The sequence below is a fragment of the Urocitellus parryii genome, chromosome 7 (genome assembly GCF_045843805.1).
Source record: "Urocitellus parryii isolate mUroPar1 chromosome 7, mUroPar1.hap1, whole genome shotgun sequence".
NCBI classification, from domain to species: Eukaryota; Metazoa; Chordata; class Mammalia; order Rodentia; family Sciuridae; genus Urocitellus; species Urocitellus parryii.
Genome location: NC_135537.1, coordinates 79,833,426 through 79,905,514, shown reverse-complemented (window position 1 = coordinate 79,905,514; position 72,089 = coordinate 79,833,426). Strand labels below are relative to the sequence as shown.

The following is a 72,089-nucleotide window of genomic DNA, read 5'->3' as shown; positions in this document are numbered from 1 at the left end:
GATAATATGTCTGTGTAGAAAAGTTCCACATGGCTATGGAAAGAATGTTCCATAAATGTCATTGAAGCCAAGTCAGTTGGTGATATTGTTTAAGCTTACACTTCGTTATTGAGTTGCTGCTGTTTTTCTATCAATTATAGAAGATAGATTGAAATTTTCACTAAACTTTTTCTTCCTGTGTTTTGAAAAACTATGTTATTAGGTGCATATACTTTTATAATTATTATTTATTTCTTCTTTGTAAATGATGTTATCACATTAAAAATTATTGCTGTAGTTATATACGTGACTGCATGACCGATGTAATTCTGCAACCTGTACACTCAGAAAAATGAGAAATTATATCCCATCTGATTCAAATGTGTGATATGTCAAGATCATTGTACTGTCATGTGTAACTAATTAAAACAAATTTTAAAAAATTCTCCTTTAGCCAGTTGTGGTGGTGCACATCTATAATCCTAGCTTCTTGGGAGGCTGAGGCAGGAAAATCTCATGTTCAAAGCCAGCTTCAGCAACTTATCGAGACCCTGTTTCAAAATTTAAAAAAAATGAATAGGGCTTGGGATGTGGCTCAATGGTTCAGCACCTCTAGGTTCAATCCTTGGTTAAAAAAAAAAAAGAAAGAAATCTTTTTATCTCCTTCTTTTTATTTGTATTTGCCTAATTTATATTTTTTTACAACATTTTCTTTTAACCTATATGCATTTTTAAAGTATCAAGTAGATTCATGCTTTTTTAAAACATCAACATGACAATGTCCACCCTTATGAATTTTTGGACCTTACACATTTAATTCAACTTTCAGTTTACAATTTGAGATTTTTTTCCACATTTTTTATTGGTGCATTGTAGTTGTACATAATGACGGGATCTGTTATTATGTATTTATATATGCATACAATATAACAGTATAATTTGGCCAATACTATTTCCCAGCACTTCCGGTCCTCCTTCCCCACCTCTCATCCTTTGGTCCCTTTTCTCTACTGATCTCCCTTTCATTTTCATAAAAATCTTCCCCCCCATTTCTTTTTCTTTTTCACCTCTAATTTCCACAGTTGAGAGAAAACGTATGACCCTTACCTTCTACGTTTGACTTATTTCTCTTAACACAATCATCTCTAGTTTTATCCATTTTCCTGAAAAATGACACAATTTCATTTTTCTTCATGGCTCAATAAAACTCTTTATTCATTCATCCTAGATCCCTTGGCTAGTTGATGACAGCCATTTGGACTGGTGTGAGAGATGAAATTTCTGGGCAGTTTTGATGTGCGTTTTCCTAATTGCTAATGATGTAGAACATTTTTCATGCATTTGTTGGCCATTTGTATTTCTTCTTTTCAGAACTGTTAAGTCCACTATCCCATTTATTAATTGGGTTATTTGGTTTAGTTTTTGAGCTCTTTATATATTCTAGATATTAATGCTCTGTCAGAAGAGTAGCTAACAAAGATTTTCTCCCATTTTGTAGGTTCTGTCTTCACCTTCATAATTGTTTCCTTTGCTGTGCAGAAACTTATTAATTTAATTCCAGTTCATTGATTAGCTCTTGGCATTATGTTCTAAGCTTTAGGTATCTTATTGAGAAGGTTATTGCCTAGACCTATATGCCAGAGTGTTGACGCTATGTTTTCTTCTAAGAGTTGCATAGTTTCTGGTCTAATTCCTAGGTCTTTGATTGATTTTGAGTTGATTTTGTGCAGGGTGAGAGATAAGGGTCTAGTTTCATTTTTCTACATAAGGATAATCCATTGTCCCATCACCATTTGTTAAAAAGGCTGTTTTTTTTTTTTTTACTCCAATGCATGTTTTTGGCAGCTTTGCCAAGAATCAGATGATTGTAGATGTGTGTTTTTCTCTGTGTCTTCCATTCTGTACATTTGGTCTAAGTGTCTGGATTTTTTGCTAGTACCAAGCATTTTTTGTTACTATAACTCTATAGTATAATTTAAAGTCAGGTATTGATATGCCTCCAGCATTGATTTTTTTGGCTTAGAATTGTTTGGGAGATTCTGGGTCTTTTATTCTTCCAAATAAATTTTAAAACTTTTTTTTTTAAGTTCTGTGAAGAGTATCATTGGTATTTTGATGGGAATTGTATTAAATATGCATATTGCTTTTGGTATATAGCCATTTTTAACAGTGTTAATTCTGCTTATCTATGAACAAAAGAGGTCTTTCCATCTTCTGAAGTCTTCTTCAGTTTCTTTCTTCATAGTATTTATTGTAGATGTCTCTCACACCTTTTGTTAGAGTTACCCCTAGGTCATATTTTTGAGGCTTTTATTAATGGAATTGTTTTTCTGATTTTTTTTCTTAGCAGATTAATTTTTAATATATAAAAGAGGGTTATTGGGTTTTGCATGTTAATTTTGTAATCTGCTATTTTGCCAAATTTGTTTATTAGTGTTAGCTGTATTTTGATGGAGTTTTTTTTTTTCTTCTTCTTCTTCTTCTTTTTAAACCTTCTAGGTATAGGATCTTGTATGCAAACAGTGATAATTGGACTTATTTTATCCTTTTATTTTATTCTCTGAAATAATTTCTCTGTCTAGAATTTCTAGCACTATATTAAATAGAAGTAATAAGAGTGGACATCCTTTTTTTCTCCCAGATTTTAAAGGAAATTCTTTCAAATTTTTTCCTATTTACTATGAGATTGGCTTCAGTTTTTCATCTACAGCCTTTATGATGTTGAGGTAGGTTTCTTCGATCCCTAGTTTTGTTAAGCTTGAATCCCAAACCACCCAAAGATCACCAGAGACCAAGATTTGATGTAAACAGCAAAGAGGTGTTTATTGCAAGCTAGCTCTGTCCTCTGCGCACACACAGCAACTGGTGATGCTGAGAGGCCCAGAGCCCAGGGTTTGCAGCAGTTTTATACACTCTTTGGGGAAGGCAGGGACTTCACATACATCATAGCATCTCTTAGCAAATCATCACACACCGCAGGAAAATCAAATAACAACTCTAAAACATGATTAGCACATTCACTGGTGGGAACAAGTTGGGTAGAGGTGATTGGTTAGTTCAAGAGGGGTATTCGTTTGAACTGATTGGTTTAAACCACAATGGGAGTACGTGCTGAACTACAAGGTTTCCCAACATGTTATCAACCACCATAAACTACTGGGAGGGTCATCTGGCATCCTAGGTATTTCCCTGTCTCATGCTGATTGGTGGCTGCTAGGGAGTTGCTATGGGTCCTCACCTAGTCTGAGTCAGGGATACCTGGTACTGCAGACCTCTCCTGTTATTTGTAGATAAAACAACTTAGCAGGGTGGGTATGTGCCTAGGAGTGCTCTGTGGGTCTTTCCAAGAACAAGGGTCATACCCCTTTCCTTGGACAGGCTTTGCTCTGAGGTAGAGCCTGGTTTCTCAGTTTCTTTGGTGTTTTTTTATCATAAATGGTGGCTGAATTTTTTTGAAGGTCTTCTCTGTATCTGTTGAGAAAACTAAGTGGTTTTTGTCCTTTATTCAACTTATGCAATGAATTACATTTATTGGTTTGTGTATATTAAACTATCCTTGCATCTCTAAAATAAAATCAACTTGGTTGTGGTGTGTAATCTTCTTAATATGTTGTTGAACATAATTTATTGATATTTTATTATGTCTTTTTGCCTCTAAGTTCACCAGGGATTTTGGTCTACAGTCTTATTTTTCTTAATGTGTTCTTATTTGGTTTTGGTATATCTGTGATACTGGTATAATAAAATAAATTTGGAAGTGTTTCATTTCTTTTTACTTTCTGTAATAATTTGAGAAGTATTGGGATTAGTTCTTTTTAAAACTTGGTAGAATTCAGCTGAAAGTCTATCTGGTCCTGGGATTTTGTTGTTAGAAGGCTTTTTATTACTCATTACAAATTATCGGTCTGTTTAGCTTCTCTTTGTCCTCTTGATTCAGTTTTGGAATATCATATTTGTGTAGAAATGTATCCATTTCTTCTACATTTTCCAATTTATTGGAGTATAAGTTTGCAAAGTAGTCCCTAATGATCCACTGGATTTCTGTGATGTCTGTGGGGATATCTCCTTTTTCATCTCTAATTTTATTAATTTGGGTTTTCTTTTGCTTAGTTTGGCCAAGGGCTTGAATCTTATTTACTTTTTCAAAAACCAACTCTTGGTTTCATTAGTCCTTTGTATTGCTTTTCTATTTTCAAGTTTATTGATTTTTGACTCCATCTTCTTTATTTCCTTCCTTCTACTGGTTTTGAAATTATTTTTTTTTCAGAGGCCTTGTGAAATTAGTTCTTTTTCAGGGGCTTTTCAATGTCTAATTAGGTTATTTGGGATCTTTCTGATTTTTTTTTTATGTAGGCACTCACAGCTATAAACTTTCTTCTTAGAAGTCCCCTCATTGTGTCCCAGATTCTGGTATGTTGTATCCCTATTCTCATTTGAGTATAAGAATTTTTAAATTTCTTCCTTGATTTCTTGTATCATCCATTCATCCTTCATAAGTGTATTGTTCAGCCAGAGAAGGTGGTGTAAGCCTGCAAGTCTCAGTGTCTCAAGAGGCTGACGCATGAGGATTGCAAGTTCAAAACCAGCCTCTGCAAAATTGAGACCCTAAACAACTCAGTGAGACCCTGTCTCTAAATAAAATTCAAAATAAGGCTGGGAATGTGGTTCAGTAGTGGAGTAAGTATCCCTCAGTTCAATCCCCAGCCCCCAGTATCTCCCCCCACAAAAAAGTGTATTGTTCAATCGCTATGTGTTTCTATAATTTCTGTACATTTTCTTTTTCTTCTTTTTCTTTCTTTCTTTTTCTTTTGTTGTTGTTTGATACATTATTCCATTGCAATCTGATAAAATGCAAGGAATTATATCATCTCTTTTAAATTTGCAAAGTGTTGCTCTGGGTCCTACAGGATGGTTTATTTTGGAGAAAGTTCCATGAGATGCTGTGAATAAAGCATATTTAGCAGTTGTTGCATGAAATATTCTATAGATGTCTATTAAGTCCATTTGATTCATAATATTTTTCAGGTGCAAAGAATCTTTACCTAGTTTATGTCCAGATGACCTCCATAGTGAGAGGTCGTTGGGGACCACAAATCAAGTCAAGATGGCGCCTGGCAGTTTGCCAGGAGGAGTGGTTTGTGAGGCAACGCCACCGAGCTATTAAGATGATGGGGATTCCTTATTGGCTGATTGCTGTAACTGGATGATGCTAATTGAGTCAAGCTGTGTGTAATCAGTTAGGTATATATACCTCTGCTGTTTTGCAATAAAGCTACCTTGAGTTCCCACTCAGTTCCTGCTGAGTTGCTCCGCAATAAAGCAGTTCCCGCTTCAACCTTCAAGTTGCTTGTCACCTCCTGGTTATTCTGCCCAGCAGGACTTCCGCAAGAGGTGTGTTGAAGTCATCTAGTATTAGGTTCTTTTTGAGATTTCAATTTTAGTGGCATATTTTAATATAATTAGTCACACCCATGTTTGGTGCATAAATGTTCATTATTTTATATCTTTTTGTTGGATTGTTCCTTCACTAGTGTAAAGTGAAATTCTTGTCTCTACTGATTGATTTTGGTTGGAAGTCTGTCTTGTCAGATTTGAGAGTAGCTATTCTACTGTTTTCAGGCTCCATTCACACTGTATATCAATTTCCATCCTTTTACTTTCACCTGTAAGGTGTAATGCTTGCAAACAACCTATATTTGGGTCTTGTTTTTTAAATTAATTTTGTTGGTTTGATCTTTTAATTGCAAAGCGTTGGAGAGCGTAGACTATTTACATTCAATGTCATTAAAGAGAGATGTTTAATAATTTCTGACATGTTGATCTGTTTTTAATTCTGCCCTGTTTCTCATTTGCTTAGCCACTATTTGAGTGAAATTTGTTCATTTGTGAGTTCTGAGGTTTGTTTTTTATTTCTTCTATGTGGAATTTTTTTTTTGTCTTCCAGCTCTGAGATTCCATCTTCAGCATTGTCTACTATACTAGAGACACTTTCAATTGAACATTTTATTTGATTTATTATGTCCTTCATTTTCATGATTTCTGTTTGGTTCTTTTTCAATATTTCTATCTCATTATTGAATTTCTCATTCATATCTTATTTTGAGTTCCTTAATTTATTTAGTTGTTTTCTGTGCTCTCTTGGATTCTTTTGAATTCTTTATCTGATATTTTATCCACTTCAATATCTTTGTGGTGATGAATTATAAATTTTAGGAGGTGTCATGTTACCTTTTTTTTTTAAACATTTCTTGTTTTCTTGTGTTGAATTTTATGCATCTCTTGGGAGATATTTGTCTTCTGCTCCAATGGGCCATTTTAGGGCATAGTCTTCATTTGCCAAAGTGTCTTAGAGTGGTCTAAATTGAGACCCCAAGTAGGGGTGACATCCACAGCTTTGTGTTAATTCTCTCTGTTTTTACTGTAGTAGTGGATATAAATAACTGGGATCTGGGGGCCCACCTCTAGACATTTTTACTTAGCCAGGTTATTAGTTTGTGTTTTTGTCTTTTCTATTCTTTGTATCAAAGTATAGCTGAAGACCAGTGTCATTAATTTGTATGTGGGGGTAAGTGCATGGTATTTGATTTAAATCAGTAATAAAGTCTCTACCCTGTGATGCTGTAGTGCCCCTGTAGGTTCCCAGCACCTCAGAGAAGAGGGGGAAACACAAAATAGCAACAACTGATGCAAATACTATACAGCATTAGAATAAATGCCTTGTTCCTACTATGTCATCTACAATGTAACTTGCCACAAAAAAAACAAACAAAACCCTCAGAAATGGTGTGGTCATCAATTGGCAACAGCTTAAACAATAAGTAACCATAAACTAGAGCTGGCTTTGAAGTAAGCAACAGGTGTCAACAATGTTATCCACAGCAGAAACAATTGCAGTGGTATTAATGGTGGGGCAGGAGTTATATAAACCAATTAGATCCAAAAAAATGTTAAAATATGGTTAATTATGAGAAAAAAATGAAAGTTAGAAAAGTGTTTGCAATTTTGAACAGAGAGAATGTAAAAGAAATGTAGCAGGTGAGGGTATAAGGAAGGAGAAAAACTGGAGAAACAAAGAGAGAAAAAGAGATAACAGAGAATTTGGCTGTTACCAGGGGGGAGAAAAGAGAGAAAGAAAATGGGAAACAAATGAAAATTACACAAAACAACTAAAATTTACAAATCCAAAACCCTAACCTTCAAATATAAGGCAAGGAAAAATAATTATATTAAACAAATGCTAAAAGTGAGAAATAAAAAAGAAACAAATATGTATATATGTCCCTGAACCAAACAGCACAGAAAGAACACACACACACACACACACACACACACACACACACACACAAACACACATGGAAAAGTATTCTTAATAAAAAATGAAGGAATTGTTTTCACTGAGATTGTTCAAATAGTTGATAAGAACACATGGTCGCTGTCTATGCCTGACTGTCTTTCTTCTTGAGCTATGTACTGAGAGCCAGAGCAAGGGTGGGATGTTGTTAATCCCTTTCTCCTTTCTTTTTTTATTAGTTGCTCATGACAATACAATGATCTTGACATATCATACATTTGAATCAAATGGGGTACAATTTTTCATTTTTCCAAGTGTACGGGTTGCAGAATCACATTGATTATACAGTCACGTGTATACATACAGCAATACTAGTGTCTAATCCCTTCCTCCTTTTGTGTTGCTCTTCAAGCTACCAGTTGGAGTGGCCTAAGACTACAGCTGATCAAAAGAAGTCTCAGCTTCCCACCACTATAAGATAGGACGGAGTGGGAGGTGCTGTCAGTTGGAGTTCTGTTTGCACAGACCAGATTGATGCACTCCCAGGGTGGGGTTGTGCAGAGTTCTATGAAAGGAGTTCTGGGGGTGGGGCTATATCTCACCAGGTCTCAGGGGCTTTGTTGGGTGGTGTCTGCTGTGATAAGATTATATCCACATACCCCTAGGATCTGGTAGCTACTGATCTGTCGGAGTCTGGATCTCAGAAGATTCCCAAGAATTCTACTTGTGGAGCAGGGAAGCCAAACCTCCACACACTCTGCAGCCCACAAAACAGCCTTCCCAGGCTTAGTCTCTGAGTATATTAACAGCCACCATTTTTAGATTCCTGACCCCCTTGTGCTGGTCATGTGAGCCACTAGCCTGTAAGGAGAAGGCAGTTGGCTCCCTTTTGCTTCTGATTTGAATCCCCCTGGGTAAAGTCATCTCTGTGCCTGTTTCACTCCTATTTTGCTAGGTGCTCCCTAGACCACTTTTTGGAAAAGGATGGTAATATCTGCTATGATCTCCAGGCTCCTGCCCAGCACCTGCAGCTTGGCTGCCTCAAGATGGTCCTTGCCTCAGCTCTTTGCAGCCAATCGAGAAACAGCACCGTTTTCAAGCATCAGTGCACAGTGCTGCCTCTGGATCAGCTAAATTCAGGCTGTTTTTTCTGATCTCAGATTTTTCCAGACCAAATCTGTCCATTGTGTTTTTCTCTGTGTTCTCCCTCCCCCTGTAGAAACTGCTACCACTGCTGCTGGTGTAACCAGCTTGGCTTCAATGGACTCTTCTTTGTCAAATGTACCTAAATTTCTGAATCTCTAAGACACTCTGACTATCCAATAATGGTTTTTTGTGAATCCCTCTTTCATCAACCTCATGGAAACAGTATTTCTGCAGCTTGACTCTCAAGCCATGGAGAAAACTAGGAATACAGGCATCCTCTAATCCACCATCTTGAGTCCTCTATAATTTGAGCTGTAATAAGCCATGTTGGTCTTTGCTTCCGACTCCTATCATTTGTTCAGTTGTGATGATTTTACTTCTACACATCCAACACACTCCATAATATGTCGTCATTTTTTCCCCTTGTAATTGTCAATTATATTTTAAGGTGATAAGAAACCCCTTTCATATTTACTCCTACACTTACACCTTCTTTTTTATTTGCCATCATCTTCTTTCCGCTGCGGAAGTTCCTCATTCCTTTTGTAGCCCATGTGCTGGCAATGAAGTTCTTTTTCAGCCCCTCCCCTGCACAAAAATCTTTCATTTACTCTTTTAGAATGACATTTGTGCTGTGCAAAAAAAATCCTTTTGAAAAATTTATTGTACTGTATATTCACTTATTATTGAGTATTGTTATCTTAATTATTCCTAACGATGGGGTACAGTGTGATTATTTGATGCATGTATACAATGTACAGTGATCACATCAGAGTCATTAGCATTTCTGTACCTCATAGATATGTGAAATTATTATGTGTACAAGAACTTCTGCAGACCTTGCTTAGTAAATGTCTTCGTTAGTGAAAAATAAATAGAAACATAGTTTTATTTTGACTTTTCACAATGCATAAACTAAAACGGTTCTTAACTTGTGATCATAGGAGCAAATGTGACTCCATTTTGTTTTATGACTTTATCCTGTAAAACAACCATGCCAAGTAGAAGAGTCATGACTGGGGCAAGATGTTCTTTTCCTTTTGCTATAGAAACCTTTAAGAACACGGAACTACCTAATGGGGCATTGTTTCTGTAACTAGGGTAACGGGGCTCTATTTCTGTAACTGGGGTGACTGGGCTAACTGTGATTGGTTAGGCTTCCCGCTGCTTGACTGCACTGTCCCGCTTCTGTAACCTGGCTTACTTGCATTGGCTGGACCCCCCGAACATCCCTTTTGCGGTTTTCAGGCTTATAAGGGTGCCCTTGCAATTGTTCGGGGCTGATCAGGGGAACAGCTTTATGTTCTGGTTAGCCGCCACCGGTGTGCTTCAATAAAGGCTTGATTCGATTATACGTGAGTGGTCTGGAAGTCAGATTATGAAACCCCGGGACGAAGCTTTATAACAACTAAAACAGCAGACGTATTATCAAGCAATGGAACATCGCCATTCAATTAGATAAAGAGAGAAGTAAAGGAAAGAGAAATTAATGGAAGAGGGAAGAGAGAACTCAGAACATTGAATAATCAGAAGTTGTGCAAGATTTAAGAATTGCTGTAGGAAATCAGATAAGTAAACAGTTCAAAAGGTTAGAGGAAAACAATCAGAGTGGCAGCTTGGTTGAGTGACATTGGAGGTGGGGCAGTTCTGGGCACAGCTCCACAGCAGTGAAGCATGAGTAAACATCCAGGAGCTGGCAGGTCAGGATGTCACAGGGACACCTGGACATGCAAAGGTGACAACAGTCCCGGCTGGTGAAGAGGAACGCTGCCAATCAAGTCCCTGGGTCTTTGTAAAATGAAGAGTAGTGACAAAGAGGTCATTATGGAATATTTTGGGAGGGAAGAGAGTGCTATGGTTGTTGTAGCGATCACATCTCCGTTCTCATTTTGCTTTGTTCAAAAAATATACATAGGAGACCATTTGACCAATGCCCATCAGTTCCTAGCAGGTCCCTAAAGGTGAGAAGAATGGTTGGCTCTTAGTAGCAACTATATATGAATGATGATACTTGAATTTTCTCTGAACCTGCAAAATGGGGTATTGAAAGCAAATTTTTTTTTTCCGGTTTGAAAAACGAAGAAATGTGGAATTTACTTCATAGTGGAATATAATATTGTGCATATATTATATGTATATGTTACATATGTGTGTATATATGTGAGCATATATGCACGTACATATAAACATGTGTAGTGCATACACTCATGCTAGGAGCCACAGCAAAAATATTGATACAGGCACCTTTGGGTTTAGCGACTGCCAGCCAGCCATTCAAATTATGATTATGTTAAGTTACATTCATATGCTAATTGTCTCCTGCTGTTTACCTGGGCCCGTTTCGGGACTCAGGTTACTCATGTCACTCTTGTAATGGGAGAGTTCCCATTGGTTGGGAAAGGATGGTAGGAGGGTGTTCCGGGGGAAGTGGAGCCCCCCCCCCCCTCAGGTAGAACACACGTGGTGGACCCACTTGTTAGGGGACGCACACGGCCTCTCACAAAATAAAACTTTGTCTCAGTTTGACTGGCTTGTATTTTTGTGCCCAACCGGGTTGCAAGATTGCAAGCCAGCGTGCACTGACAGCCCAGCAGGGAAGCGCTCAGCAGGGGTGCGGCAGGCAGTGCAGCGGCAGGAGCGGGGGCTCAGCCAGCTCGCTGGGCCCGGGGCCCGAGAAGCCTGCGGCACACTCATACACATGCACAAATCTATACTTGTAGGTGAGTTTACACGTTATCGATATGTCAGAAACACATTAGGACATTTGTTTTCTTTATTAGATCTTGAGATTTTACTGCAAGCACTATAAAATCAAATTAATTTTGAACACTTTTAAAAACAAAAATAAAATTTACATGTTGATCATATTTTCATTGACATGTGTGCCTGACAGCCCATAGGGCGGCCAGCATCCCATCCACTCCTGTTCAAGTTCTTGAGTAATGCCCTCCTTCACAGAGTGGGCGGGACCTTGATGGACTCCAGCCAATGGGATGTGGAGAAGGGGTTAGTCACTCCCATGACTGCATTGTATGCATCAGACTCTATCTTGCTGGAAGACCTCTCTAGAAACTCGCTGCTCCTGCCTGGATTTGAAGAAGTAATTGGCCACACGGGGGAAGCCTGTGTGGCAAGGCACTGAGGCTCCTATCTGCTTATAATTACTGCCCTGTTAATCCATTCAAGTGGATTGATCCACAGATTAGGTCACAGCTCTCATGATTTAATCACTTTAGTTCTGAATATCTTTTTCAATGTCTCACACATGAGCATTTGAAAGGCCCTACATATCTGAAGCATAATACCCAGCTAAACTGTGTTCAGACTCCTGACCCACGTACACTGCAAGATTATAAATGTGTCCTGTTTTCAGATGCTGAGTCTGTGATAAATTCTTAAGCCGCACTAGATTATGAACACAAAACTGAAATGTGATTTAAAGATTTCAAAATGTGGATTCCCCTGTTTGTTATTTTGAACAGAGTTGTAATAGAGGCAAACATTGGGGTACATTTGAATTTTATATCATCACATTTTTTTTCTTTTATTGTCAATTTATTTACTAATTATCAACAAAAATAAGTTTTTCCTTACATCACAAAGTGATTAAGGTAATGACCGTAAACTAATCATTGCTGACATAGAGCTACATTTTAATTTATTAGAAAGTGGTTTGAGGAGGATACATCTATTCAGGATATTATTACCCAATTTTTTCATTGGTATATGCATCTTTTTTGTCTTTCAAAAGCTTTATTTAGGCCTATTTTTATGTATCATTAAATTAGTTCATTAAAAAATGTACAACTCAGTAGTCAGGCATGGTGGCACACACACCTGTCATCCCAGCTACTCAGGAGGCTGAGGCAGGAAGACTACAAGGTCAAGATTCGTCTTAGCAATTTAGCAAAATCCTGTCTCAAAATGAAAAATATAAAAAGGACTGATGATGTAACTCAGTGGTAGAATTGCCCCCAGGTTCAATGCCTGATACTGCAAATAAATACAAAATGTATAACTCAGTGACTCTAAGTAACTATCCTGATGGCTCAAACCAACATCATAAGCCACTTTTTGAATATTCCTATTTCTTCATGATCTCATTTATAACCTCTGTTATGATCTGTAGCCCTAGTCAACCACTAGTCTACTTCCTATCTTTGTTGATTTTCCTTTCTTGAATATTTAATATGAACAAAATCATACTATATGTTAACTATTATATCTGACTTCTTTTGCTTTACAAAATAATGTTTTTAGATTCATCAGTCTTATAGCTTGTATCAGTACTTTATTGTTTTTTTATTGCCAAGTAATATTTCATGGTAAAGATATAACACATTTTATCCAACCATTTTATCAGTGTTATACTAAAGGAGAAAGTTGAGATTATTGATGTGAGATCATTCTTCTCTTATAAAATGGGCATATAAGCTAGGTTAGAGAAACTAAGCTCAGCTTCAGCTGTATGCAATAAATATTAATGTGCTAAATTTTATGTTAATTCAGATCAAAATTCTTTCTAATTCTTGCTACCCATCTGTTGTTTAGAAATACATTGTTTGATTCCCAAATATTTAGGGTTTCCCAATTTGCATTCTGTTATTGATTTCTAATTTAGCTCCATTGTGGTCAAGATTAGACTTTATATGATTTATTAAGACTCTTCTTGTGATTTTTTATAACTATACCGATGGCTCACTCCTATGAACTGGGGAAGAATCTATGTGCTCTTAGGAACAAGACATTTTTGCTGGCATTGGAGGGAGTTCAAGCTGGATCATGGTGTTCTTGTATTTTTGTCAGCTGCTACTTTTCCTGTGTATGGCCCATAGTTTCCTGTTCTATTATGTGTCTTAATTTTTTTGGTGAAAACTGGGCACTTTTGGTAATAGAATGTAGACATTCTAGAGATGAGATTCCAATCCCTCTCTAACCTTCTAATAGAATTTGTGTTTTTTTCAGTTTTGCTATTATAATATTTCTTTGCTGACCTAGAGTAAGTCTGTAAAGTCTATATTCCCTGTTGTGTATAACCTCTGAAGACTCTTGTTCAGTTGTTTTATTTATAAAGAAAATTCCACTTTTGATTAGCATGCATTAACCATATGTAGCAATGGGGTTCCAAAATTTCAATACATACATACTGTACTTGCTCATCACATGTAAACTCCCTTTTCTACCCTTTTCATCTCTAATAATCACTGTTGTGCATTTGGTTTGACATTTTTAGTTTCCACATATGAGAGAGAACATACAATGCGTGTATGTCTGTATCTGGCTTCTTTCATTTAACATGATCTTATCCACTTTCACTGATTTTGCTGTAAATGGTCAGATTTAATTCTTCTTTATGGCCGAATAATATTCCACAGTGTATATATACTCATTTTATTTATCCATTGATATGGCTGATATCATATTTTAGTAATGGTGAATAGTGCCGTAATAAACATGGACATGCTTATATATTCCTTAGATACCTTGGATCCCCAGATCTTATTTTCTGAAGGGCTGTGTGTTTACACATGTGTGTAATGCACCTGGCCATGTGTGTATGTGTTTAACACACCTTTGATAACTACGTATTTGGCAATTCCGATTTAACTTCTGCTTCTTGTTTGTACAGAGTTTTCAATTTAACCAAGAGGGACTGGGGGCCTCTGAGGTTTTTCCTGCACATGCATGCTGCTTTGAGATTCTCAAAACTATTATAGGTTTCTTTCTTTCTTTTTTTTTGGTACTTGGCATTAAACCAGGAGTGCTTAACCACTGAGCCACATCTCCAGCCCATTTCTTTTTTTTTAACTTTGAGTTAGGGTTTTGCTAGGTTGCTTAGGGCCTTGCTAAGTTGCTGAGGCTGGTTTCAAACTTGCAATCCCCCTGTGTCAGCCCCCAGAGCCCCTGGAATTAAAGGCAGGCACTACCACACCCGGTATATCAGAAGTTTTCAAAGCTCCCTTTGAACAGCTCCAGAGTAACCTTTGGATTTTTTGGTCATTCTCTTGTTTGCCTTATACAGCTGCCATATGAAATAATTTCAGCGGCTTATTTTCAATAATTTCCTCCTGGATAGAGCTTTTCAGGAAGGGAGTTCTGAGTCAAATCAAATAATGAGAACTCCCCGTGAAAGTGGCTTTTCCAGAAGGTTGCAAGACGGGTCAGGGAGGGGCCAGGCTCTCGGGTGGGGATGAAGAGCAGCCCAAGGCTGGTCTACGATTCCTGTGCTACCAGGGTGCTGAGGGAGAAAGCAGCTGAAATACCCTAAACCCCACTAGTTCTTATTGAGGTTCGCTAGTTTTTCTCAAATACTATATCTTGAGATTGTTTACACCTCGGGTTAATTTCCAGGGCAACATAAAGCTTGATTTTGTTAAACTTGTTAGTGATTCCATTACTTTTATGTAGGAGCACATTTGTAGAAATCTTTACCCCTCCACTCTGGAAGTCCTGTCCACATGCAGCTTTTAAAAGTAATCTCATGAACATGGTAAATCTTCAGCCTTTTTCCTCATCAGCATATTTAAAATGTGTAAAGTTCTGCCAAGCATTCTCTATCACCATTAGGATTCACACAGGCTTAAAAATGAAAGTCACTACTAGAAAACCACAGAACTGAAACTATGAATAACCCTAACAATAGGAGATTAACTTCCTTTAATATTGGACAAATAAATACGTTTTGCATCATCCTAGTGGGAGACACTAAGGAGAATAAAAATAAGTCGAGCATGAAGTAAAAAAGAAAATGGAGCGGTTATAGGATACGTTGACTGACTGTCAAGAAAATAAATCAATAAGAATTAGTTATGAGAAATGAAGAAGAACCCCCTCAAGCTAATGTGACACGTTACCCGGATTACAGTCACTGAAAATGAAATTAAAAAAAAAAAAAGAGGATGGAAAATTGAAGTGGAGTTATTGTAAATTCAAAAGAAAACAACAATCACGAAATACAACAAAAAGAAAGAAGATAATTTAAAGTATTTTTTTTTAGAAAGGAAATACTCTGGATTTGAATCAAAAGGAAAAAAGAGGAAGAAAAATGCTTTTTCATAGCACCAAAAATGGAATTCAGGGTGCAGACTGACTTCTTGTGAACGGGGACCCCAACTTCATCATCTGCCATTCTTTCCCTTTCTTCCTATGATGAGTCATGGGCGCGATCAATGAACCACTAAATATTTGAAATCCTAAAAGGCAAATATCACAAACATGATGCTTTTGGGTGTCTGTGAGATCATATATCTTAAACTCTTCCCAAATCTACCCCACATCACCAGACATACCCTTGCAAAGTGGAAGGAAGCGAGTTTGTCGTAGGGGCTTAAGCTCCATAACCAATGGTCACACACAAGCACCTCACATGAAAGTTCAAGGTCACCTCTGCTGTTGTGTGCATATTATCCCGCATTGACACAGCAGGTCAGAGCTCACAAGAGGCACAGGAAACACCTGGAGAAGCAGTCTGGCTTGGCTGTCTCTCCTCATTCAAGAGGGGAAACTACGGGCTTCTCGGAACTTCTAGAGTTATACAGGAGCACAGTATGGTGTTAAATTGCAAAGACTGTGTCATACAGTGGTGAATCTATTCTCCTGTGTAGGAGAGGTTCACAGATAATGATCAAGTGGTTTGGCTGCTAGTGTGAACACTAATGCTGAAGAAGTAGATACTATTCTACAATAACTAAGGAGCTGCAGGTACAGTCATTTCAGGGCAGTCACTTGAATGCAGTAGAGCATGTCATAATCCAATTCATCTTGCTATTTGGACTCTTGGCAGCTCATTTCACATGCAGTCAAGCATTTTCCCCAAGAACAAGAAGGAAATTACCTTGCTAGCTGTTATAGTGGTGATTCTTCGGTATAAGCAGTGATAATACAATTGCTCACAGGCATCTCCTGGGATACTAATGAAGTTAATTGGCCCATGGGCATGTAAAATACAGTAAGGAAGGAATTTTAGTTTCTAAGTGCATTGTCTGCAAGTGGTTAGATTTTTACTCTTTACCCCCAGATTTTGAAGTGTTTTGAATATTTTTCTTAAAAAAAAACAACCACCCCTTAAATTCCTTTATTTTAAAAAGAATTTAAACCTGTTGTGGTGGCACAAATCTGTAATCCCAGCAACTCAGGAGGCTGAGGCAGGAGGATCACAAATTTAGGCCAGCCTTATGAACTTAGTGAGGCCCCTAAGCAATTTAATATGACCCTGTATCAAAAAACCAAAACAGGGCTGGGGGTACGGCTCAGGGATTAAGCACCCCTGGATTCAATCTCTAGTACAAAAAAAAAAGTAATATTCTATAGGACAAAATTAATGATATGGGCATATGCTTAAATTATGCTAATAATTAGCTTAGAAACAGCATAATAATCAGTAAACTATTGTATTTTTCTATTATCATTAGGAGTTATAAAAAAATAATGCTACTGCCCAGCAGAGGTGTTTACTGAGCATAAAAATTCATAAAATTCTTTTTTTTTTGAGGTGTAAGTGAATTTTTATTGGGAGAGGAAGTTGTCAACTTAAACTGCAGCAAATGATGAGTAAATGAGGAAACTCCCTATTATCCCAGAGAATACTCATGACCTCCACAACATGTGATATATAGGAGGAATTTCAATTTGTAACTCCCAGCCCAGAAATGCCAAGGGCTTTCCCATTCAATCTAATACTTCTGGATTCCCACTAAAAAGGAATACAGTAAGAGTAAGAACAGGTTGCTTACTGAAAAGAAACCCTTCAAGAAGAATAAGGAAGGGAATGTAGAAATTAAGAAGTTATGTAGAATACTCTGTATTGCAATTACATACATTTTCTTATCTTCATAGTAACATAAAACACAGTCACTGGTAGAACTGGTTCAGATTACCTAAATACCAGATATATTTTTAGTCCTCTACTAAGTGTTTGGAAGTTACTTATGTTTACATAAAAAGAAGCTATTGCAATTTTTCTACATCAGTAACTGCACATCAAGAAGGCCAAGTCACACACAAATCAAGGAATGGAGTTTTCCGGAAGCTTCAGTGTTAAAAGATTATGAACAGTTGATTTCATACCCATGAGTGGGTTTCTTTTCTATAGAAAAGACAAATGGAATAAGGAAAGTAAATCTGTAAAAAAGTTTCTTGAGGGTAGAGGAATGACACCGTGTGGTATTAAGTTTTCAGCAAAATGCTGCATCACGTTTTTCTGCACTGTCTGGTGTCCCTAATGTTGTCTCTAAGCAACTGCATGATGAGGGTCCTGTTCTTGTATGAATCTCCATTCAATGAATCAAGTTCTGCAAAGGCCTCGTCAACAGCCGTTTTAGCTGTGCAGGCAAGCTCTGGATTATTAAGGCTCTCATGGTAAAATACAGAAAAGTTAAGAGCCAGCCCCAAGCAGATTGGGTGTGTGGGTTGCATATCTTTCTTGCTTATATCAATTGCCTCTTGGTAAACTCCTCTGGAAGTATCTATGGTTTGCTTCCAATCATCACCCACATGCAACTTCAGCAAGGTTCCAAAAGTAATCTCCTTTCATTTTCAGATAGAAGACCTCACTCTCTGTCTTCGTTACATTGGTTATTAAATACTTATCCAACAATTCCAAAACCGTGGTGCAGATGGACCTCAGCTCTACTCTGCTTTCTCCTGATAGTCTTTAACCAGTTGCAACTTCTGTTGGAAGTGCTGGTCTTCTGCTTGATGCTCTAGATGACCCTCTATGCTGACCTGTGGCCCCCAACCATATTCTTTTTGGTAGCTGAGAACAGATTGCACTCATTGTTGGACAGCTCAGTGCCGTGCTGTGTCACAGCCTTCATGCAGGTGACCCCTTCATGGTAACGCTGAGCCTGTTTGGCCAGCTGGGCCTTCTGAGTGTGGGGGCCAGGGATGAAGGTGAGGTGAGAGAGTGCAAGCATCCACCCGGATCCTGAGTCCTCCTCCTCTAGAGCTTCTCCTCCCTGTGGCTGCAACACAAGTCCCCATAAAATTATTTGGAGTTTTCAAGAGAATCACTGTTTTTCTAAAGCACTCCACCTGATGCTTTTTTTAAACCTTTCATCAAAGCACCTACAGTTGATTCCTTCAATCTCTTTCCTGCACCCCAGACCTCTTCTTCCTCTCTGAGCATTGGAGGGTCAGCCATGTGGCCCACATTTTCTAGACCACTGCCTGACAATCTGAGTGGGTAGGATCCTGTGGGCAGGAGACACAAGAGGAGAAAGGTCAGAGAGTCCTCTCCTCTCTTTCCCTGAATCCACTTCCTACCTCCTGCACAAAGAAGAGCCAGCCTCATTGCTCCCTCAGCTCAAATTTCAGCTCCCATTGATTTTGAGAATTTCTATCCCTTCTCCTTTCTCATTGTCCCCTTCGTCCTCCTTTACTGTCTCCTTCTTTAATTCTGACGGGTCCCCACTGTGAAGATCTGCATTGGAGGTAAAAATCTCTTTTGGCTGAGACTCTATTATGGTTTGCATGTGAGGTGTCCCCTGAAAGCTCATGTGTAAGACCAAGCAAGAAGGTTTAGAGGAGAAACATTGGGTTAGAAAAGCCTTAACCCAATCAGTGAATTAAACCCCAAGGGGATTAACTAAGTGGTAACTGAAGCCAGGGACAGTGTGGCTGGAGGAAATGGGCATGGGGGGGGTCTGCCTGGGGGGTATGTATTTTGTCTCTGGTGAGTGGAGTCTCTCTGCTTCCTGATCATCACAGTGAGCCACTTCCCTCTGCCACACTATTCCACCATGATGCTCTGCCTCACCTTAACCCCACCCCCCCTTGCCCAGGAAGGGAGCTGGCTGTCTGTGGGCTGAGACCTCTGAAACCAGTGAGCCCTCAAATAAACTTTTCCTCCTCTAAAATTTTTCTCCTCAGGTTTTTTAGCCACAGCAGCGGAAAACCTGACTAAAACAGACCCTAACCTATATTATTCATTCACATGTCTATTTCTTTCTTTCTAAGTAAAAGATTCTGGAAAGACAGAGAGTTAAATTTCATTCAGAGTAGACTAGATCAGACCTCACTTAAAAAAAAAAAAGTTAGATTGGAAAACCCACTAGTTATCACTAACTTAAAACACAGGTTTATTTCTTGCTCATGGGAAATGTCCATTTTGAGGCTGTGTCTGGTGGGGTGGTATCTCTGTTCCTTACAGGCACTCGGGATTCTAATTTCCATGGTGGAAAAAAAGGGGATGAGAGCCCCAAAGAGCCGTCTGGGGTAACTACACACTGGTCTGCAAGTGGCATGTACCTACGGTCCGCCTAACTACTGTCCATCAACTAGTCATATGATCTCACCTGACCAAAAGAGGGCAGGAAGTTAAACACTAGCATTTCCCCCAAGAGCTCAAAATAATCTGGCAAATAGCATTAACTTTAACTATTTATCCTTCTGTTACACATACTCAGCTCCTCATCTTCCCCCAAAGGCAAGACAGTCTCCACTGCTCCTACAGGGACAGACGGAGGACCCCATCATGGAAGGTATTCTGCCCCAGGTCCAGGCCATCTGCAGACTGCCCAGAGGCCTCATAACAAGACCTCTACCTTGGTCTGCAACAGTGATCTGCCCCTTCAATCTCCTGATGCACAATGGTGGCAAAGTGTTCAAAACCAAGACAAAGTGTCCCAACCAAACAAAAAAGAAGCAAAACAGACCACAAACACTCATCCCACTTGAAGAAGGAAACCATGAAGGACATTTTGGGATCACTCTGAGTGTTCATCAGGCTGACGGTTTAAGAACCCCCACCCAGGAAGTAGAATTGCTCCTCGACCCAGCTCTGAGTTTTCTTCTTGAAATGCACTGATCTCAGGTCCAGATCCAACCCTGGGATACTCTACCTTTTCCATATGTTTCCTGGCTACATCAAACACTGGACATGTTCACTTCCAGGTAAGTGAGTAGCTTCTTGATCTCCTTCTTGCTCCTGGAAGATTATGAACATTTGGTTCCTTTGATTCTTAAAATAATCTCAGACTTTTATTTCTGCTTGGTGTTCCCCCCTCCTTAGACTGTGGTGGCTTACAATGATATTGATTTCTCTAGTCTATGTGGCAATAACCATACCTATCGTTATTTTCTAGACACGCTTCTTAAATTTGTTACATTTATTATTTTCTGGGTTCATATATTTCCTTCATTCAACTTTAATCCTGCTTTTGGAAGCTCAGCCACACAATTCATCTTATTTCCCTGTTCATTTTGTCCACCAGATTTACTTGGTGCCAAAATTTTAATTGATCATCGCTCTAAAAACCTCAGCCCATCCTATTATTGTAACAATGCAATGTGGCTTCGGTGCTTTGGCATTTTCGTGAAAATGATGTTTGTAGATCGTTGCACAATCTGGATTTATCTGATGCTTCGGGTTAGCATCTTTGGCAGGGATATAACATAGGTGATTTTGCAGTCTCTGATTGATTCAAATGAGGAGGTACATCATATCAATTTTTCTCATTCATGACACTAAGCTTGATCACTTGATGATCCTGTCACTATTTTAAAAACATTGTTTTCACTTTTTTTTTGGTAAACAGTTTGTAGGAGGTTCTTTGTCCAGGGAATCCTTTCTTGATTAAATGATACTAAGATATCCTGGAGGTGGTCTCACCTGAACCTTCATTACCAGGTGGCTGACTATAAGCTGACTGGTTCAGGACCTGGCTGCAGGGTACCTTTCCTGAAGCTTGGATCTTTCTCACCCTCCGACATGGTAGCCTGGTTGCCTACCCCTGATGGGTTAGGATCCACACCAGAAGGCTGAAGTCCACAAATGCATTTCCAACGCTCTGCTTTCGTCTAGTTTGTTACAATTTTTATCGTCCAGAGATAAAAATCACAGAGCCAAGCCCAGAATCAGGGCTTGTAGGAAGGTGTACTTCTCCAGGGTGTGGATACAGGTAGGGATAAACAGAAGTGGTGCTGTTCAGAGTCAGAGGTAAAATACATATGTGATCTGGTAGGCAATTGCGAACTTCTCCTCTTTATGGAACCGAATACTTTTCATTCCAGTCAGGAATTTTTTAGAATGTCTATTCTCTGGGGACTCCTCTACAGTTTCTGTTCTTAACCTGTGGGGTATTCCATCATTCTGATATTTGAGAAATGTATGCCAATGTATTTTAAGGTCGTATATCACTTATACAAATTTGAGAGTATCTTTTCTCCAGGACACCTGCCATTCATAGGTTTTTCTTTATCTGTTAATAGATGATTTTTTATCTGCAGTTTATTTTTCTATTGGATAATTAACTGGTCTTTACATTTTATGAATTAAGCCTCTTGAAACACAAGTTGTAAATATTTCTTCTTATTATCAATTTTTTTTAAAACTTGATATAGGGTTTGAAAAACGTATTTGTTTGCTTGCCCATTTATTGTGGAAATCATTTTTATGTAATAAAAATTATCAATGTTTCCTTTTGCTTCAGAATTTTGAATAATAGTTAGGAAATTCTTTCCTACTCCCATGAAAAATTGGTTGATATTTTCTGTTTGGCTTTTATTTTTATTTATTTATTTATTTATTGTGGTTTCACTTTCTACAATTAAATATATGATCAACATGGAGTTTTATTGTTTAATGATTTTCTGGTTTAATAATTACATTCAATGATTAAATTTCTTTTTTCTTTCTTCTCTATGCTCATATAGTTGTTTTGAATATCTTTTTGAAAAGTCAATTTCCTTCCACCAATGATTCTATTATAAAACAAGTTTAAAATATAACATGGACTTGGAGTATTTCTGAATTGTTTCTCCTGTTCCACTGGTTGATAAGTAAATACCAAACAGTTTTGAATATAGTTGGTTACATGGCGTGGTGTGTTTTTAGTGTCTGTTAGGACTGGTCACCTCATTTGCCTTGTTTTCCATTTGCAGGGTTTTCTTACTTATAAATAGTAAGACCATATTGTAATTTATTATTTCATTTAGGCAACAATACCCATGTAATATTTGGCTCCCATGTGATAACCAATTCAAAGGGACAGACATCCATGAAATAATTTTTTTTCCCTGAAGGAATCCTCATGATCTAATGGGTAGATGACAACAGAAGGAATGAAGGGTTTTTCTGAGAGCTGTTGCACTGTGTGTGTATTATTAACTTTGGTTAATAATACCACATTGTACCTTTCAAAATTTCTAAGGGAATAAATTCCAAATGTTCCCCTCAACAAAAATATTTGGGATAATTGACATGTTAATGAATGATTTAATTATTCCACATGTATTCATAAATCATAACACCACATTGTACCCTGTAAATACATACTATTGTAAATTGTCAACTTACAATATAATAAAAAGTACAAAAAGAGGAATAAAGGAAAATATGTGCTTAAATAGTAGTGTTATCAAAATCTGGTGGGAGCGTATATTGAGGAGGAACTAGCTACCTACAGAGTGAAAAATAACTTCACAGAGGGTTCCTCATAGTTTTGAAACAGTACATTATAGTAAGCTGAAGAATTTTGTTTCATAATCTGTTAAATAAATACTTTGAAGAATATCATCATTATTCACATGATCCAAAGCTCACTGCTCCTTTTAGTATGATTAAGCCAAATAACTATCAGAGCTACCGAGTTTCTAGTGTTGGTTTTATTTATGTATATTTTACAGAGACAGGCTGATCCTGATCTCCTGGCTCAAGGGAGCCTCCTACCTCTGCTTGCTGTGCAGCTGCGATTACAGAAAGGCACCCCCTTGCCCAGCTATTATTGATTTTAAAATTGTCATACATTTTTCATGTGAAAATAAACTGGGAGGATAACCACTTTGAAAATATTTTACAAGTTTAATGAAAAGTTTATCCTATACCTACCATTTGATTCACCCATTCCACATCCAGGCATTTATCCATGAGAAATAAAAATATATGTCCATACAAAGCTATGCACAGGGATTTTCATGGCAGTTTTATTTTTAATGTTCCCAAATTAGAAATAAACCAAATATTTACTAAAAGGTGAATAAATAAGCATCATATTGTATCATATCCATAAATGGGATATTATACAGCAATAAAAATGAAAAAAACCCACTTTTTTACATATGAATATATGAATCTCAAAATAATTATGCTCAGTGAAAGCGGCAAGACAGAAAAGACTACTCTTGTGTTATTCATTTACTTAAATTCTAGGAAATGCAAACTATGGTATAATCTATAGTAACAGAAAGCAAATCAGTAAGTTGTCCAATGATGGAGGGACAAAAGGGTGGGGAAGTGGGATTACCAAGGTATACGAGCAGATTTGTGGAGGTGATAGGTCATTTGTTACTGGTCATTGCTTCATTGGTGCACACATATGTCAACACGTACCAAGTTTTACACTTTCAGGATGTGCGGTCTATCGTATGTAAAGTGTACCTCAACAATGATGTAAAAGATGGCCAGACAGATGTTCAGAACAAGATTAAACTATTGGAGCAGGACAGAGACATAGAATCAAGAATGGAGAGATGACAGATTCAAATAAATACAAGATGGGAGAAGGAATCTGCATCTATGCTTGCAAATTATGAGGGATTGGTCTTCCCTGTTAATAGAGTGACATACTAGGGAATGAGTATTGAGAGAGCCAATTAGGAATTCTCATCTGAGTCAACTCAGATGAGAGTTTTGTTTCATAGTCTGTTAAATAAATACTTGAAGTTTTTATTCACATGACCCAAAGTTTTTTCATCTTTTCTTTTTGCTGTTTTTTTCCCCAGTGAATATACAGTTTATTTACATCATGAATGTGTCATAGATTCTTTTTTTTGGAGGGGGGGATTGTACTGGAGGCTGAACTCAGAGGTGCCTAACCACCGAGGAACATCCTCAGCCCTTTTTAAATATTTTATTTAGAGATAGGGTCTTACTGAGTTGTTTAGGGCCTCACTGAGTTGCTGAGGGCTGGCTTTGAACCTGTGATTCTCCTGTCTCAACCTCCTGAGCCACTGTGTCATAGATTCTTAGTAAAAAAGGAGTGAAGACGTACTGGAGGTCATTTATACCAACTTAATACCCAGCTAATATACTGTCACTTTTAATTATATATTTCCAGGGCTTAAGGCATCACAGTATCATATGAGAGATACTTCATTGCTGAACAATGAACAATTTTGTTTCATAGAGAACTCAAGGTTTAGATGGACATCACTAGCTCTAATACATGGAGTGGCCAGGCAGGTGCAGTAATGAAGGAGTCATCAAATGCAAAAACATTAACTGGGGAAAATTATATATATTATATAATTATATAAATATAAAAGTATATTTTATATATAATTAAGTGTGTATATATAATTTTAAAGTCTTCAGAAATTGTCTTAAGGCATTATAGCATGTATTCAACAAATAGAAAATATTCATCAAAATTACTAAATCTTTGTAAGATTGGTAAGTCTTAAGTCACACTAGAGACTCAATACACTCTGTCTAGAGCTCAGCACGAGGGAAAATTCTTTGCATGTGTTCATAGTCAAGAAGATACAGCTTGATCTCTTCGTAACAACCGTTAAGAGCATGGTAACTCCTGAGGAGGTGTAGGTCACCAGCATTTCTCTCCTCATTCCCTGGGTCCAGATAAGTGTACCTGAGAGGTTAAGGACTCCTTTCCTAGCTTCTACTGATAGGGGGAGGCTCTGCTGATAGTTTGAGGCCAACCTTGGAAAATTAGAGGGACCCATTCTCAAAATAATTATAAAAAGAGTGGTATAGCTTGGGCAGCTGTCATCCAGTTCACTAATGGGGAGTTGATTCCATGCTAAGAGAGGCGATTTGAGAAAAGAGTTGATATTATGCTGCCCAGTGCCCTGCTTATGAAGATATGGTGCAATGAGAGAGAAGTGAGCCACTGTCTCCTATTCCCAGATATGAAATGACTCATAGATGTCACCAGGGAGAGATGCAGGTCTTTAGAGCAGAGAGTTCTGTAGTTTTTCCCAGAATAACCAACTAGGTTTGGAAGAGAGTGTGGGGTAAATTGAAGCCTAAGGACATTCTTGAAAACAATAGAGATTTTGGTGGTACACAATTAGAAAAAAGAAAAAATGAACAGCTTTGAGTCCTCATGGCTCTAAATAAACTTTAAAAGACTGGCCTGAAACTACCTCCAAGGCCAGGCATAATGACCTATCCTTGCAGTCCCAGCTACTTGGGAGGCAGACGCTGGAGGTTTGGAAGTTTGAGGCCAACCTGGGAAAATTAGATAGACCTATTCTCCAAATAATTATGAAAAGAGTTTGGGATGTAAGTCATTGGTAAAGTGTTTGCCCACCATGTGCAAAACCCAGGCTCAATCCCCAGAACTACATTAAAAACAAAAACAAAACAGAGGAACAAACAGAAACTACCCATGAAAAAGGCCAAAATTAAATTGGATGTGACTATTGAAAAGAGGAATAAGCTAGAAGCAGCTAGTACAGGACAATAGGTTAGTATAAAATCAACAGGGGCAGGCAGTTTAACTGAGGAACATGGAGAAGAGACAGAGAGAGTCCTTCTAAAAATACTGTAATCCCCAAGTGACAGGAAAACAAAAATAACATACAACTTAGAATACAAAAAACATATTCAACTCTATCAATACAAATATTGATCATGAACGGAATTCATGATTGCATTGTTTAATGCAATCAAAAGAGTTTTCCAGACATAGTAAAAGTTAATATCCTATTTTATGTTCTCTATAGGAGACACATTTAGATTCAAACATACCAATTGTTTGAAATTAAAAAGTAGAGAAAATATTTAATGCATATAGCACTCATCAGAAAGAAGTGGTTTTCTGATCAAATATTAGACAAAATAGATTTAAAACAAAAAATGCTAGAAATAAAATGAATTTTATCATTATACAACTGATCATTTATCGGGGGAGATATTGCAATTATAAATGTATATGCACACACTAACAGATCTCCAAAATACACAAATCTACTATCAAAATGGCAGAGGAGAAATGGAAAATCCAGCAATAAAAGTTGTAGACTTCAATACTGAAATTTCAGTAAAGAATTTTAAAAAAATAAGCAGAAATCCAACAGGCAAATGCAAGGCTTGAACACCACAATCAACAACTAGACTCAACAGGCATCGATCCGACATTCCATTTAACAATAGAGAAATACAAAAACTTTTGCAAGTAAATATGGGATATTACCCAGGATAGACCTAATGTTAGGCCATCAATGAAGCTTTAATAAATTTGTAAAGGTCAAAATCATACTAAGTATTATATTCAATCAGAATGTAACAAAATGGTAGAAACAGTACAATTAAAAAAATTCACGACTACGTGGAAATTTTACCACATACTTCTAGGTAATCAAGAAAAAAAATTTAATACTTTGAGATGAATGAAAATTAAGACAGAACAAACAAAAATTATGGGGTGCAGCTAACAGAGCTTACAGGAATTTTTTTTTTTTTGTACTGGAGATTGAACTACGGGTACCTAACCACTGAGCAACATCCTCAACCCTTTTATTTTTTATTTTGAGACAGGATCTCACTAAGTTGCTCAGGGCCTTACTGAATTGTTGAGGCTGGCTTTGAACTTGTGATCCTCCTGCCTCAGCCTCCCCAGTTGCTGAGATTACAGACATGGACCCCCACACCCAGTTACAGGAACATTTATAGACTTTAATACCTCTCCTAAAAGAGGAGAAGGATTTCAAATAAACAAACTAATCTTCAAACTTCAGACAGGAGAACAAGAAAAGCAAACTAACAAACAAGCAGAAGAAAGTAAACAAATATTGATTAGAATGGGAAATAGCCAAAATAGAAGAGAGAATAACAATGAAATCAAGTATTTTTTTGATAAAGATCAACAAAATTGACATTAAGTAGACTGAAAAATAAAAAAAAAAGAGTACTATCAAAATTCTAAAAGTAAGCCTGAAAACAGGGACATTACTACTGACATAACACAAATGAAAATGATTAGAATGTGTATTGAGTTGACGTGTGTCCCTCAACAAAAGCATTGCTATCTTAACCTTTGGCGAAAATGATCTTATTTGAAAATCAGGGTTTTCCATCTGTAATTAAAATGAAGTTACACACACACACACACACACACACACATAATAAATATGTGCATCTATCACCTGTCTATCTAAATCACATTATCAGGATGTGATCCTTAATCCAATAGAATTGGATGATTTATGTATTTACAGGAAGAGGAAAGTACCATGTAAAAACACCATAGACTAACAGAGATGGAGACTGGGGTGACATGGTTTTAAGCTAACACCAAGAATTAATGACAACCACCAGAAGCTCAAAAGAGGCAAGGAAAATGTATAGCAGTCTCAGAGGGAGCACAGTGCTGATGACGTCTTCATTTAAAACTTCTAGCCTCCAGGAAAATAAATTTCTGGTTTTTAAGGCCATTCACACTTTGTGACTCCTCGTTATAGAGGTTCTAGAAAACTAGTACATAAGGCAATAATGCAAATCTTGTTACATGTTGAAATTAGATAATAGATGAGATGGAAAAATTCCTGAAATGACACGTTTCCAAACTGATTCAAGAAAAAATGGAGAATCTGAGTATTCTCTTTATAAGCAATATTATGGTGGTAGTGATTTGAAAACTTCCCCTGAAGAACAGTTAAGCCCCCCCCCCCGTCTTCATTGTTGAATTCTACCAAACATTTAAAAAGGAATGTCAATTCTTCAAAAACTCTTCCAAAAACAAAAGTGAGGGGCATGCTTACGAATGCATTCTAAAAAGCCAATAGTACCCTAATTAAGAAAAAAAAGCAAAGATGTCACCGAAAACGTAAACTACACAAGTTCTAAAAATATAAATGCAAAATTACTCCACAAACCAGAAGAAAACCCAGTCTAGCAACACGTTAAAAAAGAGTCTTCCTTTTTGACCAAGTGGGATTTATTTTAGGAATGCAAGGTTGGTTTAACACTGAAATTCATTTACTGTCATATACCATATTTGAGAGAAAGAACAAAAACAATATGATCACCTCAACAGATGCAGAAAAAAGCACTTGACAAAATCCAGCACCAAGAGACTAAAATATACCACAATTGAGGTGTGGAAGGAATCTTCCTCACTAGGATTTAAAAGTCATACAAAAATCCCCAGAGCTAACATCCTACTTGAATATTTTTTTCCCAGAGTCTGGAGCACCACAGGGTGTTCACTCTCTCCACTGCTATTCAACATTGTGTTGCAAATTCTAGCTAGGGAAATTAGGCAAGAAAGTGAAGTGAAAGGCTTTAGATTGGAAGGGAAGAAGTAAATATATCTCTGTTTTTAGATGACATAAATTAAAAAAAAATCCTAAGAAGTCCACTAACAAATGACTAGAACTAACAAACAAGGCTGTAGGGCAGGAGAACAATATACAAATATTAAGTCCATTTTTAGATTCTGACAATGAAATATTTGAAAATAAAATTGGAAAATAATACTACTTACAATAGCATTAAATAATAAAATATTAGAAAATAAATTTATCAAAATATACAAAACTTTTTAACTGAAAATTTAAAGCATTATTAAACAAATCAAAGCCTATAACTTGGAATATACTAAAAATTAATTAGTATGTCTTAAAATTGTTGAATTTTATGCTGTGTGAGTTATAGTTCCATAAAGCTACCTTATGAGATATATTTGTATACATGTCTATGTATATAAATATGTACATATATATTACCAATACAAAACATTTATTACCATAATTTGTTAGTAAAGAGATGCTATATATAAATAAAAGCACCTTTGAAATATGAATATATAAATATATTACATTTATGGTGGAAATTTTTTAATTTTTTTATTTCAAACTCATTGCTGAACATTTGGAAAATATAGACACTTTAAAAATGAGAATGACAACTATTTTCTTTCATTTCTTTTCCTTTTTTCCTTACACTTTTCATAATGAACTAAGAATGAAGACTAGAAGAATTATTCTGGCTTCAGGGAGTCAATGTTCAAATCAGGTTTTCTTATATTAGTGAATTCAGGAACTAATGGGAAGAAATATTTGAAATTGAGAATATACTTTATATCACAGCTATGTAAGCAATGCAAAAATTCATCAAGAAAATGGCCAGGTGACAGATATTTTAATAGTCCTTGAAGAATATGAATAGTTATGACAACAATAAATAGCATCAGGCAAGGTTTCTCAATAATGTATTACATAATAAGTTCTCTGTTATAAACTCCACATATTATCTAATCTAATTTCTATTTTAATACTGAGATGGTTTTATGTATAATATATATTTTACACACACACACACACACACACACACACACATGTTGAGACATATATATATATGTATATGTGCCTGATCTTCCCTTTATTCCTGTTTGTTACACATCATTTCTAACCTTTGTTCCAATAGAATTACCTAATGCAATGGAAGTCAAAATTTACCTTGCATTGGGAAGTCAAAAGATTCTAATGTCAGTAAATCTATTTTTCTTTTTTTATATGTAAAATTTTTTATTTATATATATGACAGTAGAATGCATTACAATTCTTATTACATATATAGAAGCACAATTTTTCATGTCTCTGGTTGTATACCCAGTACATTCACATCGATTCGTATCTTCATTTATGTACTTTGGATAGTAATGATCATCACCTTCCTCCATCATTAATTACCCCCTGCCCCCTCCCTTCCTCTCTAACCCCTCTGCCTTATCTAGAGTTTGTCTATTCCTCCCATGCTCCCACTCCCTATCCCACTATATTTTTCTATGAGCCAGTTGAAATGAGATTGAATTTTCCAAACTATATAAAAAGTATTCTGTGTTTGGTGTTACAGCTCATCTATATATCATGTTGATTTTTACAAATGGTGTCTTACATATACAAAATTAACAAGGTTTATATGGTTAGCCTAAGCTTTCTGGAAAATAGAAATTAGCTACATTTTCCCTTTATGCATATTAGGACAGAGAAATTGTGAAGTGTTACTCAAAACCTGGCAAAACCTCATGACACTTGTGGGTGGCATAGGATTTAAATTCAGAACCAAAAACCCATCTTTACAAGGTAAGATATGCAGAGACACATCATCAAAACCATGTTTCACAGTAATAGTGAAATGTTCACAAAGAGAACAATCAAGAGGCTGTATGACTACATCACCAATAATAATCCCAGCACACTGCCACTGCATTATTGCTTAACGCCTATCCTGTGCAAAACTAATGCACCATTGCGTTTATTCCTCATTACAATCCAGCAGATGAGCACATTCAGTCTAAGATAGCTGAACTAATGAGGGAGAGGGAGAAACTCAACTTGAGTGGGATGTTTTCTGTCTAGCATGTTCCCGTGTTGGTCTCTGATAAGTCACATCACAGTAGAAACAAGAAATTTCATTGAGCTTTGATGATGGATATGTTCTCTTTGAGAAAGCAGTGGTTGTAACTCAACTATCTTTTCTCCTATTAAGCTCCTCTTCTAAGTGATACCGTATTCTAGCATTATCAGCTACATAAAAGGGAGGAGCAAAGGGAAAAATATCTGCAAAGTCAAATCAGCAAGAATAGTTGAAAAACTGGAGAATATCAAGAGGTCGGTACTTGAAGTCTGAGGTAGGGAGCAATTAAGCGCAAGGCTATGGTTCTATGATCATGGGATCATGTCTGATGATTCAAGTTTTTCTCAGAAAAAATATTCCTAACAGCCACAATGGGAAAATAAACTTTGTTAAGTTCGCACATGTAAGACAGCATGTGTAAAAGTCTGTATGATATAAACTGTAACACAAAACACAAAACAATTTCTGTATAGTTTGGAAAATTCAACATCATTTTAACTGGTTGATTTAAAAATATAATTTGCTGATTTTAGAATCTTTGGCTTTTTAATGCAAGGCATGTCTGGTCTTGCATTGTATTAGGTAGTTCTAATGAGACACAGGTTAGCAATATGTATAATAAATAGGGATATGGGAAAGATTGGGCACAGATTGCAAAATATCAGGATAAATAAATGGGGTTGTTAATAATAAAACATCACTTAGAAAAATGGATTGGCCTATCACTTTTTTTTTTACTTGTTGTGTTATTTATAGAACTACAAACATTAGGATTGTCTTTCTGAAAATCTACCTGTATCTGTGCATATGTCAAGCTACCTTCCTTGCTAACTTCATAGATATTTAAAGTATAGACATAAATTACTTGGGACATACAACATATAACAAAAGACTCAGGATAGAATAATTATTATAGAAATTGAGGTTTTGAGAGAAGCTCTAACTAAGCATTTGTTTTATCCTATACTTTAAAAAATGAGGAAGAGTATTAATTAACCTTAATTATTAATCTTACTTTTTTAGGGCATAAAAGTATATATGTTTCTTTGAAACAATTTTTGGAAAGAGGAAAAAGCCTAAATTACATGTTTTTGCTGTCTTAGAACGGGCATCTTCTGGGACTGCCCGCCTTTGAGTACAATTAGTTTTTCATGAGGCTCTTGAGGTATGAAATTTTTTTAAAAAAAATCTTGCTGGCAAAGCATATCCTGTTTGTCTTATTATCTAAAATTGTTTTTGCACCAGCCAAATCTTGGTGTAAAGTTTTTCTTAGCTATATTTAATAAGAATTTATAATGGGTCAGAGAAGGATTTAGTGTTCCTGGCATCAAGGATCCTACACTCTAGTAGAAACATTGGACAAAGGAGCTGGCCACTCCGTCCAAAGTTTAATTATCTGGAAATCTTTGACAGGCCATATTCTAACATGTGAAAACGTTGTAAGTTCTAGACACCTTTTAATATTTATGAGAGCTATGTGTTGCTTCTGTAGTTATAAGACTTTTAACATTTGTTATTTATCAAAGGGTGATAAAGTTTTTGTTTTATTTAAATCACTTTAGAACAATGTATAACTGGAGAACAATACCACTCCCCTTAGATGAAAACGTGAGGTGGCTGCTTACTTCAATACTGTACACATTGCTGAACACCAGCCTGCTAGTCTGTGGGATTCTCATTTGAATTTCAGCAGAATTACTAACAACTGCATCTCAAGTGTTTGTGTTTCTCACCAAATGTTTAATCTGTGAGTGCCAGGCAGCATTCTGCTGAAAAATTGCAGTGCACAAGCAAATTTATCTTTGTCCTTTGTAAGAATAGGTAAAATGAATGGTGATAAGATTTCTTGTGCTCTCTTTTATAAGCAAATTCAAAACTGTTTGGGGCAATATGTAAGAACTAACTCAAGAGGAGAGCCAGAGGCAAACACAAAAATATATAAATTGAACAGGCAATAGGACTCTCTAGTTCAGAAAGCCAATCATATTGTCCACCCCCCCCCAGAAAAAAAAAACAAAAAAAACAACCATCACTTTTGAAAACTATAGGGATAAAAAAGGTACTGTCCATTGTCAGGTGGTCAGCAAGTGGAAAAACATTTATTCAAGAAAATCTGCTAAATCTCAGCAAGACCAGATGGCTTGTGGCAGGTGATCCGCAGCCTATTCTCTCCAACCATCAGATCAACATAATAGGAGGTCTATCCTGGCCAGTGTAGCCCAGACACAGGGCTCCCTCCTCAAAAGAATTGGGAGATCAGGGGCTCTCTTCCTTCATTCCGTCCCCGCTGATGGGGCAAAGGCTTTACCCTGGGCACTGATCACCCTCCACACCAGCAAATGCAAAGCCAAGAGGAACAAGTCCACTGCCTTGCTCAGTGTTTTGCTCACAAAGATGAGTGCCACTCGGAGAGAAGCAGGATCTGTCTTCACACTCCAGATTCAGAAGAGTTCATATATGTTTTGCCCAAGGAGAGAGGCAAGCAAGCTGCAAAAGAGGGAGAGCTCTGAAGTTCTCCCCAGAGGGACCAAGTTAATTTGAAAAGTATATGGGGAAGCTCTACCCTATGGGTAATATTGAAAACAATAGGGATGTGGAAGGTCAGCAATTGAGAAGAGGCTGGTGGTTCTATAATAGCTGCAAACTACACCACGACCAGTTAGTAGTCCACCAGAGAAAACCAGAGAAAGAGACAGGGGAGAAGTGTCCTGGAGAGAAGAAATGAGCTTCAAAATCTGGTCTGAAAACTACCACTGCAAAGAAACCTAAATTTAATTGGATCAGACTAAGGAGCAATAGGTGCCCAAGGGCATCGTTGAAAACAATAGAGCAAGTGGCATCGTTGAGCAGAGAAAAACAACTGGGTGGTATCACTTGAGGCAACCAAGTTAGAGAGCTCCGGGAGAGAGAGTCAAAGACAGCCCTGATGGAAGCATTGTTTACCCAAGGGGTTCTGCCTGAGCCCCAGACCAAGCCTTCATAGTAGTGACAGAAGATACTGCCCGGTGGTGGACGCAGAAGTCACTCCAACAGTCCTGCTGCGGCACTAACCAAATAATAAACTCAATGAGCAAGTAAAGAAATGCATCAACAAAATCCCCAAACAAACAAAGACAGTACAAGAAAGCTATAGACAAATATCCCCTGTGACTGTAGACACGCCATTCTCAAGAACATACGAGAAAAATCACATCCAACGATATATAAAATATGTGCTTTATGACCCAAGGGGGATTTATTCCAGGAATACATATTGGTTTAACGTCCCCAAATCAACAAATCACATAGACGATATCAACAGAACAAAAACGCCACGTGATCATCTTTGTGGGTGCCAAGATCAGCATCGGATAAAACCCAACAGTAATTAGGAGAGAAGGAAGCTTCCTCAATCAGGTAAAATGCTTCTGTGAAAATCCCACAGATAATTCTGGTGAATAATGAGTAATTCATCCTGGTGAACCAATGGCAGGTGACTAAGAGTTTTCCTTCCAAGACCATGATCAATGCAAGAACTGAAAGTCTGCATTCTTATTGTTCAAAGTGGTTCTGACTCCTAGATCTGGATTTAGCAATCTCTGAAAGATGAGAGAAAATAAGGGCTTCTTAATGATGTATTTGAAAATAGATTTTTAAAGAACATTAAAGAGCATTAACAAAGGAATCATTTTAAAAAAAAACACGAACATGGCTTATTCATTCAATAAGCCTGCATGAGTTTAGGAAACCCAGAACATAACAAAGATTTGGGGTTTTGTGAGTGATTCTAGAAAGCTACCTTGTGCTTTTTCCCTGTCCATCTTCTATCCCTTGGTGGAGGCGACTATTATCACACCAATTAGTTTTCCCCGTTCATGAGCTTCCTCTAAGTGCAAGCACACACCATGTTCCCTTTTGAGCTTGACTTCTTTTACTCAGCAAATTACAGGAGATTCATCTATGTTATGTTGCACATATCAGCAGGTTTTTTTTCCTTTTAATTATTGTACAGTGTTCTGTTGTATGAATGTACCATTGTTTATTCATCCACCTATTGATGAATGTTTAGGTCATTCCTATGTTTTCTCAACTTTAAGGTTATTTAATTTTTACTATAAAAATCTCTTTTTAAGTACATGATAGATTTTGGCTATATGTGTATATATATATGGTGTGTGTATGTATTGTGTATATATGAGTGCTTCTATGTGTGCACTTGATACGTGTGTGTGGTGGTTTGTGTGGTTTGAATGGTGTGTATCTGTGTAAACTGAGTGTATGTGTATGTGTGTGGTATATATATATATATATATATATATATATATATATATATATATACCAAATGTGAGTGTGTGGTGCTTCTGTGTGCGGTGTATGTGTGTGATGTGTGTGGTTTATCATGTCTGTTTGTATGTGTGTAGTTGGAATGTGTGTATGTGCGTGAGGCGTATCTAATGTGTGTGTGGTGTGTGATGTAAGTAGAGACAGTTCCAGTGCCCGGGAGATTCCTTCCATTTCTCAACCCACTCTATCCCAGCCTTTTCCCTACACCATGGTGCAATGGCTGTTTTGAGTTCTATCATTATAGATTTTGCTTTTTCTTAGAATTTACCTCACTGGAGTCCTACAGTCTTGACTCTTTGAGTGTGTGGCTTTGGCTCATCATACTTTTTGAGATTCATACGCATTGCTGCATGTTTGTTCCCATTTATTGCTAAGCAGTGTTTGGTTGTATGGATATTTCACACATGTCCACCTCTTGATAGACATTTGGTCTGTTTCTAGCTTGGGACTGTTACAAATAATGCTGTTGTTAACATTTGAGTGTCAGACTAAAAAGTTTTTTCTTAGCAAGAGAAACAATAAGAGAGGTAAATAGGGAGCCTACATCCTGGGAACAAATTTTTACTCCTCACACTTCAGATAGAGCCCTAATATCCAGAGTATACAAAGAACTCAAAAAAATAGACAATAAGATAACAAATAACCCAATCAACAAATGGGCCAAGGACCTGAACAGACACTTCTCAGAGGAGGACATACAATCAATCAACAAGTACATGAAAAAATGCTCACCATCTCTAGCAGTCAGAGAAATGCAAATCTAAACCACCCTAAGATACCATCTCACTCCAGTAAGATTGGCAGCCATTCTGAAGTCAAACAACAACAAGTGCTGGGGAGGATGTGGGGAAAAGGGTACTCTTGTACATTACTGGTAGGACTGCAAATTGGTGCAGCCAATTTGGAAATCAGTATGGAGATTCCTGGGAAAGCTGGGAATTGAACCACCATTTGACCCAGCTATTGCCCTTCTCGGACTATTCCCTAAAGACCTAAAAAGAGCATACTACAGGGATACTGCCACATCGATGTTCATAGCAGCACAATTCACAATAGCTAGACTGTGGAACCAACCCAGATGCCCTTCAATAGATGAATGGATAAAAAAATGTGGCATTTATACACAATGGAGTATTACGCAGCACTAAAAATGACAAAATCATAGAATTTGGTGGGAAATGGATGGCACTAGAGCAGATTATGCTAAGTGAAGCTAGCCAATCCCTAAAAAACAAATGCCAAATGTCTTCTTTGATATAATGAGAGCAACTAAGAACAGAGCAGGGAGGAAGAGCAAGAGGAAAAGATTCACATTAAACAGAGACATGAGGTGGGAGGGAAAGGGAGAGAAAAGAGAAATTGCATGGAAATGGAAGGAGACCCTCATTGTTATACAAAATTACATATAAGAGGTTGTGAGGGGAATGGGGAAAAAAACAAGGGGAGAAATTAATTACAGCAGATGAGGTAGAGAGGGAAGATGGGAGGGGAGGGGAGGGGGGATAGTGGAGGATAGGAAAGGTAGCAGAATACAACAGTTACTAATAGGGCATTATGTAAAAATGTGGATGTGTAACCGATGTGATTCTGCAATCTGTATTTGGGGTAAAAATGGGAGTTCATAACCCACTTGAATCTAAAGTATGAAATATGATATGTCAAGAGCTTTGTAATGTTTGGAACAACCAATAAAAAAAACCATTTGAGTGTATATCTTTTTGTGGGCACGTGCATTTAGTTTTCCTGGATAGTAAGCCTGGAATCATACTATAGTGGGGTAGATGAAAGCATGCGTTTAGTCCATTGGTCAATACAGAGGTGCAGTTGGAGGAGATAATATCCCAGAAATAGATTCAGATCATGAAATCAATTTTGAAATGAAATTTACAGTACAGATGATTCTAGTTACTTAGGAAAAGATGAGAGAATGGCATTGCAGATGATGGAGTCAGTCACTGATGCCAATAAGTATGAATGATTTTGTTGACACAGGAGGTTGAATGTCCTTTAACCCGTCACAGGTATTCGTAGGCATGGTGTCCAGGGTGTGTGGCCTGTTAGCCATAATTCTAAGGTGCTCTTCCTTAGGACATTATTTACTGTTTTACCTCCTGTCCATGCACAAGATGTTGAAAGGGAACTTAGCAACTTAGAATGCATCTAGCATTAGAAAAAAAGAGGAGGAGCAGTTTTGTTGGAAGAACTAGGAAATTTACATTCAAATACTTTATTTTATTTTCCTTTCATACTTCTTAAACAATGCTGTATAGATTTATAAATACCAGTGGGGGAGAGTCTAGAATAACAAAAATCTTGAGTCAATGTGAAGAGTATATTTTTACTAGAATTGTTAAAAATATCAGAGAGAGGAAGAGAAAGGAAGAGAGGGGGAAAGAGAATTTTCTGATTTCGGTAAACAATTTTTTTTTCCATACTGACATCTTTATACCTGGAAAAAATCTCCTTTTGGAGACATTTCTTGTTAGCTTAGACATTTTTCTAGATTAACTAAACATCCTTTGCCACTAATTCAATTCCCAATTTAATTGTTCCTTCCTCATAAATTGTCATTTGATAGAAATGGTTCTCCGGAAAGAAGTCATTGAAATTTCTTAATTAATTTGAGGTGGAAAACTAGAATTGGTAGAGGAGGCATTGTGAGCCACTCACTTCTCACAGATAACTTTATTGGAATTTTAGGAAAGTCTTCCAAGTGCCAATGAGGGGACATAGAGGATGAGATGTAAAGTGACTTCCCCAGGGTCACAAGGCAGAAGCGGGAGAGTGTCTATGTGGTTTCAGTCTGTTCGCCCCCTGACCTCTTACTTTCCCAGCAGCCAGTGGACATAGACCATCGGCATGTCTTTAGTGAGCGACATGGATTCTTCTTGGAGTGTGTTCCCAGCTTACTAGATTCTGTCAGGGTCTGTCTTCCTTCCCCAAAGACACATTCAGATGATGGTCGTTAACTCGTTTGTTTCTGCAGTACATGAAATGACTCCCTTGTGACCTAAGATTGAAAACGTTTGTCCAGATGTCCAAGTTCCCTCCACAGAAAGGCTGTCTGCCATATATTTCATTTACTGAACTTGACCAAGAAATATCAACTTCTATCCTATATTCTTCCCAATGGTAAAATACTTTTTTTTTTCCAAGGAGAAGGCTCATTTATTTTGATATTAACAACTGTTTCTTTGGGATCAAGATTATATGAAAAATGCAAATATACGCAGAGAGGTGTTCTAAAAATTACGTCAGATAATTAAAGCCATTTAATTTAAATCTGGCAAACTTAGCCTTTCCTAGTGATACTGATGCATTGTTGGCTTTGATGGCTCTTCAAGAGAATTGAAAGAATAATTAATTCTTTGTTCATGTATCCCACTGGAAGGAATATGAGTTTTATGTAGAAAGAACAGGTTCCCCAAACTCTTTTTCCAATTTATTTTCAGCTTATCACTTGAATGCATGGTAGGGCTTTAACACAATAAGCAAGCACTTGAGTTTCCAGCTTTGCTTTGAAACAATAAGTAAACTTCTAAGTAGGATCCTGTTGGAAGTTGCTTCTTCTGTGACTGAAGTCTCCTGAGTGTTTAATAAAAGATAATCTGTCTTTCACAAAGAGCTGAGGAGTGCTTTATTTTAAAGTAATAGCTCCTGTTTTGAATTTTGGTCTATTTATTCTTTTCCTTTAATCTTTTGACATATTAAGAAACTCTGGATTAATTGATTCCTATATTAAGCCACCTGATGATACCTTGTGCTCTGAGTTCGTTATTTTTTATTTATTGGATGCTTTGTAAAAGCTAAAAAGTACTTCACCAGTTACATTTTCCCCTGATGTGAATATTTTTAATGGGATTCTTAGAAAAAAATACTTCCATCTATTATATTTATCATATTTGTAAATGACAATCAGCTTTAAAATGTTTTCTTTTTAAGAACTGATACAATATTTTCACAAAGTCTGGAAAATATACAGAAATGGAAAACTGTGTGTATTGTTATTAGTGCCATAACAGTTTGCTGAAACTTCCTTGTGCTAATTTTCAAAAAAAATTTTTACACAACTTTTCACATAGTTGTAATAATGCTGTCTGGGCAAGACTGCTCAACTCTTTTACTTAGGGTTGCATTCTAAGGAATTGTCTATGTAGTTAATTATCAGGATTGGAAATTGTAAATAACTACAATGTATTCCATCCTAACACAAGGATCCTCAGGTGTTTTAACAGGCTTCTCTTTGTGGACATTTTGTTGTTACGAATGATGAAGTTCAACGAAGAATTTTATAATTATACCATTAGAAAGTGGAGATAAAATTTCTGTAGATAAAATTTCTCTAAATAAAATTCTTAAGCCAAAGAGCATAAACCTTCCCATAGCTCATGACACCAATTGCCCCAATTCCAGATACTGAAAGTGGAGCCATCCAGGTTGAGATAGGCATCACAGGGACAAGTCCTCAAAACCAATAGATGGCCAACATTAAATGATTTTCTTTTTACTGACCATGCTTCTTTAATTTGTGAAAGTTTTTACATCATGGCTTGAATTTTTGTTTACTCATTTCCTGGAAAGAGCCAAGCCTTTGCTTCCATTTTTACTAAATTATGAGAATTTTTTCTCAGTGATCAAATGTCTGCGTGTGTCCTTTGCCCATTTGTGTTGGGCCCACCATTTCTTTTTATAAATTTATTTTTAATTTATTTTTTAGAAGTAGTTGAACACAACACCTTTATTTTGTTTATTTATTTTTATGTGGTGCTGAGGCTCAAATCCAGGGCCTGGCACATGCTAGACAAGAGCTCTACCACTGAGCCACAGTCCTAGCCCCTGGGCCCACCATTTCTTATTGACTTCCGTGAACTCCTCCTAAAGAAAACATTAACACCTTTTTGGTAGCCATCTTTTGGAGAGCAAGAAGGTGGTTGGTAGTAGATAGGTTGAACGATTGAATACACATGTTTTCAAACTTCTTAGTGTGGATTCAAATCTCCGTTTCAACATTTCGACTTTAGGTAAATCACCCCGTGATACAAGTGATATCACAGTTGCCCCATGATGAAAGTATTATAGCAAAAATATAATATGATGCTTACTATGTATATGAATTATAAGAAATTAGAAGTTTAAAGAATTTCGGAGCCCAAGGCCATCAGCTACCAATTGAATCAGGAACAGAGCTTAGGTATCTCTGGTCTCAGGCCTGATAGTGTTAATTACCACACCATATTGTTTTATGTATCCTCATGGACAAAATGGGAATAATGAGCATCACAGATTCTTAGAATAAGATGCATGAGGTCACATGCATGATAGTTCTAGGAAGATTGCATCACATGTTCACACAATGGCAACAGTTTTGTGTGTGTGTGTGTGTGTGTGTGCAGTCTACTGTTATGAATAAGAGCTAAAGAAGATTAAAAAGAACTTTTCCATAGGTCTTTCTTTAAGCATTTGAATTAAGTATTTAATCAAGGAAACACTTATTGAATGTTTGCTCCGTGCCCTTCTCTGGAGACCCCTCATTCCTTCTTCTGACTCTTTCTTATTTTCACCCATCTGTCTTTCTCTCCCTTTACACTTTCTCCAATCAATACCCCCGCTTCTCACTGGCATTGACTACAAACCAGCATCTCCACTCATTTTTTTCCCCCCAGTTTTGGGTCCATGCTGCCAACTTGCTATATGCCAGGTGTCCTTCCAATTCCCGGTGTCCCACATTGAATGTACCATGCGACTTTTACTCCTTTTGGTGTTGTTTGAACTGCTCCACTGACAGGCTTTTCCTGGTCCCTCAAGTGAGAAAACTCATTGACGACTCCTCCTTCTTGATTTTACATTTAGGCACCAAGTGTGTGATTTTATTTCCTGTACCCACAGGTCAGGCCACTGCTAGATCTCAGATGATTAAAATCCTGTGTGCTTGTCTTACTACTTCCCGTATCCCCTCCCCAAGAACATAGATAAAAATACCTTTCAAAAATTTGTAGGTGATTAGGTCCATCTTGCTTCATATGCTTCAAAGGTTTTCCTTTGTTTCTCAGGGCGAAGTACAAATATCCTAGCATGCTTATAAGATATGTCCTTGTCCTTACTTATGTCTCAGAGTTCTTCACACACAACTCCCCTGTCTTCATCTGTGACAGAGGTATGGGGCAACTCCATAAATAAATTCCGTGAATATCCACTGCCCTCTCTTTCCTTTGGATTATTTCTGGTGATACTTTTCTGCTTGGACTATTCCATCTATTTCTCCATTCCCCCACTCCATTTTCACCCAACGAGTGTGCACAATATTTCCCTTCTATGCAATTTGTTTTCCATAGTTCCCCCCCCCAAAAAAAAATATTATTCATGATCAACGGCAGTCCAAAAATATTAACCTCTCAGTAGGACCCATCATGTCACAAAAGTCACATCCTTAGGACCACGTCTTTAATGCATGGGCGTTCAGGGACATTCCAGATGCAAACCATAGCAAGTAGTGATGGTGCAAATTAAGACATGGCAAAAAGAAGCCAAAGGAAACACTTCAATAAAAAAGTGAAAGCACAATAAGCTATTTTAAGACAGAGCACTTTTAAGAATATCCACTAACTTTTATTTTAGTGTAGGGTAATGATTGTACTATTTTATTATTTATTGTTAATCTTTTACTTTGAGTATTTATGTATTGATTATCATAGGTGTGTATGTATAGAAAAAAGCAGTACATGTAGGATTTGGTACTATTTATGCTTTCAGACATCCACTAGGGTTTGGCAATGTACCCTCCACAGATATTGGCAGAGTTATTCATTTCTTCCCATAACTAGAACAAAACCTTCTTGGTTTAAGAAACTACGGTGTTCCATCTTTGCATTTCCAGTACCTCTTCAATGTGGGGCATGCAGTATGGTCTGAATCAATGTCTAACGCATTCATAATGAAGGCAGCTGAAGTGCAATTTCTGTTTGGAGTAGTGTCCCAGGAACCAGATAAGAAGATGATATTGATTTCTTTGTGAGTAGCGTCTTCCTACGCTTTAACTATGTTATTGAAAACTAATGTCAATCAAAACAATAAATACATAGTAGATCTTAGTCCTGGTAGTTTCTAGTTAGAAGTAGGTCTATGTGGTACCCAACTGGAACTCTTTAATACATTTTGAGCAGAGAGGTACCAGCCTTATGTTAGACTCCATCAGCACCCAAATATCACCGAGATGGATTCTCTGCCCTCTAAGGGGGTTACCACTTAGTGGGAAATGCAAACTGAAGGAACTGTATAGGACACAGTGGAAAGTATTTGTTGATATCACAGAGTTCATAAACATAGGGGTATATACATAGATACAGGTGTATGGATATTCATTCTCCATGCCCTTTATTTTTTGATTCATTTCCACATTGTTTAGTTAAAGAAACAGAAGCAGGAAGCATGTTCACTGTGCTCTGGTAATCAACTTTTCTGAGTTTGGTGAGCAAGCACACCCATGTAAACAACAGGTTACCTAAAGTGGGTTTAATACTTACAGGGACAAAAGAATCCTGGGATCCATTGTGAACTGGTCCCGCAGAAAAGCTTTCTGGGGAGGACAGAGAATCAACTGCACATGTCCCACTTCTAGCATAGCTAAGTGGACTGTATTGTATGGTACACCCTAGGGCCATGTGTCATTGGGGGCAAATCTTTGAAAGATATTTGCTTCTAAGGGTTAAAGGAACAACACAGGCAGCTTCTCCCTAATTCAAAAAATTACATTCCCTCGGGAGGGATAGGAAAAGGCCCAGGCCATTTCTGCCAGTCCTATCCTACCTTAGGAGAATGCAGTCTCAGTACATGCAGCAGTTATTCTTGAGCGCTTCAAGCAAAAAAAAAAAAAAAAGGGGGGGGGGTGTTTGGGCTTGTACAAGGCCACCTGGAAAGCAGTCATGCAATTAAAAGCAACTGTCTATGAAAAACTATGATGAAAATCTCACATTCCAACCAGTTTCCATGGAAACCAAACAAAGAAGAAGAAAAGATACATTATGCATTCAACTGCTTTCAGGGACAATGACATAAATCCATAGTTTTGTATTTTATTTCAATTAGATTTCCAGTGTTTTGCATGTGAAAAGCAGTTGGGCCAGATACAGAGGTTGAAACATACTAGAATTTCTTCACTTGTAACCACCATTTGCTATGTTTATTCATTTGTGTAAGAATTATTTGTCGAGTACAATTATTTGTTGTGCCAATTTTTGGAGGTGTATCCCCTGAGAATTATTGCTCAAAGAGAAGGAAGATACAGGGACTGAAGACTCTTGAATATTTACTCTCTGACTGGATAAGTTCTAGGAGGTCATCCCATTCTGTATAATATGTGTACTATATAAATTTTCTAATGATTCTGTAAATGTTATACATATTTAAGATGAAAAAAGTGAAAGTATGATTTGGAAAGTTTTGCCCAAGTTTATAGAAAAAAAGCAAGCTAACGTAAGACTTCCAAATACAGATAACATGTTCTTTAAATTTCTTTCTTTTTTCTTTCTTTTTTCTTCCTTCCTTCCTTCCTTCCTTCCTTCCTTCCTTCCTTCCTTCCTTCCTTCCTTCCTTCCTTCCTTCCTTCCCTCCCTCCCTCCCTCCCTTCCTTCCTTTCTTCTAATTATTCTGCATATTTTGTAAAAGATTACAGATTAAAACTCTATTTTTGTGAATGCAGTTCTTTAAAATAACAGAAATATTTTACATGTTGTTTATATGTCTTATCATATTTTATAATGTATAAATATTTTTAAATGTTTATAGATAAAATATATTACATGAAAAATTAAAATATTTGAAACAGAAGCATTTAAAATACTTGTAAGTTAAGCTTTTCTAAAGAAAAATAATAAAATTAAGTAAACATACTTTAAAATTTAAAAAAATGAAAGAATACATTGAAATTTGAAAGCTTCAATTATTGGAAAAGGAATGCGTTAAAAGACTGTCATTTACTTGAGAAATGATGAAGAAATATGAGCTTCCCATGCCATCTAGGTATGGCCACCAGAGGTCAGCATAGATCTTTAATCAATCTAAATCCACCAAAGGCTATGAGAAAATGTTCCCATTATCTTAATCCAAACACCTATGCTGTGGCAAATGAAATCTTTAGAAGTTTTTTTTTTTTTTTTTAATTATGCCTATCAGAAACATACAACATTTGTGTACTTAACTTTTGTTTTTAAGGTGTAATTTTTTTTTTTTAAACTTGGAAAACTTTGGAAAAGATTTGGAAATGACAGCTTGAAATAAACACCCTCTTCAATTTCTAAAAGCCAAAATCCACTTTAATCTGGCTTCCAGGATTTAAGAGTTGCCATGACTTACAATGACTGCATTTCCAACAGAGTATGCTCGTGTGAATAAAACAGGGATATGAATTTCAATGTTTTATAATTTTTAGAAAACCAAGTACGCAGGGAGTTGAAGAAAAGAAAAACAACTCAGAGAAAAAAATCACTTTATTTTTAAATAATGAAGAAAGGAAACAAAAATATATCAGATATTTGTGAGGAGATAATTCCAACATCAAATATCATATTTGCTGAAGCAAGTGAATGAAGTGACTGAAAGTCCAGAATGTAATTTATTAGCAAGTTTACCGTTGGAGGAGGGTGGTGGTGAAAATGTTATTTTAACATTACCTACGAGAGCTAGAGACACATGAGTTCTATCAGGACAGCTTTTTAAGCATAGATGTTGGTGATATTGCTGTGATCCACTTTTGAAACCCTTTGTATGAAACAAAGTGGAAAACACTTTATCAAGTTACTGATCACCCAAGTGCATTGAAGTTTATATTTTTTGCAAATTTCCTCATCAGTGACTTACACAACACGTTTTACAGATTAATAAACAAGCCTAGATAAATTATAAGCTTGAGGTCACAGAGTTTATCCATGTTGTTTGTTCCCCAAGGAACAGCTATTGCAAAGGAATAAATCCTAAATCTTTGAATCCTTAATCAGCTATCTGCAATAGTGGCTGTTGGAACAGGTTGCAATGTATGCATAGGAGATAAGTTGTATTATTAGCTTAGGGCTTCAGGATCAAACTTCTTTTTTCCTGTTCAACTAGGCTGATCATTATATTATTTGTATTTTGAGAAAGAAATCCCAAATCCCAATCCTATCAAGCCATGATGTGTGCTGCTGAATTTATTCCTAAGTCCATCACTGGGGATCCTGAAAAGTGGTTTTAATTTCCAACCTTGAAGGCCACTGAGGAGTTAGAGACAGGTAAGGATTCTGTCCCTGGGAAGATTGCTTTCCCCATTGAGGCCTCTGACTCCTTTGGGGAACACTGAGTTGAAATACCCACCCATTCTGGATGAATAAATGGGCTTGAATTAGTTCAATTGAGTTTCTTGGGTGGAGCTGTCTTTGCGCAACTACTTCTCCTATTGGGTTAGATTCCAAATGAGTTTCTTAGACAAGGCCAATTTTATTGCCAGGCCATATGGAACAATATAATCAAACATTTTATGCTTATTCTCATAGGCATGTTCTGCAAAATTGCATATGCCCTGAAAAAGTGAGGGAAGGCACATCTTTATTTACAGAAATTAAAAAAAAAAAAGAAGAAATCTCTTGCATCTGCATCCCCAGAGATAAATTAAGAACTTTTGAATTCTAAAATATGCACAGGACTCTCAGTTTGCCCAGTTCCTCATTTGGCTTTGTGATTGCAAGATTTTTCACCCTGGAGTCTGACTGGGGCTGGAGGCTCTACTTTAGCAACTGTCATCTGGGACTCTCTTCATTCACACCCTTATAATTTCCTTGGGTCACTCAGTCAATTCAAATGAGTGTGTTTGAACATGAGGCAGACGATTGTACCTGTGCCAGGAGCTAGGATTCAACAACAAACAGACACAGACATGCCAGCAACGCGTTACTCCTTCCTGACATCTCTCCAAGTATCACTTTCCCAAGGTGCAGAGTTAGTAAGATTCTTAGGGAAACTATTTCACCAGCCACACATTTGGCAGACATAGAAGAAAAGCTACATCTCCAACCATATATAACAAGTGTTCCAGCAGCTCAGAATCTAAGCATCCTTCTGTAATAACAATATCCAGGAAAACCAAAGAGCCAACCAGCAGAAACCCCAAATAGAATTTCTGTTGAGAGCCACAGCCAAAGGGCCCCAGCCAACTTCCAGCTGATTGGCTCAACGTGGCCCCAGCAAACTTCCAGCTGATTGGCTCACAGCGGCCCCAGTAAACTTCCAGCTGCCAGCTGATTGGCTCCTCTGCGTGATGCTCATTGGGCTGTTTCCAGGCCCTTTCAGACCACGGAGCTGCTCACTGGGGAACTCTTTTGGCTCCGCCCACAAGACCCAGCCAATCGGCATCAAGAGCAGGAGGAGTGGGGGGTTGAGAGGCTTCCTGGAAGCCAGTGGTGGCAGTTGGGCTCTGAGGGAATTCCTGAAGAGCTCGTGTGGTGCGGTGTGTGTGTTCTAAAAATAAAGTCCATTTCTTCTTGACAAGTGGCTCGTGAACTGTGCCTAGCCAGACTGTGTCAAATTTCCTCACAAACAAAGGAATACATTAATTCGTGTCTGAGAGGTAGCCCAGCATGGTCACCAGTGCATGAGCTCTGGGATGTGACAGGATGGATTGAGTCTAGTATTGTTTCCTACCAGTTAGTTGCATGACTTTGCTCAAGTTCTTTCACCAAGATGTCCTGAGATTCATCCAGCACTGTGGGGATAATAACATATCAAAATGTGAGGGTGTTCAAGTCTCCCATATAAAATAACATTGCATTTGCATGTATCTTCTCACATCTTCCCATACATTAAATCATCTCTAGATTACTTATAAAATCTAATACAATGTAAACACTGTGGAAATAATGCTATACTGTATTGTTTACAAAATAATGTCAACAAAAAATCTGTATGTATTCAGTTAAGATCCAATTAAAAATACGTTTTCCAAGTGTGATTGATTGAATCTGTGGCTACAGAGAGCCAACTGAATCTGCCTCTTCAGATCGTGAAGAATAATCTCACCTGAAAGTCATTGACTATTATGTAGCAGGTGTTTAATGGATATAAGCTGTTACAGTTAATAATTTTATTGCTGTTTTCAGTCATAGATCACATACTTGAAGAAGAGATGAAATAGAAGATATGAAAAGAACACTTTCAAATTTGTTTAGGTTACCAGTGAATCTAGTCCAGTGGTTCTGTAAAATTTAAAATGATCTCAAAGACAAAAATCCCCTAAATTGGCAAATTCTAACAAGTCCTTGACTAATGCCTGGTCTTCTATACCAGAACAGCATCCAGAGGACTCCAGTGTGCTGCCTATATTTGCCTTTAGAGTCCTATAAGCTGAATGTACCCTCCAACCTGTGATTTTTTTGCCCTGAAACCTTGCTTTCTCTGAACATGAATAATAGTATGGGTAGCACCATATCTGTAGCAACAATCCTAAAATCTTTTCTTATGTCACACTCTATAAGGCAAGCTGGTACTTTCCTCAGGCTGTTAACATCTAAGTTTACAAATATTTAGTCACTTATCCATTCATTCAAAACACACACACACACACACACACACACACACACACACACAACACCTACTGTGCCTAAGAATGGATAAATTCTTGTGAATAAATTGGTGAGCAAGGTCACTGTACCCAAGATCCTAATACCTGCAGTTGACATCAAGGGCTACTAGAAACTAGTGAGCACACAAGATTGGCGAATGGTCAGCTTTGGGGGCAGGAAGTAAGGGAAGGCTTCCTGGAGGAAATGGTATTGCTACAGATGAGTCTGAAGGAGTGATTTGGAGTCATGTAGGCCAAAGGGGGACTGCAAGTTATTGAATATAAAGCATGAATGCTGGAGAATGAAATTCACCAAATTATGGCACACACATGTATGAATATGGCACAATGAATTCCACTTTTATAATTATCTTCACCAATAAAAATAAAAAACCTGAGTGTGAGAAGATGTGGGCAGAGATGAGCAACTCTAGGTGACAAGAGGGCTACAAGCACCAATTCTATCCTTGGATGATGGTTTTGTTCTGAAATCGTCACCTCTGTCAGTTCTGCTCCTTTCAGAACACCTCCACTTGTTTGTGGGGTCTACCTGGCTCATCTCCGCAGACAAAGGACTGACTGGCATTGCTACCTGCAAAAGCCTTTCTTTTTCAGTTTACTTCCCACAGACTATTTATGGACAGCAAGAGTAAAATCAGATTATTCTCTTTTTAAATAATTCTGTTCCCCACTTGAGTTCTGATGTGCCAGTTGCAAAGAAACTACATGCGTGCACTTGTACATAAAAATATGATTGCTCATAAAAGCAATCCCTGAGCCCTTCCCATTCATAGGAGGCAGCTGCCCCGCCATCTCATGGAATTAAAGCGAATCAATGGACCTACCATAGTTTTTCTTAGACCTTGATGATTTTTTTTTCTTCCAATGCACATGTGAAAGTTAGCCAGACCCAGAGACTCTATAGTTCACTGTCACCTAATTCAGGTAGAGGAAGTTGACTGAAGCTCTGAAACTGAGTAATTCATAATAAGTGCTGTTTTCTTGGGAAAAAATTATAGGATTCAATTTGTACTTCATAATTACCTCATTTCTAAATTTTCCAATGTTCTTCCCAAGGATGAATTGGCTCAGAAAAATTCTGTGTAAGAAGATGTACAATACAGCTCTTACATAGATCTTAAAAGATGAACCTCTTAAGATGTGTTAATGGAAACCCATTTTTTCCATCTACACTGAATAAACAAAGTTCATTTTTTAAGAGGCATCCTGTGGATTTCGTGGCCAGAACTTAGATAACTGGAATGCCTGATTGGATTAGCCACTTAGCCCAGTTGTTCCAGATTTTTTAAAAAATTTCCTGTGTTTGAACTCACTTATCTCAGTCATTCAATATGGAGCTACTCCAAAATCAGAATGTGTTAATTAATTTGAAATAAGGAATTATGGGTTGGTGAGCTTCGTGCCTATACTTTTATAAATAATTATATTATAAATATGAGTTCTTAGTAGTGAGATTTACTCTGTCAGTAGAAAGTCGATGGAGAAAGATCTCTTAGCAGAAAATTCCACAGTCTTTCTAAGTCAGACCATATCAGTGACCAATTAGTTTGCTGACTCATAGGTGGACCCACTGCCAAAGGACAGAGGGCAATCCTTCTCTTCTCTGTTGATACAAATGTTCCCAGGTCGGTCTGGGATTTAGTCCACTAGTCAGCAACACATTAATCACAACTGCAGAGTATGAGCCCTGAAATATTTTTCTTGGTCTGCCCTGGTCACTGAACCCTGGCATTTCAAGAACCAGCTGTTTGCATTATTTAGAGTAAAGATGCATCTTCATAATTTCCAGATCCTGACTTTGGCTGCACCGAAGGATAAGCTTCAAAGGCATGAAAAGACATAGACATTTCACCACACAATGGGCTATTAACAAATGAACTCAAGATAATGTGTTACATCATCTAATTATGAGTATAGAACTTGTAGATATGGATCATTCAGTGCAAGTAGATATCTTTAATGACAATAGAGGTATAACTTGTTTATGGAGACATGTGCATTGAATACATTCATAAAAACTTCCACTAGAAGATCACACATGGACATCAAGTCAGGCATTACTTGGGAGAAAATAGGAGAAAAGAACATGGTTAAAAATGGTCATTTGTATTATTTAGTGTCCTAAATCCTGAATGAGAGACTCAGTGTCTTTAATTTCTCTCTGCACAAAATCTTTCAAAATTTATGAATTTATTAATTATTTTCCCAACCTTATTGAGGTACAGTTGATAAAAGTGTGTATATTTGATGATTTGATATCTGGATACATTGTGAAATATTCAGTACAATCAAGCTAATTAATGATATATCCATGGCCTCACAAAGCTACCTTTTCTTATTTTTGTGGTGAGAACACTTAAGCTCTCTCCTCCTGAAGATCCTCCTGGTGAAATGTCTATGTCTTTTCATGCCTAAATCAGCTAAACAGAGGAACCTGGCTATCAAGAAACAGGTGCAGAACTTCACCTTGAGGTGAGTGACTGTGGCAAGACACTGAAATTCAACAGTAGAAAAATGGAAACCTTGTAAAATCCAGAGACCGAGACAGAAACTCAACAAGAGAAACAAAACATCTCAGCACCTGTCACCCCAGCTCCACAGCTAGGGGGATGCTGAGTCTCCCCTCCATAGGAGTAAAAGTGAAAAAGAGTCTGAGCCAACTACCAGCAAGTTATCACCGACTTGCAGCCTAAATAAACAAGAGGCCTGAAATCTGCATAGTTGTCCGACTTTGGGAATGAAACTCACTGATCTCCCAGCAAACCCCCAGGGTGCCGCATCTGGGAGCCATCTTGAGAAGGCAACTATGGTATGAGAAGGGACTGCTCTACGGGTCAGAAATCCCTGGAGTTCCATATCTGGGGCCCTGTGGTCATTCATTCCACTGCCCTGGCCTCAAGGGCCCGACTTGGCTCTGTGGAGTGATGATCCCAATGAGAGTGCTACTCGGTTGGGAATACTGTTGTGATGTGAGGAGGCATGGAGGTCACATGCTCAAGAACAAATGGGGGGCTGGGGATGTGGCTCAAGCGGTAGCGCGCTCGCCTGGCATGCGTGCGGCCCGGGTTCGATCCTCAGCACCACATACCAACAAAGGTGTTGTGTCCCCCGAGAACTAAAAAAAAAAAAAAAAAAAAAAGTACAAATGGGGTGCTGGGGAGCTGCCCTCTGAGATCACGGGCATGGCCACTGGTGAGTGACACAGGATGCTGGGAGAGAGGGCAGTTCCCTGCAGGGTTTTTGACGTACCTCTCCCAGGGCTGTGCTCAGGTGCCTGTCACCAACACGGAGTTTCCAGGGCTGCCCTGGGTGTGGAAGCATGTTGGAGAAGTCTCGGTCTGTGTTGCTGCTCCAGCTGTTGCCCTACTCCTAGGGCTCACAGCCTAAGAACGTCTGGAGGGAAATCTTGCCCACTGCTGGCCACATTCTGCTCTTGCTTGCTCCTGCAAGCACCCCAGCTGGGAGGAATTTTACCTGGCTCCAGTCACAACCACCTTCCCAGTGCATCCCTGGTAGGTGCTAAGTCTGAACTGGTGGGGGCAGGAGGGAGAAAGGCCTCTAGCTATTTCCCAGTTCTCATTGTCCATGGGGAGGGGGTTCTGAGATTTGACTAATGGGTGGACATGTCAACAGTAGCAGCAGAGAGAAGCAACACAACTTTTGGCCCCCCCCCCCATATAGGCCCCCTGCACTGTCGTTCCTGCACCTTGTCTGTGCACTGCTCACAGGACTGGGTGTGAGTGCCATAGTGTGGGTGCTGAGTCTTGCCCCTGCCTCTCCCCATGAAGCAGCTGGAACTGCATCTGTGTCTAACCAGAGGACCATGTTTCAGGCCCCTCACCTCTACTGCAGCATGCATTCAAGCAACAAGCCTCAGAGCCAAGGCCAACATTATCTATATCTAAGGAAAACCCCTCCTCTAATTGGGGCCACCATTCCTATTGTGGGAGTTAGGACACAGGCTGCACCTTACACTCTCTGCAGAATGTCCTTTGTGCACCAAGAAGAGTGCATGTTCTGCAATTGCCTGGAAAACTGTATATTTCTCTTGGGTTCATTTGGTCTATAATATCATTCAAATCAACCATCTGTGTTGATTTTCTGTCTGGATGGTTTATCAATTATTATAAATGGGGTATTAAGGTCCCCTCTTATTTTTTATTGTCAAATACTAGATCCAGATCGGTTAATATATGCTTTACATATTTAGATGTTCTAATGCTGTGGCATATTTTTATAACTGTTACGTGTTGTTGTTAAATTAACCCTATTATCATTATACAGTGAACTTCTTTGCCTCACAGACAGTTTTAGACTTAAAATATGTCTTGACCTGCCCATGTACAGTCAGTTACACTTTCTTCAGTTTATGGTGTCCGTGAGCTATCCTTTCCATCCCTTCATTTTCAGCCTGTGAGTCTTGAAATATAAGGTAAGTCTCTCAAAGACAGCCTGTTGCTAGATCCTGTTTTCTTTGAACCCAACCAACCACTGGATGCTTCTTGATTGACAAGTCTGATCCCTTAACACTTAAGGTAGTTATTGAGGATACTACTACTACTTTTTTTGTTGTTGTTATGGTTTTCTGTCCATCTTGCAGTTGCTTTAATTATGTTTTTTATTTTTATTCGCACTGTCTTTCTTCATGATTTTATGATTTCATTTTGGTGAATTTCTTGGTTCTTTCTCTTTTTGTGTATCCATGGTAAGCTTTTTCTTTTAAGGTGACCATGAGGGATGCAGAAAATACCTTGCGAGGAGCCCAACATGGCCGCCGGCGAAGAGGCAGCACATTCAATGCGTCCGTGGTAAGGGGATCAGAGAGACTCATTAATACACCCACATGCGTCAGGCTGAGAAACTTCAAGCAAAATTCCACTGAAAGGAGACCTACCGGGAACTATGTCTTCTTCCCATCCCTTCTAATACCTTTCCTCCCAAGCATCAAATAAATTTATAGGAGTAAACAGTAACTCAGCAGTCAAACAGAACAAGAAACAATATGAACAGCATGAAAAAGCAAGGAAGAAAAGGAGTGCAAACAATGCAGGGCAGCCTAAATATTCAGGAGGATATAGAGTCACCAGAAAAATGGTCATATAAAGAACTCAGGGGATGTGGCTCAAGCGGTAGCGCGCGCGCCTGGCATGCCTGCGGCCCGGGTTCGATCCTCAGCACCATATACCAACAAAGATGTTGTGTCTGCCGAGAACTAAAAAATAAATATTAAAAAAAAAAAAAAAAAGAACTCATGGATCACCTGAGACAGATGGAACGGAACCTTAAAGAGGATACGAGACAGCAAATTCAAGCAGCGAAAGAACACATTGAGAATGAAGTACATAAACAGATAAAAGAAGAAGTTAAGCATCTTTATCAGGAGATAGAGACTATAAAAAAGAATCAAACAATGATCTTAGAAATGAGGGAAATTATAAACCAAATTAAAAACTCAAATGAGAGTATCATTAATAGAGTGGAGCAAGTAGAAGCCAGAACGTCAGATAACGAAGACAAAATATATCATCTGGAAAAGAGTCTAGCCAACTCAGATAGGCTGGTTAAAAATCACGAGAGAAACCTACAAGAGATATGTGATAATATAAAAAAACCAAATTTAAGAGTCATTGGGATAGAGGAAGGGATAGAGATTCAAACCAGGGGGATGAGTAATCTACTAGATGAAATAATTGCAGAAAACTTTCCAGAAATAAAAAAGGAAACAGATATACAAATTGTAGATGCATACAGGACACCGAGCATACAAAATCACAGTAGACCAACGCCAAGACACATTGTTATGAAGATATCCAATATACAGAACAAAGAGAAAATATTAAAAGCTACAAGAGAAAAGAGAAAGATTACATTCAGGGGTAAACCAATAAGGTTAACAACAGACTTTTCAACTCAGACACTGAAAGCGAGAAGATCCTGGAACAATGTATTTCAAACACTGAAAGACAACGGATGCCAACCAAGAATTCTGTACCCAGCAAAATTAAGCTTCAGATATGACAACGAAATAAAAATCTTTCACGATAAACAAAAACTAAAAGAATTTGCAGCCAGAAAACCAGCGTTGCAAAGCATCTTGAGCAAAACACTTCACGAGGAAGAAATGGAAAACAATAACCAAAGCCAACAGTGGGAAGTACCTCAGTAAAGACAGACGGAGCGGGGAAAGCTAATCATGGAGAAACAAATGAAATATTAAAAAAAAAAGAGAGATAAATAATCAAACATGGCTGGAAGTACAAACCATATATCAATAGTAACTCTAAACATTAATGGTTTAAACACTCCAATAAAGCGACATAGGCTGGTAACATGGATTAAAAAAAACAAATCCAACAATATGCTTCCTCCAGGAGACACACCTGACTGGAAAAGACATACACAGGCTGAAGGTGAAAGGTTGGGAAAAAATATACCACGCATACGGTCCGCGCAAGCAAGCAGGTGTGGCCATCCTCATATCGAATAAAATCGACTTCAAGACTAAGTTAATCCAAAGGGATAAGGAAGGACATTATATACTGTTAAAAGGAACCATTAAACAACAAGATATAACAATTATCAATATTTATGCACCAAATAACGGTGCTGCGAAATACATAAAACAAATTCTCCTCAAGTTCAAGAATCAAATAGATCACAACACAATAATTATGGGTGACTTCAACACACCTCTCTCACCATTGGACAGAACCTCCAAGCAAAAGTTGAATAAAGAAACTATAGAACTCAATACCACAATCAATAACCTAGACTTAAATGACATATATAGAATATACCAACCATCATCGAATGGATATACTTTTTTCTCAGCAGCACATGGATCCTTCTCAAAAATAGGCCATATATTATGCCATAGGGCAACCCTCAATAAATATAAAGGGGTGGAGATTATACCATGCATTTTATCTGATCATAATGGATTGAAACTGGAAATTAATGATAAAAGAAGGAAGGGAAAATCCAATATCACATGGAAAATGAACAATATGTTACTGAATGATCAAGGGGTTACAGAAGACATAAAGGAGGAAATCAAAAAATTCTTAGAGATAAATGAAAATTCAGACACAACATATCGGAATCTATGGGACACAATGAAAGCAGTTTTAAGAGGGAAATTCATCGCCTGGAGGTCATACCTCAAAAAAAAGGAAAAACCAACAAATAAATGAGCTCACACTTCATCTCAAAGCCCTAGAAAAGGAAGAGCAAAACAATAGTAAATGCAGCAGAAAGCAAGAAATAATTAAAATCAGAGCGGAAATCAATGAAATTGAAACAAAAGAAACTATTGAAAAAATTAACAAAACTAAAAGTTGGTTCTTTGAAAAAATAAACAAGGTTGACAGACCCTTAGCCATGCTAACGAAGAGAAGAAGAGAGAGAACTCAAATTACTAACATAAGGGATGAAAAAGGCAATATCACAACAGACGCCACAGAAATACAGAAGATAATTAGAAATTATTTTGAAAACCTATATTCCAATAAAATAGAAGATAGTGAAGACATCGATAAATTTCTTAAGACATATGACTTGCCCAGACTGAGTCAGGAGGACACACACGATTTGAACAGACCAATATCAATGGATGAAATTGAAGAAGTAATCAAAAGACTACCAACCAAGAAAAGCCCAGGACTGGATGGGTATACAGCCGAGTTTTACAAAACGTTTAAAGAAGAATTAATACCAATACTTTTCAAGTTATTTCAGGAAATAGAAAAAGAGGGAGTTCTTCCAAATTCATTCTATGAGGCCAACATCACATTGATTCCGAAACCAGACAAAGACACTTCAAAGAAAGAAAACTACAGACCAATATCTCTGATGAACCTAGATGCAAAAATCCTCAATAAAATTCTGGCGAATCGGATACAAAGACACATCAAAAAAATTGTGCACTATGATCAAGTAGGATTCATCCCTGGGATGCAGGGATGGTTCAATATACGGAAATCAATAAATGTTATTCACCATATCAATAGACTTAAAGATAAGAACCATATGATCATCTCGATAGACACAGAAAAAGCATTTGACAAAGTACAGCATCCCTTTATGTTCAAAACATTAGAAAAACTAGGGATAACAGGAACTTACCTTGATATTGTAAAAGCTATCTACGCTAAGCCCCAGGCTAACATCATTCTGAACGCAGAAAAATTGGAGGCATTCCCTCTAAAATCTGGAACAAGACAGGGATGCCCTTTATCACCACTTCTATTCAATATAGTTCTCGAAACACTGGCCAGAGCAATTAGACAAACGAAAGAAATTAAAGGCATAAAAATTGGAAAAGATGAACTTAAATTATCACTATTTGCAGATGACATGATTCTATACATAGAAGACCCAAAAGGGTCTACAAAAAAACTACTAGAACTAATAAATGAATTCGGCAAAGTGGCAGGATATAAAATCAACACGCACAAATCAAAGGCATTTCTGTATATCAGTGACAAAACTTCTGAAACGGAAGTGAGGAAAAACACTCCATTCACAATATCCTCAAAAAAAATAAAATACTTGGGAATCAACCTAACAAAAGAGGTGAAAGATTTATACAATGAAAACTACAGAACCCTAAAAAGAGAAGTAGAAGAAGATCTTAGAAGATGGAAAGATATACCCTGTTCATGGATAGGCAGAACTAACATCATCAAAATGGCGATATTACCAAAAGTCCTCTATAGGTTTAATGCAATGCCAATCAAAATCCCAATGGCATTGCTTGTAGAAATAGATAAAGCATTCATGAAATTCATATGGAGAAATAAAAGACCCAGAATAGCAAAAGCAATTCTGAGCAGGAAGTGTGAATCAGGTGGTATAGCAATACCAGATTTCAAACTATACTACAGAGCAATAGTAGCAAAAACAGCATGGTACTGGTACCAAAACAGGCGGGTGGACCAATGGTACAGAATGGAGGATACAGAGACTAATCCACAAAGTTACAACTATCTTATATTTGATAAAGGGGCTAAAAGCATGCAATGGAGGAAGGATAGCATCTTCAACAAATGGTGTTGGGAAAACTGGAAATCCATATGCAACAAAATGAAACTGAATCCCCTCCTCTCACCATGCACAAAAGTGACCTCAAAATGGATCAAGGACCTGGATATCAAATCAGAGACTCTGCTTATGATAGAAGAAAAAGTTGGCTCCGATCTACATATTGTGGGATCAGGCTCCAAATTCCTTAACAGGACGCCTATAGCACAAGAGTTAACAGCAAGAATCAACAAATGGGACTTACTTAAACTAAAAAGTTTTTTCACAGCAAGAGAAACAATAAGAGAAGTAAATCGGGAGCCTACATCATGGGAACAAATTTTTACTCCTCACACTTCAGACAGAGCCTTAATATCCAGAGTATACAAAGAACTCAAAAAATTAGACAATAAGACAACAAATACCCCAATCAACAAATGGGCCAAGGACCTGAACAGACACTTCTCAGAGGAGGACATACAATCAATCAACAAATACATGAAAAAATGCTCACCATCTCTAGCAGTCAGAGAAATGCAAATCAAAACTACCCTAAGATACCATCTCACTCCAGTAAGATTGGCAGCCATTAGGAAGTCAAACAATAACAAGTGCTGGAGAGGATGTGGGGAAAAGGGTACTCTTGTACATTGCTGGTGGGACTGTAAATTGGAACAGCCAATTTGGAAAGCAGTATGGAGATTCCTGGGAAAGCTGGGAATGGAACCACCATTTGACCCAGTTATTGCCCTTCTTGGTCTATTCCCTGAAGACCTTAAGAGAACGTACTACAGGGATACTGCCACATCGATGTTCATAGCAGCACAATTCACAATAGCTAGACTGTGGAACCAACCCAGATGCCCTTAAATGGATGAATGGATAAAAAAAATGTGGCAGTTATACACCATGGAGTATTACGCAGCTCTAAAAAATGACAAATTCATGGAATTTGCAGGGAAATGGATGGCACTAGAGCAGATTATGCTTAGTGAAGCCAGCCAATCCCTAAAAAACAAATACCAAATGTCTTCTTTGATATAATGAGAGCAACTAAGAATAGAGCAGGGAGGAAGAGCAGGAAGAAAAGATTGATATTAAACAGAGACACAAGATGGGAGGGAAAGAGAGAGAAAAGGGGAATTGCATGGAAATGGAAGGAGACCCTCATTGTTATAAAAAACTACATAAAAGAGGTTGTGAGGGGAATTGGAAGAAAAAACAAGGAGAGAAATGAATTACAGTTGATGGGATAGAGAGAGAAGATGGGAGGGGAGGGGAGGGGGGATAGTAGAGGATAGGAAAGGTAGCAGAATACAACAGTTACTAATAGGGCATTATGTAAAAAGGTGAATGTGTAACTGATGTGATTCTGCAATCTGTATTTGGGGTAAAAATGGGAGTTCATAACTCACTTGAAACTAATGTCTGAAATATGATATGTCAAGAGCCTTGTAAGGTTTTGAACAACCAATAAAAAAAAAAAGAAAATTCCTTGCATTTTTACTCTTCTAGTTTAAGTTAGGCTCAGCTTCTGTCTCATAGAGTGTAACTAACTATTCCCTTTACAGTGTAATTTGTGTTCTTGTAGTGGGTTTTCTTTTTAAGAATATCATGTGTGCATTAGCACATTTTTATATTTTACCTTTTATACTCCTGTCTAAGGCAAATTATCACCATTACAAGGTTGCATTGATCTGAATATGTCTATACATTTGCTTCTACCAGTGAGATTTACACTTTTATATGCTTTTATGCTATTGTTTAAACTATTTTCATTTCAACTTCAAAAACTCTTAAATTTTTCTCGTAAGATCTGGTTTAAGGATGATAAATTACCTCAATTTTTCTCTGTCTAGGAAGAACTTTATTGCTTCTTTATTTTAAAAGAATAATTTCCCTGGGTATAATGTTCTTCATTGGTGTAGTAGGTTATTTTTTCTTTCTTTCTTTTAGTACCATCCTACTCTCTCCTGGCTTGAAAGGTTTCTGTTGAAAAATCTTAGAGTATTATGGGAAATTCCTTCATCTGTAATGACTCACTTTTCTCCTGTTAGGTTTAAAATTCTCTTTTTGTCTTTTACTTTTGTCCATTTGATCACAGCGTGTCTCAGTGAAGACTGATTTTCAGACTGTTGGGGTTCAGTGGGCATCATGAATCTCTCTATTCATGTCTCTCCTCAGGTTTGGGCAGTTTTCTGCCACTATTTCTTTGAATAAGCTTTCTCCCCCCGCCACACACACCCCACTTCTATCCACATAGATAGAAACAACAAACAAATAGAAAGCATAAAACCAAACATAAATTTTGGAAATGAAAAATAGGGTACCTGGTCTGAGAAATTCTACTGAGCTACCATAGCAGATTCATCAAACACTAGAAAGCATCAGCAAGCCTGGAGAGAGATTTGAAATTATCTGGCAATTAAAAAAAGAATAAAGAAAATAAAGAAAGATAACATGAGATGATAGTTTCAGGTGAAATAATAAACATATGTGGGGACTTTCAGAAGAAATGGGAATATTGGCAAAAGCTAGTGGTAATTCTTGGAAGCCCCTCCTCTCTACTGAACTCCACTGAAGTCTTAGCAGGGGTTTTGAGTTTGGACCTCTGGATGTAGTGTGGTTTCGAATCCTGACAATGCAAATTATCATCAGCACGATATGGTATTCCATTATCTCTTTAGACCTCTTTTTCCTTTGTAAAACTGGAATAATGATGGTACTTAATGTACAACATCATTGTAAATGTTCCATGATGTACTTTACATAAAACAGTTGGATCGATGCCTAGAATGATACGCTCATTATAAATGTTATTTTAAATTAACAACATATTCCATGGCCCATCTAAAATGGCCCTCCTCTACCTTCCCTAAACAGATGAGATCTAGTTCTTATTTGGACCCTTCTACTTTTTATTTTTTTCCCCCTTGGTTCTTTTTTATTGGTACATGGCACTGTAATTTATTTTGACATAATTATAAAAGCATGAAATATAATTTGTTCTAATTCAGTGTCCAGTACTTCTCCTTCTCTTCCCTTCTTCTTTACTCTTGTTCCTTTCTATCTGTTGATCTTTCTATTTACTTATAGATTTTTTTTATTAGTGTCTTGTGGATATACAAGAACTTCTATTTCTGCTCTGTGTGTATGAGTATGTGTGGTGAATCTTTCTGTATTTTGTGCAATATTAATACACTTGCCTTACCAGTACTTTCTAGTCTCTGTATATTCACATGCATGAAACGGAAGTAACCAGCTCAAAGTTTAGATTTACTTACAGGTCATGTACATCTTGTAAAACTCTGTTGATTATTAGCACAGAGCTTCTCCCTCAGCCAGTCTGTGAGGGTGAAGCCCACAAGAACATCCAACACAGCTTCTGTCTCCTAATATTTATTGAGGAGAATTGATTTGAAAAGTCTTCTGATTAATAAAATGCTAATTAAGAAGGTTTGACTTTTTCTCCAATCGCAGACACAGCAGGAACACTTTTAATAGCCCTAAAATTTTTGGCTAGACTGCTAACTATATCAAGGGACTAAGAAATAAGTAAACTGTCAATGCATTGTCTTTATCTACATCTAGTACAAAGTTTATGATTTAAAACTGCTTCAAATGAAGATTATTCTCTTTTTAAAAAATTATTTCTCCAACTTTCCCTTTCTGTTTTTCTGAATTTTTTGTTTTGATCATGAGAGTTTAGTGTTAATATAATTATCTACTAGTAATCTATGTGGACTTACTAGCTCTCAACTGAATCAAAATACTATTGTCCTTCAGATTTAAAAAAAATCATATCTCTTTACAAGGGAATGCCTTAGAATATTAACTTTTAAATATACTTGTAAGGTCTTGCATAATAAAATAGGCTTTATTCTGAAGCAGTAATAAAGAAATATAGAATACGCCAGTTTCATTTACCAAATGCCTTTTATTTTTGCACATGTGTTCCCAGTAGCTGTTCAGTGAACCTCTGGTCATTTCTATGACAAAGTTTCAGCATAAAATTTCATGAGACCTTATTATCCAAGATTTTTCCCATTGTTTCTTTCTTTTCACAGTTCAAACAAATCAATAAACTGCTCCCACATTTGATTCCTCCTCAGAATATACAGATATTGAAATACTTGGACTGAACAACCTTTTGCAAAACGACATAATTATTATCTCATGTGTTCTCATTAAAGCTGTTCTAGAGCACAAAGAAATCACAAAGCATGCTCCTTTTTCATAGCTATGTAAAATTCCATGCTTTGCTGATGCTGCTCTTTCGGGGTCAGAGGATAAATAGTATTGACATGAAGGTTTTTATCTGACAATCCTGCTGAGAGGCATTAATTAAAATAATCAACCATTTTTCCCTTTGGTGAATGATGAGAAACCTGTTAGGGTTTTCCAAACTGTTTGTTCATGGTGAATGGGATTTTAAAGTTGTGAGTTTTTCAAATTTGCCTCATTCTGTTTTAATCTTATTTATATGTCATCCTGTTTAATGAACCAAAGCAAAATAGCAGAATTCCACACTTTTTTTTACCCTTCTCGCAGTTTACTTCTTCCTGTGTGCAGTTCTTCAACTATGTTTCAATCTAAATTTTCACATACTGTTGTATAGAATCAAGTAGTGAGATTGCTTGTGCATGCTGTCTGGTTTCTCCAATGACAATATTGTGAAAAGCTATACTGTGATATTGCAACCAGGATATTGAGACAATCTGCCAAATTATATATCATGTCTTCAGGTTTACCAGCACTTATTTGTGATTTGTGTGTGTGTGTCCATATATTAAGTTCTATACCATTTTTTCAAGTGTGTAGATTCTAGTATCCACTTCTAGATCAAGATTCTGAACTGTTCCTACAACAGAAAAAATGTTCAGATTGCTCTTTCATCACCACACTCAAACCCTAACCATCTCCTACCCCATCACTAATCATGGGCAAGCACTGAAGTCTTCCATTTCTATAATTTCGCCATTTAAGAATGCATGCAGTTTAAATCTCCAGATTGGGTTTTTCCACTCAGTATAATTTTCTGGAGAGTCACTTAAGTTATTGCATAGATCAATAGAATGTACATGTTTATGGCTGAGTCCATAGTGTCTTGTGTATACAGTGTGTTAAACTATTTACCTGTTGAAGAGTATGTGGTCTGATCCTAGCATTTGATTATCATAAATAAAACTTCTATGATAAATGAACAAACAAATAAATAGATAAATAAAACTATATATAAATGTTCATAGTTTTTTTATGAACAAAGTTTTCATTTTGGGGGGATAAAATCCCACAACTGTAATTGCTGGATTGTATTGTGTTAATTATTCTTTTTTTTCAAAGAAAAGACTAAATAAATGTTCCAAGTAACTGTAGTATTTTTATATTGCCACCAGCAATGCAAAGGTATTCATTTCCCCTGCTTCGGCACTGTTTTAATCTTAGTTATTCTGTGTGTGGAGACACATCATTTTGGTTTTAAGTTGCTTTTCTCTAATGGTCAATGATATTGACCATCTTTTCATGATTAATTTTAAATCTCTATATCTTCTTAGGTAAAATGTCTAGTTCTTTGCTTTGCAATATTTTTTCCCCCCTGGCTGACTTTCTATTACATCCCTTAGCATATTTTTTTTTTCACTTCTTGATAGAATGTAGCACTTTTGCAAAAGTTTTGTCATTAAAAAAGTTTAATTTATCAGATTTCTTTTTAGGAATCAGGCTATTCTTTTGAATTTTAAGAATTCTTTCTAGCCTTAAATATCAATGATTTCGGGGAAATGACTATCTTGAGTATCAAATTATATTGTAATCTGTCTTGGTCATCAAATACTTTTGTAAAACTCATAATAAATACCATAGTCTATTGCATGCACCCACATAATCACACTCTTGTAGTCTAGAAATTGCTACTTTTATATTTTGAGTTTGAATAAAGTCTTTTAGCCAGTCTTTCAGGATAGAACTATCAATGACACATTAATTTTCTTCCATCTGAGAACCATTTTTATTTTCTACTAATTCTTGAAGGGTAGTTTCACTGGATACAGATTTTTTCTATTGAAACTTGTTTTCTTTTTGAACTCCCTTGTAGAACACATTTTTCATATAAGAAGTCCACTTTCATTTAAACTAGTGTTTAGCTGTAGTTTATGTGTAGTTTCTTTCTGGCTATTTTCAGTATGACTTTCTTTATCTTGTGTTTTCAAAAATTTAACTATTATTTATTATGGAGTAGATTTCTTTGACTTAATCTAGCTTGCAGTTTTTTAGCTTATTGGATCTAAGATCTGAAGGTTTGTATCTCTGGAGAAATTTGTAAAGGTTTGAGCTGTTATTTTCTCATATTCTTCTAGTTCTATTCTCTCCCTCTGATCCTTCTAACCTTCTAATCATATAATTGTTGTTGAGAGCCACAGCCAAGGGGCCCCAGAAAACTTCTAGCTGCCAGCTGATTGGCTCCTCTGCGGTGATGCTCATTGGGCTGTTTCCCCACCCTTTCAGACAACAGAGCTGCTCATTGGGGGAATTTTTTTGGCTCAGCCCATGTGACCCAGCCAATCAGCCTCAAGAGCAGGAGGAGTGGGGGTGGGGGGGGTGGGGGGGTGGGGGGGTGGGGGGGGTGGGGGGGTGGGGGGGTGGGGGGGGTGGGGGGGTGGGGGGGGTGGGGGGGTAGGGGGGGTGGGGGGGTAGGGGGGGTGGGGGGGTGGAGAGGCTTGTGGGAAGCCAGTGGTGGCAGTTGGGCTCTGAGGGAATTCCTGAAGAGCTCCTCTGGTGTGGTGTGTGTTCTAAAAATAAGTTTTTGCTTGATTAGTGGCTCCTGAATTGTACCCAGCCAGACTGCGGCAAAGTGTAGTTTTTCTCCAAGTCTCTACTTTCTTTATTTTATATTTTAGTCTACATTTCTCTATTGTTCAGTTTGGGTTATTTCTATTTTTGATTTATTCTTCAAAATTCACTGATTATACCTTCTATCAACTCTCCTATAATAAATACACAATTAAAATTCTAGTATTATTTTCAGTTGTATAATTTTAATGTAGAATTTACAATTTATTTCACATATTATCACTTCTATTTCTTTGTTGAGTTAAAATGTTTTAATAAATTTTTATTGATTATCAAAACATTTTTTTTAATACTAGCTGCTTTAAAAATTCTTTCAATCATCTGGCTTATTTTAGTGTTGGGGTGAGTTAATTATATTGCATTTAGGTTGGGGCTGTCTTGGTTCTTGGTATAATAAGTGAGTTTTGGTTATTTTTGTTGTTGTTATTATTGTTGTTTTGAATTCTGAAAATGTTTGTCTACACTATTAGGAGACTTTTGTTTCTATTGATATGAATATTTTGGCAAGCAGTCACCATGTTTAGGTTTAGAATATAGGTCTTGGTATACTTTTGAGGGTTGTGTTTTCAATGACAATTTAATTTTAGATCCTTTGCAGTAGTACACATATTAGCCTACTTGAGTTGTCTGTGGCTACTGGATCCCACCAGCCCATATTGGTCCTGCCTTATGGGGGGAAAGATGTTTTTCTGAGTTAGGCTACTAGATATCTCTAGGGGAGGTTAGTGGTGTGATCTCTCTACCAATACCCTCTTGGATGTCCTTTTAAGTCTGAGAAGGGGAAGAAGTCTTAGAAATTTGGGAACCAAGAGCCTTCCCAATTCAAACTGTGCTGCAACTGAATTCTCTTTTCCTGTTCTGCCCACCTGCCTTGGATAGTAAGTGAAGAAAACTCGCAGATCTCTAAGGAGGTTTACTGGGTTAGGCTGCTTACTGGAGTGGGTCTGTCTTGTCAGTTTACCCCCACTAGAGAAAAATGGAACTCAGCTGTAGTGACAGTGGAGAGTGTTTGCCCAGGTCAGTTATTTCTTATGGGTCTCCCCATTGGTCTTCCTGGCCTGTACTGTTGGGTTCACCTGACGTTGTTAGAAGGACTAATTTCATTAAAGGGATGCATTCATTCCTCAACCTTATCTGCCCTTTACTTCCTGGTTCAGGAAGTTTGTGCCTCAGTGGCTCCCTCTCTTGGTCACAACATGCCCTGCCATGGTGATACTCCTTCAGTCCTGAGGTACAGAGACAGCTGGGCTTCATCTCAGCATCTTTTTTCTGAATTTTCTGTTGGTTCTGTCATGCACAGGGTTTATAGCTCTGCATCCTGGCCAGGCTCTCCCAAACAGGTAGAATCCACCTCATTCAGACCGGATGCCCTTTTTATATTGTATTTTAATTTTCTGATAATTTGCTTGTTTCCTTTCCTAGACTGGCAGTTCCTCAAAAGCTGGAACCATTGTATAAGTCTTTCACCTCTTTTGTTAGGATACCATCTCACTCCAGTAAGAATGGCAGCCATTATCAAGTCAAATAACAAGTGTTGGCGAGGATGTGGGGAAAAGGGTACACTGGTTCATTGTTGGTGGGACTGCAAATTGGTGCAGCCAATTTGTAAAGCAGTATGGAGATTTCTTGGAAAGCTGGGAATGGAACCACCATTTGACCCAGCTATTCCCCTTCTCGGTCTATTCCCCAAAGACCTAATAAGAGCATGCTACAGGGACACTGCTACATCGATGTTCATAGCAGCACAATTCACGATAGCAAGATTGTGGAACCAACCTAGATGCCCTTCAATAGATGAATGGATAAAAAAAAATGTGGCATTTATACACAATGGAGTATTACTCTGCATTAAGAAACGACAAGATCATAGAATTCGGAGGGAAATGGATGGCATTAGAGCAGATTATGCTAAGTGAAGCTAGCCAATCCTTAAAAAACAAATGCCAAATGACTGCTTTGATATAAGGGAAGTAACTAAGGACAGAGTAGGGACGAAGAACAGGAGAAGAAGATCAACATTAATAGAGATGAGAGGGGGGAGGGAAAGGGAGAGAGAAGGGAAATTGCATGGAAAGGGAAGGTGATCCTCAGGGTTATACAAAATTACATACAAGAGGAAGTGAGGGGTAAGGAAAGAATAATACAAGTGGAAGAAGTGTTTTACAGTAAAGGGGGTTGAGAGAGAAGAGGGGAGGGGAGGGGAGGGGAGGGGGGATAGTAGAGAATAGGATAGAGAGCAGAATTCATCAGACACTAGAATGGCAATATGTAAATCAATGGAAATGTAATTGATGTAACTGATGTGATTCAGCAATCTGTATACGGGGTAAAAATGGGAGTTCATAACCCTTTTGAATCAAACTGTGAAATATATCAAAATAGATGTAATGTTTTGAACTACCAACAATAAAAAAAAAAAAAAGCTGGAACCATGTCCTCTTTTTTTATATATTGTACACAGAGACCCAATGGGGAATCTTCTTCCATTAAAGGAACAAATGAACCAACCTGAGCTGCCCCTTTCTTCCTGGTTCAGGCATCGGAGGAGTAGTGGCAGTTTAATTTTTAGATTAAAGGAGCCCAGTGGCTCCTTTGGTTGGGAAGCCCTACCATTGTGCTGTTGAGCAGACACTCATTATCAAGTTTTGTATGAAGGGATAAAGAAGATCAAAAGTTTCACCTTGTTTTATACTATCATCCCAGATGTGGAACACCTATAAAAATTTAAATATAGTATACAAAATATAATTACATGATAAAATTTATAATTTGATAATATTATAGTAACATATCTGCCTTTTTCTTTTTAAAAAATATTTTTATTGGCATGTTATAGTTATACATATTTGTGAGGTTCATTTGGCCATATTGATAAATGCATATAGCATAATTTGCCCCACTTTAGTCCTTAGTACTCTTGTTTTTCTCCCTTCTTCTACTAATCCATTACACCATTGGTTTTCCTTCTGAATATTTTTATTTGGTGCATTATAGTTATACGTAAAAGTGTGATTCATTGTGATATATTCTTACATGCACATATAATAGTTTTTTTAGTTTCATTCTGCTGTTATTCCTCTTTCCCATCTTTCTTCCATCCTCCTCAGTCTCCTTCCTCTGCTCCACTGTTTTCCCTTTTACATACATGGGTTCTCCCACCCACCCACCTTTTAATTTCTTTATTTCTCTTCTCAACTTTCTGAATATGAGAGAAAACATTTGACTTTCTGAATTGAGCTTATTTTAACCAACACGATGTTCTTTAGTTCTAACCATTTACTAGCAAATGACATAATTTCATTTTTTTTCTTATGGCTGAGTAACATGCTATAGTGTATATATACCTCTGTCTGTATCCAGCTGTCTGTTGAGGGACACATAGGCTGGTTCTACAACTTGACACTGTGAATTGTGCTGCTATAAACATTGGTACCCTGCTTTCAGTTCTTTTGGATACATGCTGAGGAGTGGGATAGATGATTTTCAGTTTTTATGTAGATTTGATAGATGATTATGATTTTCGACTTATTTTAATGCACCTGTGTCAAATTCGTTGAAACAGTAGCAGAATTGACACTTTGGGACTTAGTGGGTTAACTTCAAATATCACAGTTGAAAGCAGGATGGTTATTAAAAGGAGTTGAAGAGTTTAATTAGAACTGTCAATGCACTTTGTTTGGTCAGTACAGATTTTTTTTTTTTTTAAAAAGTTCAGTTTGAATACCTTCAGAAAGATTAAACCTCTTTATTCCCTACAGGTCCAGAATCTCCACACATCATATACAGCCCTGGGGTTTTGTTACTGGACATTCTGATTGCTGGTGAGCTTTTGAGCCCAGAATTAAATGCACCCCTGGGGATGATTAGTTCTGGACCAATCCCTGACCTAAATCCAGGCCACAAAATAAGGGACCTTTACAAAAATTCTTCCTCAGATGGAGGTCTTCTTTGAAATTTTCTTCATGTGATATCTTGGGCAGATCATTCAACTTCTTGAGCTCTCTTTACTCAAAAGTTAAAATGTGTTCTTATCACCTAGCAGAAATAAGGGAAGCATGAAGTAATGTAATTAGATGAGAGTACTTTCCAGACTTTAATGTACTATACAAAATGATAGCTATTATTTAACTGACAAGGAGATACTGATTTCCTTAGTTCCCAGGGTGGATGCTCATGAAGATGTATGGGCCTCTAACTAAAGCAATTTACATGACTTATTTTAGATGACTTTTTACACAGATTTTAAAATATTTCCTCATCAATTAGGTCTGTTTAAAGAGTTTGTCCAAACTGCTTTCCATTTTGAAAACACAGTTGTACCTTGGTATCCTTGGGAGTTTGGCTCCATTATCCCTAGAAAATACTTAAATCTGTGGATGTTAAAGTCCCTTTATTAGAAGATGGGTATGTGCATACAATCACTGTGCATAGTTCTTTTTAAAAAATTTATTTTTAGTAGTGTTGGAAATTGAACTCAGAGTCTCACATACGATAGGCAAGCACTTGACACTGAGCTACCTCCCTACTGCAGTGATCCTCCCACATAGTTTAAATAACCTCTATATTACTTCTAATATTTAACACAATGTAAATTCCATGAGTTGCTATGCTACATTATCTAGAGAATAATGGCTACAAAAAAAGCGTGTTCAGTACAGATACTTTTATTACTGAACATTTGATTTTGATAGACTCAATGTGGAACCTGCAGACGCCGAGACCCAGCTGTGATGGAAACATATTTATATAAAAATGTGACCTAGCCTGGACTTGCAGCTCTTATAGGTAATATTGGCCGCAACTTGATAGGCTTTCTCTCCTAAATACATTTAAAAAGTTTTGACTTGTGATAAGAGGAGTCCAACCACGCGACACAAGCAGTTAAATAGTATTAATAAAGATGATAATAATTTCCATGATTCTAATTTGACTTTCTGGATTGCTGACTTTAGATATTAAACTTGGGGAAAATAGCACATCTTCCATAATAATCACTTTGTAAGACTTACCCTCTAAGTAGCTCTATTTACATGTACTCTTTTCAGCCCTGACCCACAATTCCATACATAATAACAATGTTACTGACACAAAGTATGAAACATCTAAATATCACTTAATTACGTTAGATGAATTAAATGCACATTCAGATATAAAACAAAATTTTCTGGATCAATATTCATTCACTAGGGTTTCCATAGTGCCCAACACATAAGAATAAGTGGGATTTGAGAAAGCTGTTGTGAATAGATAGCTGACTGTCCTGATCCAATTGACTAGATATTATTCTGAAATATCTGGAATACTATAATAGAAATTAATCACCCCCTTTTCACATTAAAAAGGAGAAATACATACGAAAATCAAATATTGCATATCAGGGCCTATTACAGTAAAAAATAAAATTAGGTATTTATTCATCTCCTATTTGTATAAGGCACTCTTTTAGTGAACAAAATGAAGATTTGTGTCCTCTTATAATTTATATTCTTGCAAACTGAGCTATAGTAAGCAAGGCCTCAATGAAAGAGTAAGTCTCATAATAGACTTAAAGAATGGTAAACTGTGGCACACGCCTATAAATCCCAGAGGCTAGGGAGGCTGAGGCAGGAGGATTGTAAGTTCAAAACCAGCTCCTGCAATTTGGTGAAGGCCTAAGCAATTCAGTGAGACTCTGCCTCTAAATAAAATATAAAAAAGGGTTGGGGATGTGGCTCAGTGGTAAAGCATCCCTGGGTTCAATCTGTGGTACCAGGAAAGAAGAAAAAAGAAAAAGATAAGCTATGGTAAATGAAAAACATTGCTAAATCAGGGGATTAATACCATTAAACAGAGGGATTGCAATTTCAAAAATGAATGATGAGGTAATTTTTGACACTTGCTCTGTCTTGAGGGAGCTGAGAAGACCATGAAGGTGGACATCTGACCACGTGTTCCAGGCAGAGGAAAGGGACAGGGCAGATGGCTAAAGGGGGTGTGTGCCTGTCAAAGTCCAGGAAATGGGACACCCAGAAAGCATACTCCTGAAATTACCAAACAAACAATGAGTCTTACCATAGAATGGACTTTCCTTATGTTTATACAGATAACCTCCACCATCACGATTTTTAGAAAACAGTTTATTGATATATACTCCACATACCATATAATTCATTCATTTAAAGTACACAGTTCAAGGGTTTTTAGTATATTCACAGACATATACAACCATCACTATGGGCAATTTTAAGAATATCACATGACACGCCTTTAGTATATACAATTTTAATATTTTTATGTACTAGTAAAATAAATTTTAAGAAAGAAATAAAGTACCCTTTTCCCCACATCCTCGCCAGCACTTGTTGTTGTTTGACTTCATAATGGCTGCCAATCTTACTGGAGTGAGATGGTATCCTAGGGTGGTTTTGATTTGCATTTCTCTGACTGCTAGAGATGGTGAGCATTTTTTCATGTACTTGTTGATTGATTGTATATCCTCCTCTGAGAAGTGTCTGTTCAGGTCCTTGGCCCATTTGTTGATTGGGTTATTTGTTATTGTCTAATTTTTTGAGTTCTTTGTATACTCTGGATATTAGGGCTCTATCTGAAGTGTGAGGAGTAAAAATTTGTTCCCATGATGTAGGCTCCCTATTTACCTCTCTTATTGTTTCTCTTGCTGTGAAAAAACTTTTTAGTTTAAGTAAGTCCCATTTGTTGATTCTAGATGTTAACTCTTGTGCCATGGGTGTCCTATTGAGGAATTTGGAGCCCGACCCTACAATATGTAGATCGGAGCCAATTTTTTCTTCTATCAGACGCAGAGTTTCTGATTTGATATCTAGCTCCTTGATCCATTTTGAGTTAACTTTTGTGCATGGTGAGAGGAGAGGATTTAGTTTCATTTTGTTGCATATGGATTTCCAGTTTTCCCAACACCATTTGTTGAAGATGCTATCCTTCCTCCATTGCATGCTTTTAGCCCCTTTATCAAATATAAGATAGTTGTAACTTTGTGGATTAGTCTCTGTGTCCTCTATTCTGTACCATTGGTCCACCCGCCTGTTTTGGTACCAGTACCATGCTGTTTTTGTTACTATTGCTCTGTAATATAGTTTGAAATCTGGTATCGCTATACCGCCAGATTCACACTTCCTGCTTAGTATTGCTTTTGCTATTCTGGGTCTTTTATTTTTCCATATGAATTTCATGATTGCTTTATCTATTTCTACAAGAAATGCCATTGGGATTTTGATTGGCATTGCATTAAACCTATAGAGAACTTTTGGTAATATTGCCATTTTGATGATGTTGGTTCTGCCCAGATGCCCTTCAATGGATGAATGGATTAAAAATGTGGCATCTATACACCATGGAGTATTATGCAGCACTAAAAAATGACAAAATCATGGAATTCGCAGGGAAATGGATGGCACTAGAGCAGATTATGCTTAGTGAAGCTAGCCAATCCCTAAAAAACAAATACCGAATGTCTTCTTTGATATAATGAGAGCAACTAAGAATAGAGCAGGGGGGAAGAGCACGAAGAAAAGATTAACATTAAACAGAGACATGAAGGGGGAGGGAAAGGGAGAAAAAAGGGGAATTGCATGGAAATGGAGGGAGACCCTCATTGTTATACAAAACCACATATAAGAGGTTGTGAGGGGAATGGGAAAATAAACAAGGAGAGAAATGAATTACAGCAGATGGGGTAGAGAGAGAAGATGGGAGGGGAGGGGAGGGGGGAGAGTAGAGGATAGGAAAGGTAGCAGAATACAACAGTTACTAGTATGGCATTATGCAAAAATGTGGATGTGTAACTGATGTGATTCTGCAATCTGTGTTTGGGGTAAAAATGGGAGTTCATAACTCACTTGAAGCCTATGTATGAAGTATGATATGTCAAGAGCTTTGTAATGTTTTGAACAACCAATAAAAAAAAGAATGTAAAAAAAAGAAAGAAATAAAGTAAAATTGCTAATAAATGCAAACCAGAAATGCCATCTTTTTTAGATATCACTTCCCCATTGCTCGTCCCTAAGTAACCATTAATCTATTTTTTATCTCTATCAGTTTTATGGACTTCTATGGAATAAATTATGACATACATGGTATTTTGTGACTGGCTTCTTTCACTTAGAATAATGTTTTCAGAGTTCATCTATGTTATAGCATGTATCAGTATTTCATTTATTTTCATGACCACATAATATTCCAATATATGGCTATATGATATTCTGTTTAACTGTTTGTGGACATTTGAGTTGTTTTTACCTTTTGGCTATAAAAATTTGTGTCAAAGTTTTTGCGTGAAACTATGTTGCCTTTCTGCTCCAGAACATGTCTAGGAGTGGAATTGCTATATTACATGCTTATTCTAAATTTAATCTTTTGAGGAATTGTTAGATTGTTTTTCAAAGCAACTGCACCATTTTCTATTCTCACCAGTATATGAGGGTTCCAACTTTTCCAAATTCTTGATAATGACTGTTATTTTTTAAGTTTCTGATTTTAGCCATCATAGTGGGTGTGAAATTGTATCTTATTGTGGTTTTGATGTGCATTTCTTTGATACCTAG

At 37.3% G+C, this 72,089-nt stretch overlaps 1 pseudogene; it reads right to left on the bottom strand.

The window, feature by feature from the left end:
* Positions 1-17,605: 17,605 nt before the first annotated feature.
* On the bottom strand, positions 17,606-50,982 carry LOC113187412 (14-3-3 protein theta pseudogene; annotated as a pseudogene).
* Positions 50,983-72,089: the final 21,107 nt, after the last annotated feature.